Below are 72,089 nucleotides of genomic sequence, written 5' to 3' on the forward strand. Positions count from 1 at the left end.
AATATTTTTTAATAGAATCAGAATTGATTCTACACCCGAACAAAAGGGTAATGTTTCTCTTCCCAAAATGCCAAATTGCATCAAAATCTGTTGGGAAATTTTGTCAATATCTTGAAAATCCCGTCAAATCGGACGTAGGGTTATATGGTGAGCATACCAACGTTGACAATTCTTTGCACATAAATTCGTTAGCCTATTCGAAATATGAATGTAAAGTGCCAAGAAAAAAAGTTGAAAAATATATATGAAATAAAAACCCTTTAAAGATTTCAAATGTGGGGTGGGATTCTATGTGAGCTTTTTTAAATTGTGGACATATATAAACAGTTTTTCCAAGGACATAAGGTAGTCATTAAGCAGAACAAATGTCGAATTTCAGTCTATTTAAATGAAAAAATTTATCTAAAATCTTAATTTTTTTTCAAATCGTAGGTTACCTTGGGCCTATCATCCCTTTATTTGGTTTCATTATTTGTTACCATTATGAAGCTTCAGTACAAAAATCAGTTGATTAGTTTTAGCTCTTGGTTGTTGCTTGGTAAGTATTTACTTCCCCATATTTTAAAATGGACCTGACATAGTCCATTTTAAAATATGGGGCTGGAGAAAAAAACATAGCCGAAACTTTTAAAAAATAAGTAATTTGAAATCGAAATCGAAAATCGGAGGCTATTCCAAAAACTGGACCGTTATGACAATTTTCTGTACAAATGATTCTGTATGTCATCCAAATATCTATAAAATTTTAAAGCTTATACCGAAAACTACCAAATCTACTTGGAATTTTTTACAAACCTGACTGGCTAAAGTATTGTGAATTATAAGAAAATTTGCAGCGAACTAGGAAAAAGTGCTAAATTTTTCAGAAATGAAAAAGGTTTTTATTATTTATTTTTATTAGATAAAATTATTGACATTTTTCATGGTATATATTGAAAAAAAATTCTTTTGTTCAGACACTCAATATTAAATTGGATTTAGAATATTTCATTCTTTAATTCCATTTTCCCAGAAATTGAAGTATAATGGCGGATTTTGAATCGGATTAGAAACATGTTACATTAACAGAAAAAGGAAAACAAATTTTCACTAGTAGTACATAAATTTCGAATGAAATTTTCTTGAACACTATTATACGTAGAGATCTGATTTATTTTGAGATAGTGAATTTTTTGGTAGAATATTTCTTCTTTGAAACATCCGGACTAAAACGAAATGTTATGTTACTTTCATGCATTAACTCGAAAATAGGGCAAAAAAATAAAATTATCAGAAAAATTATGAAATATTTTCGAGCTTTTTTCTGGCAACATTAATGCAAAAATTTTCCTAAAGTATTACGGAAATAGAGGTTCCTTTTCTTTGGTGGCTTGATGAAGCATATTTTTGTCTTTGGCGTCACCCTTCTAAAATGATGCTTTGTAGGTGATTTTTGCATAAATTTACATAAGGTACGTCTTTGATAAAAGGTATATTCCAATACTCGGTATTTTGCCGATTTTAACAAAATTTTGTGCGGAATTATTCCAAAATTGGCATTTAGAGTTCACAATAAGCACCATATTCCCTGACAGATAATTGGATATACAGTCCCGTTTTCGCACAACTGTTCCACACCATATTCCATATTTAAAAAATTTAATTGAATTTTTCAGCGGAACTTAGCTCCGTTTTTAAATGACAGTTCTACTTTTATCTTCTTACTAGAATTGTCAATCATATAATGTTTAAATGGTCTGTATCGGAATACAAGTTGACCGAAAAGGTTAAACTGATTCAGAATTTAGAGAGAAGTCAATCTTTAGGGCATTAGAAAAAAAAACCTATTAGAAAAAAACTTATTAAAATTTAAAATGACGAAGATATAAAAGCTCAATGAGATTTCATTGTGATGAGAATCTTCAAAACAAGGATACAAAAAATGTAGACGTATTTATTTATCGTCATGACTACCTGTGATAATGAGACAAAAGAATTTTTTCAAAAAAATGTATTTTTTTCTGAATGAACGACGGCACATCGACCCCAAATCTATTGAATTATCTGATGCTGGCATGTGTTTTTTGTGCCTAGCCATACTTACGTTCAATTAATCTAATATTGTAATAACTGAATTTGCTGAATTTGTATTAAATGCAATACACATTCATTCTACCGGAATGGTAATACCGGATTTACAATAATTGAAACGTATAAAAACGATTCGTTGGAAAAATACACTTCATCAGTATCGTGAAATTTGTGTAACCGACGTTATCTTTGAGAGAAATCGTTCTTCGAGTGCAACATGAAATTCGCCACAGTTTTATTGTTTGTGACAGTCCTCGTCGCTGTAGCCTATTGCCAGCCGGTTGAAAATGTCCAAGCTGAATCCTTGGCTGCCGTCAATGCCGATTTGGTTGTAGATGCTGATACGGGAGCCGTGCGCAAAGCTCGTGGTTATTACGGAGGTGGCTACTATCCAGGTGGATATGGAGGATATGGTGGTTATGGCGGATATCCGGGAGGATATGGTGGCTATGGCGGATATCCAGGAGGATATGGTGGATATCCAGGTTATGGTGGTGGATACAGCAGCAGCAACGCCTTTGCACAGGCTGGTTCATCTTCCGGCTCTTTTTACGGTTGACCAATTTTAAAGTAAAATTAATTAATAAAATTTAAATACAATTGAATAAAGTGTGTTTCATTTTACATACAAAAATCAATAGCAGTTGTTGGATGTGACTAGTTAGTTAAATTGAAAAGGGGAGCCGATAACGTCCTAGTGCCCAGACACTTAAGTCAGAGTAGAGACGTAATCGTGTTTTTGTTGCAAAGAAAGACATAGTCTTGGTGTTAATATCCTTGACAAAATCCATCAAAAAAATTCATTTTATTTACTCTAATGTGATTAAAATCTAGTTGTGCAAGTACTGGAATTTGAAATTTACAAAATCTGTATAATGTCATACAACGTGTTGCCATGTTTCGTTGGCAAGTCTGAAGCAATTCGAAAATGTTCTGTAGGTGCTAAATAACGCTGTGTAACACAAAAAATAAACAGAAAAAATGCAGCAGATTTTAAAAAGTAGAGCTAGAAAGAAGATATGTGTATTGGCGTTTAGAAAGTTGGACCCACACATTAACCGAAATAAAGGGGGAAATTTCCGGAATATAGAGTCTCCGGCAATATTGCGGAGAAAAACACGAGGATTATTTTGCTTGAATATATTAACCTCACCATAGGGGACATTTTGATTCTTTTTGAAAATATGGTTTTAAAAATTGCTAAAAACTCCCTTTAAACAGAATCGTAGCAATTCAAGATATTCTACAAAACTATTTGTCATAAAATTCTATATATATATATATATATATATATATATATATATATATATATATATATATATATATATATATATATATATATATATATATATATATATATATATATATATATATATATATATAAATCTTACCTAGAAGCCAGGAATTAAAATCAAATTTTAGGGTTAGGGTGAATTTATGTAAAAATATTCAAAAATCATACTTTTTGGAGGATGACATTAAAGACATATATATTTTTTATAAAATTTCGCTGTAAGTCACTAAAGAAATCTCTATTTGAAAATATTTGCTTCAATGTTTCCAAAAAACACTAAATATTTCCTTTTTTATACCCTACACCACAAGGTGGTCAGGGTATTATGTCTTTGTGCATTTGTTTGTAACAGGCAAGAGGAAACGAGATAGACCCATACTTCCTTTTGATGATCTGCATAGAATCACATTCTGATTCGATTCATGCATGTCCGTCCGTCTGTCCATGTATTTTTGCAAACAAAGTACAGTTCGCATTTATTACCTGATCCAGATGAAATTTTGCATAAATCATTTGTTATGCCCAAGGACGAACCCTATTGAAATTGGAGATAATCGGTAAAAATTTTGATATAGCTCCCATATATTTCTTCGTCCAATTTGCCTTTTATTGTGCTCCAAACGTGTAATATCGGCCCGAATAGTATTGAATTTTGCACATACAACCAAATTAGGCCTGAACATAAGTATGCCAAATTTGATCGAAATCGGTTCAGATATAGCTATACCTCCAATATATATTGTTCATCCGATTTGTTAGTTTTGTCCTCCGCAGCCGTAATAACAATACAGTAACAACAATATTTGGGGAAATATATCAAATGTAGCTCAGAAATACCTTTGCCAAATTTTATCGAGATCGGTTCAGATTTGGATATAACTTCGTCCGATTTACCTTTTATTGTGCACCAAACGTCTAATATTTGCCCAAATGGGATGAAATTTGGCATATACGACCGAATTGAGTTTAGAAGCTAGTATGTCAAATTTGGTGAAGATCGGTTAAGGTATAGCTATAGCTCCCATATTGTATATGTTACCCACAGCCGTAATATGCACTCCGTAACAACGATATTCAGGGAAATATATCAAATACAGCTCAGAAATATCTTTGCCAAAATTTGTATATACAATATGTATTATGAAAAAATATCATCAACTTTGTTAATAAAAAATCTTGCTACCAAGAGAAGGTTATTAATATTGATATTAATTTGGGGGAAGCCCCTTTAAAACGGTAAATCTTAAGTTTTCATTCCCAATCAATTCAACTTTACAACCATATCGATTAGAAAATACGAACAAAAGGCTTTCGCAATAAATAAGCTGAGGTTGTATCTCAATATATAAGCGCTGTTTTAAAAAGCGACCCTATATTGCCCTATTTTTTGTCTATGTCGGTTGTACATAAAAAAAGCAAAATGCTACGATCCCATTTAATGGGAGTTTTTAACCACATTTAAAATAAATGTCCAGAGAGACCCCTTCCTTTAGGGTCAAAAATTGTTGGCCAAAGTAATTATCGTGTCTTTATCTGCAATATTGCCGAACACACTAACTACCTAATATCGACGGATTTCATGGATTTTTAATCCAAAAAGGCTATAGTCGTGGGCCGACCATGTGATACCCTACAACACTACAACATGTTAGAAGCCCCCTTATATACAGATCAATTTTGGAATATTTCGATTTTAAAATTATGTCACGAGAACTTGACCAGGGACATTTGCCCAATATTTAAGCACTCCGTCATACAGTTAGTTGTTGTCGTCCATTTTCCAACAAAAATGCTAGAATTCTTCCCTGTCCTTAACTCTCTTCTCAGGCGTATCGATTGGCTTCAATTGTGTGATCTGGAATTTTTTTCTGTTCTTTGTTCATTTGAACCCCTAAATATTTTGCGATCATCTCCAAAAGCAAGAGGCCCCTCTGTGTCTCTAAATTTAGACTCATCTGTATGATTTGCTTGTCTACGATATTTGGCTATATTCGTCAACAAAATCAGCATAAACAAGTAAGCAAAGGCTACAGTCGAGCGGGGCCGACCGTTGAATACCCTACAACACTATAAAAAACGATACAGTTTATATATGCGAGATACTCGAAAGAATTCCACAAGATATTGTGACAAATAATAAAAGAAAAACATTAGGTTTCGTTCTCTAATTTTCGAATAACTAATTTGCTCATTTCCAATTTATTGATAGATGTTGCACGTAAATGGTCTTCCTAGATCTGAACTAATATTTCCCAAAGACCTATAATCTCTCAGAAGTGGCAAAAGATTAACATTTATTATTGGTTTTTGACTGAAACGCATCTATATGAGATACAGCCATTTGACTATATTCTTCAACGAAATCAGCGTTAACGAAATAGTCAGAAGTGCGTCTTTCCTTTATTTGTGAATTCTCCAAAAAGTCACTGGAATGGACATTTTTGTATTTTGTCTACAAAAGTTGGCAAACTATTTCACACATTGAATATTTTTGGATGGCCATCCAAAACTGCTTGGCTTTTGCAATGTCCGGTAACCCCCATTCAAATGTGCGTGAGGATCAGGCGATAAATACGACCGGCTGACAATTTTGCAGTTTTTTGGTCCATTTCAACCCCTAAATATATGGCGATCATCTCCAAAAAGAGTAGGCTTCTATTCTGACCCTCATCTTATCCCCATGCAAAATTTTGTAATGATCGGGCCATAAATGTGATCTGTATATGATATCCTGATATCCTAACTACTTAGTTTTGTTAGCTGTAGAAATATTACCAAATGTTTAATTCAAAATAAAATTATGCCAAAAATATGACAAAATTGAAAAAATATGAGAAAATGTTACAAAACCAATATTTTCATCTTTAGAGAGATATTTTTATGCGATTTTTTTAGACGTTTTTTCTTTCCTGCCAAGAGGCCATTCTGAATTAATGAGAACTGTCGAAATCAGTTCAGCTGTTTTCGACATATAAGAGATTTTTCAAGCATATCTTCTTTGATAAACATATATATCGCACATATTTTGCTATATATCCGATTTGTTGGATGTTAACATCAATGTAAAGGTCAGAAGTAACCTTGTCATGGCTTTGTGAGTTCGCCGGGATTTAAAATATTCGCGGTTTAATGAAAAATTTTGCATTTTTTCTACACAAAAGATATGGTCTATTTTACCCTCTAAACATTATCCGATGACCACCCAAATTGGTAGGCTTCTTCCCCGCCCTAAACTCTAGCTACATGCGAAATTCCGTGTCGATTGGTCTATAACTGCGACCTGTAGAGCAACTGGAAAATCAAGAAATTTTTCAGTATTTGGTCCATTTCAACCCCTAAATGTTATGCGATCATCTCCAAAAGAAATAGGGTTCTATTCTGACCCTAGCCCCACCTGCATTCTAAATTTGGTGAAGATCGGGCCATAATTGCGACCTGTAGAGTGATTACAAATTAACATGGACAGACGGACAGACGGACAGACGGACAGACGGACGGACGGACATACATAGCTAGATCGACTCAGCTCGGCGAGCTAGGAAGATCCATATATACTTTCCTATGTGGGAAACCAATATTTCGAGGTGTTACATAATTTTTGGCCCAATCAAACTTATAATACCCCCAACACATAGTGTTGTAGGGTATAAAAAGCCAGAAGTTCGGCTTTTGTGTATTTCGGATATCGCCTGTAAGCAATGCTGGTATTTTTTACACAAAAGTAGTGGTCCATTCTACTCGCTGTCCTAAACTCTAACTTCGTGCGAGATTTCGTGTCCTTTGGTTTCTATTTGTGAAAAAATATTACAAAATGTACATTTCAACATTATAAGTCAAATTGAAAATATCGCATGCGATAAAAAATGTGAAAAAATAAAAAATGTCACAAAATACTGCAAATCTTATATTAACATCATTATTGAAATCTTTTTATGCGATTTTTATAGATTTTATACTTTTATGCCAAGAGGGCATCCATAATTGCGAAAATCAGGAAATTTTTCAGTTTTTGGTCCATTTCAACCCCTAAATATTATGCGATCATCTATAAAAGCAATAGGGTTCTATTCTGATCATAACCCCACCTCCATTTTCAATTTTGTGAAGATCGGACTATAATTGCGACCTGTAGAGTGATTACAAATTAACATGGGCAGACGGACGGACATACATAGCTAGATCGACTCAGCTCGGCGAGCTAGGAAGATCCATATATACTTTCCTATGTGGGAAACCAATATTTCGTGGTGTTACATAATTTTTGGCCCAATCAAACTTATAATACCCCCAACACATAGTGTTGTAGGGTGTAAATATGAGAGAGGAGGCAACCTTCCCCTCTATTTAGGTTACTTTGCGACGTAACCTTTCGTAACGCATGTATTTTATTTTGAGCTTTACTTTCATAATTTGTTGAATTTACCCTGTAATTATTGAAAATGTATTGAACTTTTTCGCATGGTGTTATTAACGCTAACATATTTGCAGATCTCATTTTTTCTACCCATTTTTATTTTTTTTAAAGAAAACTCAAATTATAGACAATTCCGAAATTCTCTTTGTAGCCATAGGACTTAGAGTATAGGCATTCATCCTCAAAATATTGAGATTTTGAGATATTGTAAGAGCTTCTTCAAACCAGCTGTCAAAAGTGGGAACTGTCAATGAAACCAATGAACAACTTAAATGCTAAATTCTATCCAATACCCTTAGAACTTGAATATCTAGTATAAGGACGACATATTATAAAACGTAGAGAAAGATGTGAGCTCAATTTCTAGTAGGTATTACTAGATACAATTAGAGTGACAAAAAGAAACAAAGACCTTGATTTATCTTCAAGAACACGTGTGATTGCAAAACAAAAGAATTTTTCGGCATAAAAACAACTTTGGGAATGACAAAAAAGGATATTAACCCCAAATCGGTTCAATATTTCTATGTGATACTGCTTTTGTGCCAAACAATATTCCTTTTTTAATTATCTAATATTTTAATTAGATTTTGTCTGTAACACCAATAGAACTCGAATCGTGTAAAAATCATTTTAAATACCTGGTCGCACCGGATTTACACAAAATGGAATTGTATAAAAAACAAATTGATTGAAAAATGCATTTCATTTGCATTGTGGAATTCGTGTAACCCTTTCTATCTGAGAAGCCAACCGTTCGGGAACAACATGAGATTCGCCACAATTCTATTGTTTTCGGCAGTCATGATCGCCGTTGTTTATTCTCAATCAGATGAAAAAATAGAAGCTGAATCCTTGGCAGGTGTCGATGTCGATTTGGCTGTAGACGCTGATGCAATAGCGATACGCAAGGCTCGTGGCCACCACGGACATGGGCACCATCCAGGTGGTCACGGTGGACATGGGGGATATCCTGGTGGATACGGTGGCGGATATCCTGGAGGGTATGGCGGCGGATATCCTGGAGGATATGGAGGTGGTTATCCAGGAGGTTATGGCGGTGGAAATAGTGGCAGTATTGCTTTTGCGTTATCTGGAACTCTTTCTGGTGCAAACTTTGGATAAACATTTCGAAGTACAAGATATTAAAACAATAATCTACATCAAGTGTGCTTTCTTTTCATATTTATATGATATGATTTTCATATTTATTTCATATGGCCTACACACAAATGTGTGTAGGTCCGCAATCTAACGTTTTTTCAACTTGCGCTTATTTTATGTTTTATTGATTTAAATACTAAATTACAATCCACTAGTGTTTAAATGCGATAAGATGAATATAAAATGTGGGATGTCTAATTGACTACTGAGATGCTGGAGAAGTAGAGTTGTTTAGTTGATGATCAGAAATTATTTGTTTGCGATGTCTCGTAGGCATTCGCTGATTAAAGGGTTGATATAGACAAGGTGAATGATTTGAGGACAATCGGGAGCAATACTGTAAAGTGAACTACCCGGTATAGTTCACTATGGGTCCTCGAGTGGTTGATGTGAAGTGTTATTAGCCGGGAATAATGTTCAGGTTACAGAGAATTTGAAGGTATTCGGGTACACGTGGATGATCGTCGGATGTTCAGAAGTGAGCAAGATACAGAATTACGATGTTCGTATTCATAGTGACCCTAGCGTTAGGGACGATTTGAGGGGAAACTTTGATTATGGCAGTCGTTTGTCGTCGTGTTGAATGTAATCAGGAATTATGATATGTCGGAATCGATGTCGGTGTTCGGGATATGGATAATTTGAAGGTAATAAGAGACTTTATTTAATAACCATCGCTGGTCGACGATGTTGGTGTCTAGATAGATGTCGGCGTTCGGGATGTTGAGGATTAGAAGATAATCGGGAACTTGGATGAATGTTCTTCAAGCTGACGAGTGGTAGATATTCAGAATTTACGATATAGGTGGTTGATGTGTTGGTGTCAAGGTCTTCTGAGACGGTTGGGGATTCGTGATAAAATCGTAATGGGAGTGCAGTTTACTGTAGAGATATTGAATATGACAAGGTTATCTTAGGTTGTTCGGGTTCGACAGCTCAACGTTGGTATTTCCGGGAGTAGCTGTCCGGGCGTTCTAAGGTGGATAGTTACTAGGAAACAGGAAACAGTTTGAGCTGCCGTCCAACATGCCTAAGACTCTGTGGAACAACGAGCCAGTGTAAATGAATTACAGACCACTCAACTTAATGAGAGCCAGTTAGTCGGAGGAGAGAAAATGATTTTGAAAATCACTAACAACACTTTGGCAAGCCCCCAGCAGTAGCAAGCCAGTCTTTTCATTTTCATCGGGGCACTAATGTGCTTAATACATACATTACTTAGTTAAACAAATAAAAAATATATTAATTTAGGCCGGGCTGAACTTTTAATGGGTAAAGAAAACATTTTTATATAAAAGTATCCGAATTCACACGTGTTCCACTTTAAACTACAAATACCAGAAAGAAGCTTAAAAATAGCATAAAGTTGGTGGAGTCGTTATATGGGGGCCATACCAAATCGGGAACCTCCATAGACAATTTTATATTTCAAATCTTCTTAAATAAAATAGGATTAAATAAAAATAGGATTATCAAAATACCGATTATCGGAGCTAGAACCTACAAATACCTTGTTTTAGACAAATTCGTAGAAATTCGAGGCAAAAATTATCAAAATATCGAAAATTGGGAGGTACTGTTATAGGGGGTTATACGAAAACGTTGAGCTATACATACAATGTTCCGCCACCGAAGCTAGAACCCATTACGAACTACAAATACCTCATTTTAGACAGATCCGTGGAAAAATATGACGAAAATCATCAAAATATGGAATATCGGGAGGTATCGTTATATGGCGGCTATACCAGAAAGTAGATCAATATATCTGATTTTCAATACCAAATATCCTAGACACAATGCACATTGTTGCGCAAATTTTTAACAGCTAGGTCAAGTTATGGGCTGTACCATGATTTCAACAGACGGACAGATAGTCATCGTTAATTCGACTTAGAATTTAGAATTTTATGCTTATCATGGTATATATATTACTTACGACGAATATTTATGGATGTTTCAAACGGAATGACAAAGTTAATATACCCTACTTTGGAGGAGGGTATAAAAAATGATTGCTGAGTTTTGGACGTAATCATCTTTAGAGGCAAAGCCGAAAACACATTATCTAGTGCAGATGCTTTACATGCCTAAAAACGCTTGATGATCTCCTAAATATAGAACCTATCTTAATCGTCATAGAATTCCAATCTGATAAAAAACGTATTTACATAATGTATAAAGTATATTTATATGCGTTGCAAACGAAAATACAGTATTAATATACTCTCCAGCATCTAATAGAAACGATATTAGCATGGAATGCCTCGGGCACCTGAACAACGATTACAAAAAATATAACTTAATTTTGCAAATAATTTTTTGTGCATTGCTACAATTAAAAGAAATTCAATTGCTGCAGCTCTAAACTCATAAGCGAAACTTAATGAGCTTAAACACAATTGCAACCAATTGACATTTAGTCTGGATTAAGTCAACGTCGTGCTATTCACAAAATATCTAAAATGTTAGGAATCTGGATTGATAGTTAAGAACCTCATTGAAACAACACGAATTAGCACTTCAGATCTACTGTAGCGGTAAGTAGTTCTGCTGAAATGCACATGGATGGAATCACATCAGCATTGGAAAGCAATTGAGTTTTTAACTGAAATACATTGAGTGGTCAACGAGTTACTGTCGAAAACCGAAAAAATTTATATTCTTATGAAAACGATTGAATGAAAATCTTAAAATAAGTTTCAAAGACAAGAGCTGCTAGAGATGATGTGTACTATGGTTACATATGATGTAACCAGCAAGGTAATTTAATTTCAATGGAACTAGAAAAATATAAGTATTATAGTCCTTTGTGGCTATCGTTAGAGCACTCCAGGGACGTCAAGGAAGTGAACGGAAGAAAACAGCAACATCTGCAGAAATGGTTCGAAAAGTAAAGAAGCGAATTGATCGAAACCCGCGTCGCAGTGGACGAAAAATGGATCGTGAGCTGAACACATCGCAACATTCCATTTGACAAATATTGGAAAATGAGCTCGGGGTAAAACCATTGAAATTCCAAAAGGTGCAAGAACTTGCACCGCAACAGAATGAAAATAGACTCAAAGGAGGTAAAGAGTTGCTTCGCTTGGCCGAAAGTTGTGAATTGCCGAATTTGGTTTTCTCCGTTGAGACTTTTGACATTCGTTTTCCAGCAGTATGTCAGAGGTCAGCTTAAAAAGTGTACCTTCGGTTGGCCACCAGAACTCAAGCGCCGGCCATGGTAATGGTGTGGGCCGCCATACCAGCCGATGGTCGATCTCCGATCGTATTAATCGACCGTGGCATCAGAATTAATGCCGAATATTATCGCGAAAATATTCTTGAGGGTGTATTAAAGCCTTGGTCATGCAAACATTTTGGCCGCAGAAATTTGGAAATTTTCTTAATATATAAACGCATATTTTAAATGAATCTAATTTAAAATTTTCTCCCAATCTCCCAAACTCTGACTCATTCTGTATATTGGGTTTTATCTCATTCAATTTGGTTCGGAGTGACTGCTTCAAAATAATAAAAAATATTTTTTTTTCTACAACTTTCTTGCTATGCGTCCTTCAAATAAATCTGGACACATTTTCTTTTAATTACAATGAAATAAAAATAAATTTAATTTTTTAAGGTTGCATGTAAGGCTGGGATAGGGCATCAGACTACAGTCTATTATTACTGGTTTGCGTCGAGTTCTTAGGAAAATATAAGGCTTGTTATATATTTGCGGATTTAGGGAAACCTCAATTAGAAAAGATTTGATTTTACTTCATAACTTCAAATGTGAGAAATCATCCAAACTCTGATAAACATTTAACGATTTAATAAATATCTCAACATTATCTACGATTTATTTAAGAAGGGAATACCACAATTTAATTTTCATACAATGAAATGTATTGTAGCAAAAAATGCAACTTTTAAAACAAAATTATTATTATGTGATAAATGGAAATATATTTTGCCTCTGGAAGCAATGGAATAAATTTGCGTAAAATTTTACTGATTGATATTCAAGTTTAGCCGCGCTGGATCAGTGCAAGTACTTAACATAATTAAAGTAATCAGTATTTTTTCAAAATATTCCGATATCATAAAAGGATTAATATTATGTATCTATTTAATAATATTAAAAATTTAATTTCTTAAACATTCATGAGTACCCCTAATATCACTAATATTCAATATATCCCTAAAAGTATGCCATGACATTTAACTTTTATCAACGATTATGAAGCACATAAATATCATTCAAAAAATAATATGCAGATGAAATAAGAAATAATATTGATTAGAATAAAATAATTATAAATAATACATATAATAACCAAAAAATAAAATAAAAATAAATAAATAACTTAATAAATATGTTTCAACAATGATTTGTCTGTAATTTTATATTTTATGTTTAATATATGTTCCTCATTCAATTACATAAAAGGCGTCATTAGGAATTCATTAAATATTTCAAAGGCGAGGTTATTAGGCTAATGAACCCGTGTTTTTAAATTAAACATAATTCATATAATTAAATCACTTGAGCATGCTTCGTTGCTTTGCTGGTTATTTATCTAAACGTTTTTTTTTAATAATTGCAGTTATCATGTCTAAGACAAGACAAGTTAAAAACACTAAACGCCAAAGTTGTCACACAACAAATTATTCGAGATCAAAACAAAATCAGAGAAAATATTTTTTTTATTTGTAGACTATCGCTCCTTAATAATTAAAAGTTTTTTTTTTTAATTTGTATGCAAAATACACATAAAATCGGAGATCGGTTAAAAATTTAGTTAAAGTTTTGAAATACATTAAAGTGGGTGGAACCGTTTGATGGGTGCAGTATAAAAGCGAGAACAATTTTCCACAACAAATATTTTTTTCTAATGCTAGTTTTAAAATTGTCTTGACTTGATATTTGCAGGTACCATTGTATGGGGCCATAGTTAAACGTGCACCTATACAGACGATGTTCAGGCACCAAAAGTAGTACCCATTACAAATTGTTAATACCAAATTTGAGACAAACGCGTTGAAAAATGTGGCAAAAATAATCCAACTACCGAATATCTGGAGGTAACGTAACATGAATGCTATAAGAAAACTTGCACCTATATAAACAATGTTCTACCATCGGATCTAGAACTACAAAAACCACATTTTAGACAAATTGGTTAGAAATTGTGTCTCCAATTGTCAAAATACCGAATATCCCAAGATACCGTTATATGGGTACTATAGTAAAACGTAGACCTATACAGACTTACCAGAGGTAAAACCCGGTATAAACTCTTGTTACCAAATTTGGAACAATTCCGGGGAAAATGGGACTAAAGTCATCAAAATACATAATATCCGGAGGAACTGTTATATGGGGCTATAAGAAAACGTAGTCCGATATAACTCATTTTCTTTACCAACTATCCTAGACTTTCCCCAAGAAATGTAGTGCAATTATGTGACGAGTGTGGAAGAGATTTTATAAGCTAATATTGTCCTGAAAATATTCAAAAATAAAATACTCAGAACTCATTATGCAGTTAAAAATGTAGCTAGGTTCTTTAAAATACCAAAACCTCGACCTATTAAAGTTAAGTTCCGCCGGACCGATCTTTAAATACCCTCCACCATTTGAAACGAATTTGGCAATTTAAAAAAAATGAAAACAGTAAAAAATCTGTTAAAATCTTGAAAATACCGAATATAGCCGTTATATTGGGGTCTATACGACGTGGACCTACATAGGCATTGTTGTCATAAGCCATTACCATATCAAGTCATCAAAATATCGTACATAGGGAGGTTTCGTTACATCAAAGCTATACGAAGACCTGTACTTGCATATACAATCTTCTGTTGCAGCCTGTAGCATCCATTACGAACTTCAAATATGACATCTCAAACAATTTCGGTGAGTATTGTACCTAACATCGTCAAAATACCGAATATCGGTGGGTACCGTTATATGGGGGCCATACGAAGACGTTGACCTGCAAAGTCAATTTTCTGTCTTAGACTGTAGTTCCCATTACGAACTTCAAATACCAAATGTTAAACAATTCCGCTTAATAATGTCGCTAAAATCATCAAAATGCCGAATATCGGGAGGTACCGTTATATGGGGGCTATATGAAAACGTGGACCTACATGGCCCATTTACGAACTTAACCTGCCTACAGGCAAAAAAAAAACATGTCTGCAAAATTTTAGCCTTCTGTCTTGATTCGTTCGAAAGATAGCGTGATTAGAACAGACAAACAGACAGACCGACATCGCTAAATCGACATCGAATTTTATGCTGATCAAGAATATATATAATTTGTGAGTATTTCAAGGAGTTACGAACGGAATGACAAAGTTAATATACCCTCCATAGTATGGGGGAGGGTATGAAAACTGCAACCACCTTCAGACTGCTGTCATTCCTCAGCTACTCGTCCGACAGTTGTCAAAATTATATTATTTACAAGCATACAAAAGCATTTTGTTGAGAATTTTCCAGAAAAAAGTTGTTCGTGATGGAATTCAAGCGTGATACACACTATATTTGGCTGTAAAACCACAAGTGGCTATCGTTAGAGCACTCCAGCATTTAAATGTGAATAAATCTGAGAGCTGAACATATCGCAATATTCCATCCGGCAAATATTGAAATTCCAAAAAGTGCAAGAACTTACACCGAAACGGAAAGAAAATTGACTCAAATGAGTTAAAGAGTTGCTTCGCTTGGCCGAAAGTGGTGAACTGCCGAAATTGGTTTTCTCCTCTCCGATGAGAAAACATTCGTTGTCCAGCAGTTTGTAAACAAACAAAATTATCATGTTTACTTGCCAATGAAGTCAGCTGAAAAACGGTTGGTCATGGTGATGGTGTGGGCCGCCATTACAACCGATTGTCGCTCTCCGCTCGTTTTAATCTACCGTGGCATCAGAATAAATGCCGAATATTATCGCGAAAATATTCTGGAGGATGTGGTAAAGCCTTGGGTACGCAAACATTTTGTCCGCAGATTCCCACAGGGCTCAGCACCATCGCCTTCACCACGCGCCATCCAAGAATGGTTACAAAATGATGTTCCTTACTTCATTTCCAGCGCACAATGGCCACCAAAATCTCCGGATACCAATCACTTGGACTATTGTGTCCGGAGTATTTTGGAAAGCAAGGTTGGCAATAAAAAATACCAAGCTGTCAATCACATCAAGCAAGCGCTTCGCCGGAAATGGGCCAAAATACCGCAGAGCAACATTCGGGCAGCGTGTGACGATTTCGTTGGCCGTTTCAAGGCCAAATACCGCAGAGCGACATTCGGGCAGCGTGTGACGGTTTCGTTGGTCGTTTCAAGGCCATAATTCGTGCCAATGGTGACCAATTCGAACCAATCTAATATTATCCTAAAATTTGATGCTTTTCCGACATTTTTACTTTGATTCAAAAAAGTTTAAAAACAAGTTAAAAAGCAGTAAGTTCGGCCGGGCCGAACTTTGAATACCCTCCACCATTTGGAACGAATTTGAAAATTTTCAAAAAATAAAATCCTTAAAAAATTCTGTTAAAATTTAAAAAAAACCGAATATAGCCATTATGTTGGGGTCTATAAGACGTGGACGTACATAGGCATTGTTTGTCATAAGTCATTACCATATTCAAATTCGAAACTGAAATAAACGGTGAATAATGTAGTTAAAATCATCAAAATATCGTATAAAGGGAGGTACCGTTATATCGGAACTGTGCGAAGTCCTGGACCAGCATAGAGAATTTTCTGTTACAGGCTGTAGCATCCATTACGAACTTTAAATACGATACCTCAAACAACTTCGGTGAGTTTTGTACCTAAACTCGTCAAAATACCGAATATAGGGAGGTACTGATATATGGGGCCTATACGAAGACCTGGACCTGCATAGACAATTTTCTGTCACAGATTGTAGTTCCCATTACGAACTTTAAATACCAAATTAGAAACAATTCCGAAGAATAATGTCGCTAAAATCATCAAAATACCGAATATAGGGAGGTACCGTTATATGGGGGCTATACGAAGACGGGGACCTGCACAGATAATTTTTTGTCTTAAGCTGTAGTATCCCTTTCGAACTTCAAATACCAAATTTGAAACAATTCCGGTGAATAATGTCGCTAAAAGCATCACAATACCGAATATCGCTATTTTGCATGATTACAACAGACAGACGGTCGCTAAATCGACTTTTTTACGCTGATCAAGAATATATATACTTTAATGGGCCTGACAAGAGTATTTCGAGGAGTTAAAAAGGGAATGACAAAGTTAATTTACCCTCCATAGTATTGTGGATGGTATAAAAAAATTAAAAATTATTGCGTTTGACTTTGTTGCAGTTTTTATCTCACCTGTATCGTTTTACCTTCGGTATTTTTACCATTTTAGCCTCACTTTCTCACGGAATAGTTTAAAATTCGGTATATAGAGCTCATAATATGTTCTACCTCCTGTAGCAGGAAATGCTTATATAGATCTACGTTTTCCTATAGCCCCCATATAATTGTACCTTCCCATATTCGGTATTTTGATGAATTTTGGCTCAATTTCTAGCGGAATAGCTTAAAAACTACATTTATAGTTCATATTGGATTCTATATCCAGTAGCAGAACACTGTCTACATAGATCCACATTTTCCCATAGCTTTGACGATTTACGCCACATTTTCTTAGGGAATTACTTCAAATTCAGTGTTTGGAATCCATAATGAGTTCTTCAGCTATATTGAACAATTTCTTAACACCATACATAGTGTGGAGGGTATATTAAGTTCGTCATTCCGTCAAATTTTTCAATAAAATTGTTTGAAAATCCACATAAGGATTTCCTTGTGAGTACTTCATCCCCTGCAAGATTATTGCTTATATACGTCCACGACATCGTTTATCCCCAACATAACGGTACCTCCCTATATACAGTATTTTGTTGATTTTAGCAAAATTTTTCAATGGAATTGTCTTTAGAATCCATACTGGGAGTTCTTTCCAAGCACTTCCCTCCCTGGAAGAGAAATATCTATATGGGTTCAAGATATCGTATAGCCCACATATAACGGATTGGCGATTTTGGGGACGTTATTCAGCGAAATTGTTTGAAATTGTATACTTAGAATTCGTAATGAGTACTATAGCCTATGACAAAAAATTGCTTATGCAGGCCCACGTCTTCGTATAGCCTCTTTATAATGGTACATCCCAATATTCGGTATTTTCATAATTGTAGATACATCATTCACCGGAGTTGTTTCAAATTTCGTATTTAGAGTTCGTAATGGGAACTACGGTCTATGACAAAAAATTGTCTATGCAGGTCCAGGCCTTCGTATAGACCCCAATATAACGCCTATATTTGGTATTGTTTGGTTTTGGTATACCTATATTTATATTGTTCGTTCCAAGTGGTGGAGGGTATTCAAAGTGCGGCCCGGCCGAACATACTGCTTTTTTAAATGTTCATAGCTTATAACCCATATTCGGTAGTTTGATGATGCCAACATTTTTACAGAACTGTTTGATATTTGGATACTCCTTGAATACTGGAATTTCTGCAAGATAGAGTCCAAATTACTTGAAATTCGTCACAAAGGTTTTGAATTAAAAATGGGCTATATTGGTCCACGTTTTGGTATAGCCCCCATATAGCCGTTCCTCCAGATTTTCGGTATTTTGGAGGTTTCTCCCACAATTTCCAACCAAATCAGCTGAAACTTATGGGTTTTGGGGTCTGGTCTCTCTCTCTCTCGAAAAAAATATTCGATACTTGGTATAGCCCTAATATAACGGTACCTACCGACTTTCGGCATTTTGAAAGTGTCTGTCAGAGTTTCCATCTAAAAATGGGTTTCGCTATTTGGGTTATTTTTTATTTTAATTAAAACGGATTTTCATTATTTAGTTTTGGGGTTTATATGAAGTCGTGGACCTACATGGCTCATTTTTTCACTTAGGATGTAGTATCCATTACGAACTTTAAATGCCAAATTTGAAACAATTCCGGTGAATAATGTAGCTAAAATCATCAAAATACCGAATATCGGGAGATAGCGTTATATGGGGCCTATATGATAACTTGGTCCTATATGGCCCATTTACGAACTTAACCTGACTACTGGCAAAATATATATATATGCAAAATTTTAGCCTTCTATCTCAATTTGTTCGAAAGATAGCGTGATTACAACAGACAGACAAACACACAGACAGACAGACGGACATGGATAAATCGTCTTAGAATTTTACGCTGATCAAGAATATATATACTGACATGAGTATTTCGAGGAGTTACAAACGGAATGACAAAATTAATATACCCTCCATAGTATGGTGGAGGGTATAAAAACAGAATTTTTCACTAAGCCGCGAATATTTTTAATACCAGCGAAACTCAAATACATTAAAAGGTCGCTTCCGACCATTACAGTGATGCTGATAGCCAAGATATCGGATATATGGCATAATAGTTAAAATCTATATTTAAAAGGAATTGAAGTTAATTCGGAACACTCTCTTTCCAGAAAAGGATAAAATCTAAGAAAATCGCGTAAAAATATGCCAATAAAAAAGAGAATATTTTTTGTTGCGTTTTTTTAATTTTTATCATATTTATTTGTTTTCAGGTTGCAATTATAGTCCGATCCTCACGAAATTAGAATCAGAATTAAAGCCATTAGTTATAGAGATGTACAATTAAGGGGTCAAATGGACCAAAACAACTGAAAAGAAATCGACACAGAATTTTGCATGAGGAGAGAGTAGAGTACAGGGAAAAAGTCTTGAATGACCATTGAATTAAATTTAGCTCTAAAATGGACCACAACTTTTGTTTAATATATTTCGAATACATAACAACACGTCGGAGTGCGTATATAGGGGTAACATCTGGGTAGGACTCTATGACATTATTTCAAAAACGAAATCTTCCAAAATAGATTTGGACATAAGGGCACTTCCAACATATTATTGTGTTGCTGGGTATAAAATGGTCGGCTCTACGACTATAGCCTTTGCTTACTTGTTAAAATTCTCTTTTTTAGGTCGGTGTCTTCAATTTTTATTATCATAAATTTCCTAGATACATTTATCAACTATTCAGTAAAAAAGCGTTTTTCTTCATCAGATACATCACATACAAACTTATAGAGGAATTATGTATTGATTACATTAAATGTTGTGCTTTCAATATCAAAAATCAAAATTTGCAATTGCAAATCTATTTTGTTTTTTATAAAACGCCGACTAACCCATTAATAGATCCAAACAAATGCCCGTTCATCAAATGACTAACAAAATATTGACAATTTTTGTTTCGAAACTACCCACTCACCTATGATGCGGAAGTAAACAAACAACTTCGCACGCCCCAGACATCATCGCGACATTTGGCCAAAAAGGGAAAATGAAAACAAAATTCAAAATAAAAATTTCAATGTCACTGTGTCAGTTGGTTGGAGATATGAAAATAAACCACGTTTTTATTTTGGCAGATTCACCGAACGTAGGAATTGAGAAAGAAAACAATAAACGAAGTGCAAAGAGAGACCAAAAGGTGTGGTTGCCTCTAATGCGAAAAAGATGACCGGCAAAATGAAAAACGAGTTAATGACGCGGTTTTGCGGCTGGATCACGGCTGAGCGACGCTTCTATTGTTCTGAACAAACGCAAAGGTAGTGACCGGCGAAAAATCCACCAGCATTTGAATTTCCATTTGTTTGCCAACCAGAAGTTGACGAAGTGATTCAATGACTATGAAGGTCTTCTGGGTTGACGTTTTTGGAAATTTTCAAGTTCAGTTGTAGTTCTAGAGCTCATTATTGCCAAATCATACAAACTATTAATCTATTTGCAAAAAATGGCGAATAGAATTTTGAGTTTGCCAAAAGTAGTTCATCGTTCCTACTTGAACGACGTGTCATCGGCTGTTTGGTAGAGTAAAAGAAAACGAAGAAATAAATCAACTCCATCAATGAGAATGAAGGCTGTGGCGGTGTTTTACTATTTTACTTTGTTAATAGTTTTAGTTGCGGCTCAAAATCGCAACAGATCAGTTAGAAGACGAGCTGAAAATGCCAGTCAAGGATCCGAGGAACAAGGAAGAACTTTGGGACTTTTAAGACCTCTGTTAAATGTGGGCTCTTTGGGTGGTTTCGGTCTTGGCTTTGATCAGCCAATTGCTCCCTACAGACCATCCTATGTGAGACCTCAATCGTCACCGGTAAGACCACAATCGGATCCCTTCTATGGCGGAGGTTATGGAGTCAATCCCTATTACGGCTATGGTGGTTATGGTTATAGACCCAGTTATGGTGGATTCATACCACAATATGCTGGATACCCTTCATATGGATATGGTTACAGGCCGGCTGTATATCCAGGTGCAGGAAACTATGGTGGCGGCTATCCATCTTATAACCCACAACGTCCTGGCTATGGAGGTGCCGCAGGAGTATCGCCTTCTCGCCCAGTTCCCGCAGTGGGTGGCAATGTTGGTGCGGCTGGCGGTACTCCATCTCTTGCAGGTCTCGATCCGGCTCAGGCTGCACAGATTGCCAATTTATTGGGACAACTTCTGGGTTCTCAACTTAGGCCACTGCTAGGTGCAGCCGGTAGACCTGGTGATGCTCCAAGTTCACTGGTAAAGAAATGAAAAAAATCGATAACTTAGAATTAGTTGTTAATTAATGAAAAGTATTATTTTTTTCAAATGCATAGATTTAAGTTTACTTTTGAAATTAATCCGTTCTTGCCAATAAAATCCGGAAACTAATTATAATTGAATCACAAACTAAAATGTGTAGTTTTATTGGTATTTTTCTAAACTCATTTTTGAGTAAATAATCCAAAATGTCGAAAATATATACGCAAATTGTTAACTGAGGAGAGTAGATTTGGCGGTTTATGTAATGCCTGATATTACATACAGGGTGAGATAAAAAACTGCAACAAAGTCAAACGGCATAATTTTTACATTTTGTTTTTATATTTTATTGAATGAAAGCAAAAAATGTCGGTAATACCATTAAATTTTAGAATAAGTTTAGATTTGTTCGATATGGTCACCTTTGGCACGAATTATGGCATTCAAACGGCCAATGAAACCGTCAAACGCTGCCTGAAATATTGCTCTTCTGCCAATATTGCTATATTGGCTCATTCCCGGCGAAGCGCTTGCTCGAGTTGATCGACACTTTGGTATTTTTTAGTGCAATACTCCAGACACAATAATCCAACGCATTGGTATCCGGAGATTTTGGTGGCCATTGTGTACTAGAAATGAAGCGAGGAACTTCATATTGTAACCATTCTTGGGTGGCGCGTGCTGAGTGCGATGGTGCTGAGTCCTGTTGGAATGTCCAAGGTCTGCTGCAAAAATGTTTGCGTGTCCAAGACTTTAATACACCCTCCGGAATATTTTCACGATAATATTCGGCATTTATTCTGATGCCACGGTCGGCCCACACCATCACCATGGCCGGCGCTTGAGTTCTGGTGACCAACCAAAGGTGCATATTTTCAGCTGACCTCTTTGGCAAGTAAATGCGATCATTTTGTTTGTTTAAACCTGTTTGACAACGAATGCTTTCTCATCGAAGAAAACCAAATTCGGCAGTTCACCACTTCACCAAGCGAAGCAACTCTTTAGCTTTTTTGAGTCTATTTTCTTTCTGTGGCGGTGTAAGTTCTTGTACTTTTTGGAAATTTAATGGCTTTACCCCGAGCTCGTCGATCTACTCTGACAGTATCACGGTAACGAGCGATGGTACGAGACACAAAATATTTATTCACATTTGAATGCTGGAGTGCTCTAACGATAACCACTTGTGGTTTTCCAGCCAAATATAAATAAATCGCACTATCACGCTTGAATTCCATCACGAATTACTTTGGTCAGGAAAATTCTCACCAAAATGCTCTTGTAAACAATAAAATGAGCTGTCACTGGAATAATTTTAACAGCTGGCGGATAAGTGGCTTAGAAATAGCAGCAGTCTGAAGTTGGTTGCAGTTTTTTCATCTCACCCTGTATATTTCACATAAAACGAATTGGATACCCGATATAGTTCAAACTAGGTCCGTGATAATATTTACAGCACCTTTTCGTACCTCCCTCCCAAAAGGTATTTTGAATACCAATACTCTCATAAAATGTGATATTTACCCAAGTTTTCTTTAAAGTTGTCACACTGCTTTTTTCCGATTTTTACACCACAAGGTGGTCAGGGTATTACGTCTTTGTGCATTTGTTTGTAACATGGAGAAGGAAGCGAGATAGACCCATAGTTACTTTTGAGGATCTCCATAGAATCACTTTCTGAGTTGATTTATGCATGTCAGTCCGTCTGTCCGTCCGTCCGCCCGTCTGTCCATGTATTCTTGTGAACAAAATGCGATTCGATTAAGATGAAATTTTGCACAAATCATTTGTTTGGCCCAAGGACGAACCCTATTGAAATTGGAGATAATCGGTAAAAACTTAGATATAGCTCCCATATATATCTTCGTCCGATATGCCTTTTATTGTGCACCAAACGTGTAATATCAGCCGTAGTATGCACTCTGTAACAACAATATTTGGGGAAATAAATCAAATGTAGCTCAGAAATACCTTTGCGAAATTTTATCGAGATCGGTTCAGATTTGGATATAGCTCCCATATATAACTTCGTCCGATTTACATTTTATTGTGTACCAAATGTCTAATATTTTCCCAAATAGGATGGAATTTGGCACATACGGCCGAATTGAGTCTAGAAGCTAGTATGCCAAATTTGGTGAAGATCGGTTCAGATATAGCTATAGCTTCCATATATATTGTTCATCCGATTTGTTGTATTTGTTATCCACAACCAAAATATGCACTCCGTAACAACGATATTCAGGGAAATATATCAAATGCAGCTCAGAAATATTTTTGCTAAATTTTATCGAGATCGGTTCAGATTTGGGTATAGCTCCCATATATATCTTTATCTGATTTCAAATTAAGTTTGCACCAAATGGGCAATACAAGTTCGAATTTAAAAGATACAAATGCTTCGGCACATTTAGTCCTTTGAACTTTAAATTATAATTATAATCATGACGTGCATGATTGAATTCTCCCTTAAAACTTTTAATTGTTATGTGGAGCTCTACTAAATTAGCAAAGCGGTGTAGGGTATCATAATGTCGGCCCCGTCCGACTTTTGGACTTTCTTTACTGGTTAATTATTTAATTCGAGATTTATTTTAAATTATTGCAAATGTAAGTTAAATAAAATTGTGTTGTTGTTTTGTTTTTTGTTGTTTTTTATTTACGGAAACAGTGTTGAGTTGACTTGCTTATATATTTTTGTAGCCTTTCCGTATTGGAACACCCGAATAAAAGTAATTTTTACCACTGGACTTAATTGTTTTTTATTTTAATACTTTATTAATCAGCAGATAAAAACATACTCCTAATATGGTATTACTACATAAATTAATAAGTTATGGTATTGTCACAATTTCGATTTAAAATGTTTACCAGAACTCAGTAATTTTTTATAAAATTTGCATTAAAGCTACACATGTAAACGCTTATTTAGAGAATATATATTTCTCTCAAACGGTATTATTGTACTTATCCAAATAAAGTAGGTGAAAATGAAACGAACAGTTTGCACAAACATATGTAGCTATGGTTGTTTGTGACAAAGCCATTATTTTTTGCAAATCAAACATCAAAATAAAAGCGAAGAGCTTCTCATTACCATTTAACCTAGACACCCACCTGATATTGCAAACATAAAACACAAATAACCGTTTAAAGAACAATATTTTGCTATTCTCAATCATAGTTTTTTGTTGTTGCTTTTTCTAAAGTACCAATTAATCTAAAATCGGTTAACTTACTATAAAACATAAGGTTCTGGCAATATTCGAAAATAGTTGATTGGAGTTCGACACCGCAGACATATATCGAAAACAGATGCAAACAAAGTTATTTTTAATAAAATTCCTACAAAATAAAAATGAAGCTCCTTGTTGTTGTGAATATTTTAGTATTTTCAGCAGTGCTAGTGTCTGCCCAGAGAAGTCGTCAGCAGCGCCCACAACGCCAGCGGAGCCGACAACCCGCACGTCAAGGTCGTACATTGGGTTTAATAAGCCCGGCTCTCAATTTGTTAAATTTCGGTGGTTTGGGCACAAATATACTCGGCTATGATGCACCAATATCACCATTTAGTCGAATTAGACCTATAAGTCCACTGGCTGCGGATCCCTTCTTTGTGCCATACAGACGTCCGTTACCTGTCAAACCATTAGCAGATCCCTATTATGATCTCTATGACAGATACCATGGCTATAACTCGTTTGGATATAAACCTTATTATGGTCTTTTGTCGCAACTAGCAATACGCCGACCTTTGCCATATGGTTTTGACCCGGCGGTAAATTCTTTATACGGCGCTGGGCCAGTGGCTGCGGCATCGGCTCCTCTCAGACCAGCCGCAACGTCTTCTGCACCGGCAGCGGCGGCAGCAGCTCCAACGTCACCATCAAATTTAAGTCCAGATCAAGCAGCACAAGTTGCCAATCTATTGGGACAGCTTTTAGGACAACAACTGCGACCGTTAGTTGGTGGCAGTCCAGCTGCTGACACACCAAGTGATGATGCTGTATCAGAACCTGAAAACTCCAAACGTTTATATTATTAGTAGCCATTTTATTAATAAGTTGTTGTTATTGTTTTCGTAGTTTGTAAGTTGTTAGTCATTTAAATACAGAAACTTTTAATTACAATTTTAAAAAAAACAACCTTTTTTAAAATCTCTGTAGCTAAGACAATCGTTATATCTAAAACCGGGCATTACAAGGTTGGGTTTGTCAATATTTCCTTTTAGTTGATACTTAACGAAATACCAAATTTCATGTTCTACTGTTGGGAAATGTCGCCAGGCTTCTCCGATACATAAGAGTAGATATACTTGCTGAGACTATTAAAATATGAAATCACGCGAATTTTGGCTAGATCCTTCAAAAAGGATTAATTGCTTCGCTGTCAAAATTTGGGTTTATATTAAATTACATTTAAAGCGGAATTTATATTCTCTGAGATCTTGAATTGAGAAGTTCTAAAGTTCAAAATAATAAAATTAAGAGATACCTTTATACGACGGACCTGTAAACTGCAAAATTCTGTTGGGGCAAAGTACGGTGTTATTTTAGAAATCCAAATAAACAAATTTGACCACTTGTTCAATTTATGTGGGGGAGGCCCAGAATGAGTGGATCGATACTTGTTCCTCATGTTGGTTAATTAAATCCGACATTGATTTCTTATTTTAAGGGAGTTATTATTATTCAAAATGCTGACCTTTTGTGAGTCAGGTATAGGAATGAGCAGTTGTTGTAATATAGACAACAATAATAGAATGGGTATAATTTTGAAGAAAATTGGTCACAATATTTTCACTTGACCTAAGTCATATCTAAATATTACGGTCTGCAAAGTTTGAGTTTATATGGAAATAAGATTTGCATGTTTTGTAAAAATATATTGAACCGTCTCGGACAATCCCATCGAAAGTTATCGTGCACAGACAGACGGTTATAAGTAGATCGACTTCAAACGGGTTTTTTCCAAGGAGGCTTAGGGTCTAAGACCGATGATTTTAACGACATTATTCACAGCAATGATTTGCAATTGCGTATTTGACGTTCCCAAACAGGTCCAGGTCTTCGTATGGCACCTAAATATCAGCACTTTACTATATTCGGTATTTTGATGATTGTTGCAGGTCCACGTCTTCGTATAGACCCTAAAATAACGGTAACTCCCTACATTCGGTATTTTTAAGATTTTAACAGATTTTATTTTATATGCACTAGCTGGCCCGGTCCGCATTGCCGACCTCTTCTTTTAGTCTTTAATGCATATTTTTTAAAGAATAATAATTCACAGATCTGACTTATGTAAGCGGTACAATTTTTATTCATAGTAATTTTTAAATAGAAATAAATATTCATGGCAAAAATTATAATAGATGTTCACCCACGTGTTTGGGCACCAAATAAACGAAATCGGTCGAAAATATATATGGGAGCTATATCCAAATCTGCACCAATTTTAATATAATTAGACAAATGTATATTCGTTTTAAATTCCGTTACACATTTCCAAATTCATTGAAATCAGAGATACATAGCATGTTTGGTGCATCAATCGTTTACGCATTCCAAATTTAGAAATTGTGTCTGTAGTCGATCAACATATATGTGCATATAAAATCGAAAATAAATATAAATTGTAAATAATAATAATAATAATAATAATAATAATAATAATAATAATAATAATAAAAAAAAAAAAAAAATAATAATAATAATAATAATAATAATAATAATAATAATAATAATAATAATAATAATAATAATAATAATAATAATAATAATAATAATAATAATAATAATAATAATAATAATAATAATAATAATAATAATAATAATAATAATAATAATAATAATAATAATAAAATAAAAAAAATTCTTCTTCGATGGTAAAACGGTTCATAAGCTCATTTCGACACTTTTTTTACATGTGCAGCTTTTGCGTGATAATAGTACATTTTCAGAAATCCCAACTTACTTCACCATCAAAGGCATTTATCAAATGCATATATGTTCTTCTGTAAATCCCATTCAATGCTGCGGTATGGCAACACAAATTAAAGTCATTGCTTTAAGGAGTGCCTTTGAGGCTGCCATTAAAATCCCCGAATGTCCCTTAATAAGTCATGGCATTTTGTGAAATTGCAATGGAAGACTTGATTTCAATTCAAGTGAATTCAAAAAAAAAAAAAAAATCATACGACTATTTACTTAACAAAATAAATACACGCGTTTTCAAAAAACCGTGCAGGTAGAAAGAATTTTGTTCATCAACTGGGATGAGACATTAATTTTAGTTATTTCTTGGGAGTCCAAAAAAATAAAACAACTCCCTAATTGCATTTGAGATCAGTCAGTCATTCATTCATTGTTTGTGTTGTCCATTCAGAACGAACCATTCTGTAAACAAAACAAATTATAAACATTACGATGAAAGTGTCAATAGACGTCACGTCATTGGACAATTTCACAATATTCGACAGCATCCAACGATGTGATCTTGAACTTCAGTGGCACACAAATATGCACATAAATACTAAATAATGATGAACATCGTTATTTTCCAATAAACAGATATGTGTTAAAAATTCTGCATTTTTGTTGTTGGATTTTGAAATTGAAAACAGGTTTGTCGTTGAAAAACACTGGACAACACAATGTTAGATGTCTAAATCGAGAAGGACTAATAAATTGGAATTCAATAATAATGACTTTTTCTCAGTTGCAGCATATTCCGAAAAGAATAATAACAAGAAAAAAGGAGCTTTATACCCTCCTCCATTTAGAAGAAACTTGGAAAATTGCAAAAAAAAATCCGTCGGAAAATAACGCTCAAATAAAAACCGCTTTATGGGGGCTATACGAAGACGTGGCCCTGCATAAATAATTTGTGTCATAGGCTGTAGTAACTGTTCCGAACTTTATATACGAAATTTGAAACAATTCTGATGAATAACTTTGCAAAAATCATCAAAATAGCGAATATCGGGAGAAACCGTTATATAGAGGATACAATTCCATTTAAAATAAGGGGTGGGGGTGGTAAACCAAATGAGAATAAATGCCGAAGAAATATTCTTGGAGGGTGAATTAAACCCTTGAGCACGCAGACATTTTGGCCGCAGACCTTGGACATTCCAACAGGACTCAGCATCGTCGCACTCAGTACAAAATGAAGTTCCTCGCTTTATTTCCAGCACACAATGGCCACCAGAATCGCCGGATACCAATCTTTTGGACTATTGCTTCTGGAGTATTTTGGAAAGCAAGGTTGGCACTAAAAAATACCAAAGTGTCGATCACCTCAAGCAAGCGCTTCGCCGGGAATGAGCAAAAATACCGAAGAGCAAAATTCGGGCAGCTTGTGACGGTTTCATTAGTCGTTTGAAGGCCATAATTCGTGCTAACGGGGACCAATTCTTAAAATTTTAACAGAATTGCTATCGGATTTTTTTTCTTTGTGAAAATTTCCAAAGGGTATTCAAAGTTAGGCCCCGTCGGGCTTACTGCTTTTTTACTTGCTGAGTTTTTAATACGCAACCCAAAACGCTTTAATATGAATATTGCATTTTCTCAGACTCATTACAATTTTGGTGCACAGTGTAAAAATACACATTGAGTACAGAAAAAGAATCCAGTAAGAAAAGTGCAGCTGAATAAAATCCCCCTAAAGATGGGATTAAAAATAAAGAAAAGTGAAAATACGCAAACGTTTGACGCGACTAATTTACATATGCATTCCACTTTGTGTGAGTTTTTAATAAGATTTGTAATGCTAATCATGTGTGGACTAAGACTGAATACTGCTATTTAGGGGATTTTTCCAACATTTTTCCTTTTACTGTTTAATGACTAAGGACGTAAAGAGATGTATTGAACATTGAACAGAATCTAGTGTATCCACCCAACCTACCAGTATGCGACGCGCTCTGCCGTTGGTTAAGCGGCTTTTTGGACAAAGTCCTATGCATTTTTAGTGCACAATAAAATTGAAATCGGACGAAGAATCCGGACTGATTATCACAAATGTTACGAATTAAATCTTAATCGGAAAGTTGTCTAATTGTCTTGCAATATCAAATGGATATTGGACAGATATGTGTAAATTGACTAAAAACGGAAATAACTAAAGTCAACTATGAATCCATACCCTTTCCTTTTGGAGGTTACAAACAAATGCGCTACATCTCATTATGGTGTAGGAGATAAAAAAATAAATATATATTTAAAGTGGGAGTCTATGCTTTTAGAATTCAGATTTTTTCTACAACAAAATTGCTAGACACCGACTCTGTAGCCGAGATTGGACGCAATTTGCTTTAATATGTTTAAACTCGGCTCAGTCATGGAATTGAGTTCCGTCTTTCTGAGTTGTACTCACCATAACTCTTTAGTAAATTTCCGAATCGTATAAGAATTTGCACTTGGTGACATATTTGTCAAATCATTTTCGAAAAGATAAAATAATCCGTTTACCTCTTCTTGATTCGTCGAACAGACTTTGCATTAATTTATTATACCCTACAACACTATGTGTTGGGGGTATTATAAGTTTGATTGGGCCAAAAATTATGTAACACCTCGAAATATTGGTTTCCCACATAGGAAAGTATATATGGATCTTCCTAGCTCGCCGAGCTGAGTCGATCTAGCTATGTATGTCCGTCCGTCCGTCTGTCCGTCTGTCCATGTTAATTTGTAATCACTCTACAGGTCGCAATTATGGCCCGATCTTCACCAAATTTAGAATGCAGGTGGGGCTAGGGTCAGAATAGAACCCTATTTCTTTTGGAGATGATCGCATAACATTTAGGGGTTGAAATGGACCAAATACTGAAAAATTTCTTGATTTTCCAGTTGCTCTACAGGTCGCAGTTATAGACCAATCGACACGGAATTTCGCATGTAGCTAGAGTTTAGGGCGGGGAAGAAGCCTACCAATTTGGGTGGTCATCGGATAATGTTTAGAGGGTAAAATAGACCATATCTTTTGTGTAGAAAAAATGCAAAATTTTTCATTAAACCGCGAATATTTTAAATCCCGGCGAACTCACAAAGCCATGACAAGGTTACTTCTGACCTTTACATTGATGTTAACATCCAACAAATCGGATATATAGCAAAATATGTGCGATATATATGTTTATCAAAGAAGATATGCTTGAAAAATCTCTTATATGTCGAAAACAGCTGAACTGATTTCGACAGTTCTCATTAATTCAGAATGGCCTCTTGGCAGGAAAGAAAAAACGTCTAAAAAAATCGCATAAAAATATCTCTCTAAAGATGAAAATATTGGTTTTGTAACATTTTCTCATATTTTTTCAATTTTGTCATATTTTTGGCATAATTTTATTTTGAATTAAACATTTGGTAATATTTCTACAGCTAACAAAACTAAGTAGTTAGGATATCAGGATATCATATACAGATCACATTTATGGCCCGATCATTACAAAATTTTGCATGGGGATAAGATGAGGGTCAGAATAGAAGCCTACTCTTTTTGGAATTTCGCATGTAGCTAGAGTTTAGGGCGGGGAAGAAGCCTACCAATTTGGGTGGTCATCGGATAATGTTTAGAGGGTAAAATAGACCATATCTTTTGTGTAGAAAAAATGCAAAATTTTTCATTAAACCGCGAATATTTTAAATCCCGGCGAACTCACAAAGCCATGACAAGGTTACTTCTGACCTTTACATTGATGTTAACATCCAACAAATCGGATATATAGCAAAATATGTGCGATATATATGTTTATCAAAGAAGATATGCTTGAAAAATCTCTTATATGTCGAAAACAGCTGAACTGATTTCGACAGTTCTCATTAATTCAGAATGGCCTCTTGGCAGGAAAGAAAAAACGTCTAAAAAAATCGCATAAAAATATCTCTCTAAAGATGAAAATATTGGTTTTGTAACATTTTCTCATATTTTTTCAATTTTGTCATATTTTTGGCATAATTTTATTTTGAATTAAACATTTGGTAATATTTCTACAGCTAACAAAACTAAGTAGTTAGGATATCAGGATATCATATACAGATCACATTTATGGCCCGATCATTACAAAATTTTGCATGGGGATAAGATGAGGGTCAGAATAGAAGCCTACTCTTTTTGGAGATGATCGCCATATATTTAGGGGTTGAAATGGACCAAAAAACTGCAAAATTGTCAGCCGGTCGTATTTATCGCCTGATCCTCACGCACATTTGAATGGGGGTTACCGGACATTGCAAAAGCCAAGCAGTTTTGGATGGCCATCCAAAAATATTCAATGTGTGAAATAGTTTGCCAACTTTTGTAGACAAAATACAAAAATGTCCATTCCAGTGACTTTTTGGAGAATTCACAAATAAAGGAAAGACGCACTTCTGACTATTTCGTTAACGCTGATTTCGTTGAAGAATATAGTCAAATGGCTGTATCTCATATAGATGCGTTTCAGTCAAAAACCAATAATAAATGTTAATCTTTTGCCACTTCTGAGAGATTATAGGTCTTTGGGAAATATTAGTTCAGATCTAGGAAGACCATTTACGTGCAACATCTATCAATAAATTGGAAATGAGCAAATTAGTTATTCGAAAATTAGAGAACGAAACCTAATGTTTTTCTTTTATTATTTGTCACAATATCTTGTGGAATTCTTTCGAGTATCTCGCATATATAAACTGTATCGTTTTTTATAGTGTTGTAGGGTATTCAACGGTCGGCCCCGCTCGACTGTAGCCTTTGCTTACTTGTTTTTCTATATGTTTATTATATCCTCAGCCATATGGCTACAGGGGCTATACATATATCATTTGAAACGGACAAAACATGATAACTTTCGAAGGGAGCATTCGATTTGTTTCAAATTTGGCACTTCGGAATATTATCAAACTTAGATCAAGCTCGGAGATAGCCAATATCGATCCACTTCTACATCCCCACAAAAGGTCTAAATTTTCACAGAAAATAATTTTTCTTATACAACAAGACAGGAGCATTAAATTTTATGCAATTTTTGCAAATCCTAATATTTTTATCAGTGCTAGGTCAGGTGCGAAGATAGACAATATCGGCTCACTCCATCAAGTACCTCTCCACAAAAGGTCCACATTTTGAAAAATTTTAACTCTTATAAAATATGAAATAAGTGCCCGATTATTTTAAACCAACACATGGTCTGATATGAGGATAGGATGTATAGTGAAGTGGGAAATATCGGTCCACTCCTTCTGTTATTTTCCACGCAGTACATGACTTAGGTCAGATACTAAATGGACAGTATTGGCCAACCCTTTCGAAATCTCACCCATAAAGTGCTAAAAGCTTCAAAAATCATAACGCAAGTCAACATATATGTAAACAGAGAGATATCCGCTGAGGGTATACATCTGTCAGAAAAACCGACTGATATTTTAAACTATTTCCTATGCTTCCATTTTATATTTTTATATTTTGAGATCTAGGGAAAATTTAAATAAATGACGAAAAGTTTTTAAAGCTCTCCTACAATAATACCACCTGATTTTCGGTATTTTGAAGACTTTATTCATTATATTCAATCGAGCGTCTATAATTTGAGATTTAAAGTTCTTATTGGATTGGAACCAATCTAACTGGTTGGGTATTTTGAGACTTTTAGCCATAAATCTCAACTAAATTGGCAGTACATTTTATTATCTATCTCTACAATTTTTTTTTAAATTTCAATCGTTTTACCCCGAGCTCATTTTTCAATATTTGGCGAATGGAATATTGCGATATATTCAGCTCATGAGCCATTTTTCGGCCACTGCGACGCGGGTTTCGATCAAGTCGTTTCTTTACTTTTCGAACATTTATGCTGATGTTGCTGTTTTCTTCCGCCCACTTCCTCGACGTCGGGCTACGCTACTGGTAGCGGTTACGAGCGATGGTACGAGACACAAAAGATTTATTCACATCTAAATGCTGGAATGCTCTAACGATAGCCACTTGTTGTTTTCCAGTCAAATATAAAGGAATGGTGTAGGAGATAAAAAAATATGGTGTAGGAGATAAAAAAATAAATATATATTTAAAGTGGGAGTCTATGCTTTTAGAATTCAGATTTTTTCTACAACAAAATTGCTAGACACCGACTCTGTAGCCGAGATTGGACGCAATTTGCTTTAATATGTTTAAACTCGGCTCAGTCATGGAATTGAGTTCCGTCTTTCTGAGTTGTACTCACCATAACTCTTTAGTAAATTTCCGAATCGTATAAGAATTTGCACTTGGTGACATATTTGTCAAATCATTTTCGAAAAGATAAAATAATCCGTTTACCTCTTCTTGATTCGTCGAACAGACTTTGCATTAATTTATTATACCCTACAACACTATGTGTTGGGGGTATTATAAGTTTGATTGGGCCAAAAATTATGTAACACCTCGAAATATTGGTTTCCCACATAGGAAAGTATATATGGATCTTCCTAGCTCGCCGAGCTGAGTCGATCTAGCTATGTATGTCCGTCCGTCCGTCTGTCCGTCTGTCCGTCTGTCCATGTTAATTTGTAATCACTCTACAGGTCGCAATTATGGCCCGATCTTCACCAAATTTAGAATGCAGGTGGGGCTAGGGTCAGAATAGAACCCTATTTCTTTTGGAGATGATCGCATAACATTTAGGGGTTGAAATGGACCAAATACTGAAAAATTTCTTGATTTTCCAGTTGCTCTACAGGTCGCAGTTATAGACCAATCGACACGGAATTTCGCATGTAGCTAGAGTTTAGGGCGGGGAAGAAGCCTACCAATTTGGGTGGTCATCGGATAATGTTTAGAGGGTAAAATAGACCATATCTTTTGTGTAGAAAAAATGCAAAATTTTTCATTAAACCGCGAATATTTTAAATCCCGGCGAACTCACAAAGCCATGACAAGGTTACTTCTGACCTTTACATTGATGTTAACATCCAACAAATCGGATATATAGCAAAATATGTGCGATATATATGTTTATCAAAGAAGATATGCTTGAAAAATCTCTTATATGTCGAAAACAGCTGAACTGATTTCGACAGTTCTCATTAATTCAGAATGGCCTCTTGGCAGGAAAGAAAAAACGTCTAAAAAAATCGCATAAAAATATCTCTCTAAAGATGAAAATATTGGTTTTGTAACATTTTCTCATATTTTTTCAATTTTGTCATATTTTTGGCATAATTTTATTTTGAATTAAACATTTGGTAATATTTCTACAGCTAACAAAACTAAGTAGTTATGATATCAGGATATCATATACAGATCACATTTATGGCCCGATCATTACAAAATTTTGCATGGGGATAAGATGAGGGTCAGAATAGAAGCCTACTCTTTTTGGAGATGATCGCCATATATTTAGGGGTTGAAATGGACCAAAAAACTGCAAAATTGTCAGCCGGTCGTATTTATCGCCTGATCCTCACGCACATTTGAATGGGGGTTACCGGACATTGCAAAAGCCAAGCAGTTTTGGATGGCCATCCAAAAATATTCAATGTGTGAAATAGTTTGCCAACTTTTGTAGACAAAATACAAAAATGTCCATTCCAGTGACTTTTTGGAGAATTCACAAATAAAGGAAAGACGCACTTCTGACTATTTCGTTAACGCTGATTTCGTTGAAGAATATAGTCAAATGGCTGTATCTCATATAGATGCGTTTCAGTCAAAAACCAATAATAAATGTTAATCTTTTGCCACTTCTGAGAGATTATAGGTCTTTGGGAAATATTAGTTCAGATCTAGGAAGACCATTTACGTGCAACATCTATCAATAAATTGGAAATGAGCAAATTAGTTATTCGAAAATTAGAGAACGAAACCTAATGTTTTTCTTTTATTATTTGTCACAATATCTTGTGGAATTCTTTCGAGTATCTCGCATATATAAACTGTATCGTTTTTTATAGTGTTGTAGGGTATTCAACGGTCGGCCCCGCTCGACTGTAGCCTTTGCTTACTTGTTTTTCTATATGTTTATTATATCCTCAGCCATATGGCTACAGGGGCTATACATATATCATTTGAAACGGACAAAACATGATAACTTTCGAAGGGAGCATTCGATTTGTTTCAAATTTGGCACTTCGGAATATTATCAAACTTAGATCAAGCTCGGAGATAGCCAATATCGATCCACTTCTACATCCCCACAAAAGGTCTAAATTTTCACAGAAAATAATTTTTCTTATACAACAAGACAGGAGCATTAAATTTTATGCAATTTTTGCAAATCCTAATATTTTTATCAGTGCTAGGTCAGGTGCGAAGATAGACAATATCGGCTCACTCCATCAAGTACCTCTCCACAAAAGGTCCACATTTTGAAAAATTTTAACTCTTATAAAATATGAAATAAGTGCCCGATTATTTTAAACCAACACATGGTCTGATATGAGGATAGGATGTATAGTGAAGTGGGAAATATCGGTCCACTCCTTCTGTTATTTTCCACGCAGTACATGACTTAGGTCAGATACTAAATGGACAGTATTGGCCAACCCTTTCGAAATCTCACCCATAAAGTGCTAAAAGCTTCAAAAATCATAACGCAAGTCAACATATATGTAAACAGAGAGATATCCGCTGAGGGTATACATCTGTCAGAAAAACCGACTGATATTTTAAACTATTTCCTATGCTTCCATTTTATATTTTTATATTTTGAGATCTAGGGAAAATTTAAATAAATGACGAAAAGTTTTTAAAGCTCTCCTACAATAATACCACCTGATTTTCGGTATTTTGAAGACTTTATTCATTATATTCAATCGAGCGTCTATAATTTGAGATTTAAAGTTCTTATTGGATTGGAACCAATCTAACTGGTTGGGTATTTTGAGACTTTTAGCCATAAATCTCAACTAAATTGGCAGTACATTTTATTATCTATCTCTACAATTTTTTTTTAAATTTCAATCGTTTTACCCCGAGCTCATTTTTCAATATTTGGCGAATGGAATATTGCGATATATTCAGCTCATGAGCCATTTTTCGGCCACTGCGACGCGGGTTTCGATCAAGTCGTTTCTTTACTTTTCGAACATTTATGCTGATGTTGCTGTTTTCTTCCGCCCACTTCCTCGACGTCGGGCTACGCTACTGGTAGCGGTTACGAGCGATGGTACGAGACACAAAAGATTTATTCACATCTAAATGCTGGAATGCTCTAACGATAGCCACTTGTTGTTTTCCAGTCAAATATAAAGGAATGGTGTAGGAGATAAAAAAATATGGTGTAGGAGATAAAAAAATAAATATATATTTAAAGTGGGAGTCTATGCTTTTAGAATTCAGATTTTTTCTACAACAAAATTGCTAGACACCGACTCTGTAGCCGAGATTGGACGCAATTTGCTTTAATATGTTTAAACTCGGCTCAGTCATGGAATTGAGTTCCGTCTTTCTGAGTTGTACTCACCATAACTCTTTAGTAAATTTCCGAATCGTATAAGAATTTGCACTTGGTGACATATTTGTCAAATCATTTTCGAAAAGATAAAATAATCCGTTTACCTCTTCTTGATTCGTCGAACAGACTTTGCATTAATTTATTATACCCTACAACACTATGTGTTGGGGGTATTATAAGTTTGATTGGGCCAAAAATTATGTAACACCTCGAAATATTGGTTTCCCACATAGGAAAGTATATATGGATCTTCCTAGCTCGCCGAGCTGAGTCGATCTAGCTATGTATGTCCGTCCGTCCGTCTGTCCGTCTGTCCGTCTGTCCGTCTGTCCATGTTAATTTGTAATCACTCTACAGGTCGCAATTATGGCCCGATCTTCACCAAATTTAGAATGCAGGTGGGGCTAGGGTCAGAATAGAACCCTATTTCTTTTGGAGATGATCGCATAACATTTAGGGGTTGAAATGGACCAAATACTGAAAAATTTCTTGATTTTCCAGTTGCTCTACAGGTCGCAGTTATAGACCAATCGACACGGAATTTCGCATGTAGCTAGAGTTTAGGGCGGGGAAGAAGCCTACCAATTTGGGTGGTCATCGGATAATGTTTAGAGGGTAAAATAGACCATATCTTTTGTGTAGAAAAAATGCAAAATTTTTCATTAAACCGCGAATATTTTAAATCCCGGCGAACTCACAAAGCCATGACAAGGTTACTTCTGACCTTTACATTGATGTTAACATCCAACAAATCGGATATATAGCAAAATATGTGCGATATATATGTTTATCAAAGAAGATATGCTTGAAAAATCTCTTATATGTCGAAAACAGCTGAACTGATTTCGACAGTTCTCATTAATTCAGAATGGCCTCTTGGCAGGAAAGAAAAAACGTCTAAAAAAATCGCATAAAAATATCTCTCTAAAGATGAAAATATTGGTTTTGTAACATTTTCTCATATTTTTTCAATTTTGTCATATTTTTGGCATAATTTTATTTTGAATTAAACATTTGGTAATATTTCTACAGCTAACAAAACTAAGTAGTTAGGATATCAGGATATCATATACAGATCACATTTATGGCCCGATCATTACAAAATTTTGCATGGGGATAAGATGAGGGTCAGAATAGAAGCCTACTCTTTTTGGAGATGATCGCCATATATTTAGGGGTTGAAATGGACCAAAAAACTGCAAAATTGTCAGCCGGTCGTATTTATCGCCTGATCCTCACGCACATTTGAATGGGGGTTACCGGACATTGCAAAAGCCAAGCAGTTTTGGATGGCCATCCAAAAATATTCAATGTGTGAAATAGTTTGCCAACTTTTGTAGACAAAATACAAAAATGTCCATTCCAGTGACTTTTTGGAGAATTCACAAATAAAGGAAAGACGCACTTCTGACTATTTCGTTAACGCTGATTTCGTTGAAGAATATAGTCAAATGGCTGTATCTCATATAGATGCGTTTCAGTCAAAAACCAATAATAAATGTTAATCTTTTGCCACTTCTGAGAGATTATAGGTCTTTGGGAAATATTAGTTCAGATCTAGGAAGACCATTTACGTGCAACATCTATCAATAAATTGGAAATGAGCAAATTAGTTATTCGAAAATTAGAGAACGAAACCTAATGTTTTTCTTTTATTATTTGTCACAATATCTTGTGGAATTCTTTCGAGTATCTCGCATATATAAACTGTATCGTTTTTTATAGTGTTGTAGGGTATTCAACGGTCGGCCCCGCTCGACTGTAGCCTTTGCTTACTTGTTTTTCTATATGTTTATTATATCCTCAGCCATATGGCTACAGGGGCTATACATATATCATTTGAAACGGACAAAACATGATAACTTTCGAAGGGAGCATTCGATTTGTTTCAAATTTGGCACTTCGGAATATTATCAAACTTAGATCAAGCTCGGAGATAGCCAATATCGATCCACTTCTACATCCCCACAAAAGGTCTAAATTTTCACAGAAAATAATTTTTCTTATACAACAAGACAGGAGCATTAAATTTTATGCAATTTTTGCAAATCCTAATATTTTTATCAGTGCTAGGTCAGGTGCGAAGATAGACAATATCGGCTCACTCCATCAAGTACCTCTCCACAAAAGGTCCACATTTTGAAAAATTTTAACTCTTATAAAATATGAAATAAGTGCCCGATTATTTTAAACCAACACATGGTCTGATATGAGGATAGGATGTATAGTGAAGTGGGAAATATCGGTCCACTCCTTCTGTTATTTTCCACGCAGTACATGACTTAGGTCAGATACTAAATGGACAGTATTGGCCAACCCTTTCGAAATCTCACCCATAAAGTGCTAAAAGCTTCAAAAATCATAACGCAAGTCAACATATATGTAAACAGAGAGATATCCGCTGAGGGTATACATCTGTCAGAAAAACCGACTGATATTTTAAACTATTTCCTATGCTTCCATTTTATATTTTTATATTTTGAGATCTAGGGAAAATTTAAATAAATGACGAAAAGTTTTTAAAGCTCTCCTACAATAATACCACCTGATTTTCGGTATTTTGAAGACTTTATTCATTATATTCAATCGAGCGTCTATAATTTGAGATTTAAAGTTCTTATTGGATTGGAACCAATCTAACTGGTTGGGTATTTTGAGACTTTTAGCCATAAATCTCAACTAAATTGGCAGTACATTTTATTATCTATCTCTACAATTTTTTTTTAAATTTCAATCGTTTTACCCCGAGCTCATTTTTCAATATTTGGCGAATGGAATATTGCGATATATTCAGCTCATGAGCCATTTTTCGGCCACTGCGACGCGGGTTTCGATCAAGTCGTTTCTTTACTTTTCGAACATTTATGCTGATGTTGCTGTTTTCTTCCGCCCACTTCCTCGACGTCGGGCTACGCTACTGGTAGCGGTTACGAGCGATGGTACGAGACACAAAAGATTTATTCACATCTAAATGCTGGAATGCTCTAACGATAGCCACTTGTTGTTTTCCAGTCAAATATAAAGGAATCACACTATCAAGCTTGAATCCCATCACGAATAATTTTTTTTCTGGGAAATTCTCACTAAAATGCTTCTGTTCGCTTATAAACAATATAATGAGCTGTCACTGGAATAATTTTAACAGCTATCGGACGAGTGGTTTAGAAATGACAACAGTATAAACTTAGTTGCAGTTTTGGCCATATGGGTATATCGTGGTGATACAGGGTGATTTGTCATCTTACCCTGTTTGACCACGATATATATTTAAGACGTCTCCTGAAGTAATAATAATAATATAATGTCAATTCATCATTAATAAGAAACATTTCCTTTGACCTCAATGTGTGTAAAAATCTCAAAACACTTTAAAACCTGAATATTTGCTAATGGATTTACGTAAAGATAAAGCTGGTTTTCTTAAAATATACTTTTAATTCTAATTTGAATTTTGACCCCGACAACAATTGATATATAAACGTACCTTTTCCGTAATTTGATCCAGTTAACAAATATATTGCAAAGCATTAAAATAATTAAATAAATAACAAATAAATATTTAAATCCAAAAACAGAAACGGCCGAAATGAGGATTTTAATTCTATCGCTACTGTTTGTGGCTATTACGGCCGCAGTAGCAACACCAGTGGATCCGGTAGCTGTCAAGAGTCAAAAAGAAGAAATGAACGATAAACTCGTCAGTCTCTCCGATGTTTCTGATGTTGGTGCAACTCACTCGGATGAAGCCGAGCGCAAAGAACGTGGAATATTGGCCGTTGGTTTGGGCTATAAACCATTTGGATGGGGTTATGGCTGGGGCTGGGGATACAGACCTTGGGGTTGGAGTGTCTCTAAGAGCTGGGGAGTTGGCTGGGGCGGTTATGGCGGTTGGGGAGGCAATGGCGGCTGGGGACCTGGTTGTTTTGGTCCATGTTGATTGTTGTAATGTTGAAGTAAATAAAATAAAACTATTTATTTATTTAAAATCAAAAGTGTTTTATTTAAAATTAAAGTTAATTTCACTTCTGTTGTTCAGATCCTCAGCCTGATGACAGCAGACGGTATGCTTACATTATTTGATAAAATCAAAAGTGTATCTCATTGAAAGAAAGGTTTAAGACCCCATATATCTGTGAATGAAATCAGTTTCAGATCATTTGAGTACTTTTCATTGAGTACCATTTAGTACTTTTAGAACAATTACACTGTGCAACAACAAAAATCCAGCTGATTATGAGTAGAGCTAGAAATAAGAGAAAGTAGAGCCTTTTGAAATTCTACATCGAAAAGTGACCAAAGCACCTTTGGAAATTTTCGGATTAAAATTCCTCGGAATCCGGGCATTTTAGTTATATAGTGTATTCGGCAATATTGCAGATAAAATACGACTTATTACGTAGATTTTAACCCTCAAGCTATTTAACAAATGGTCCTGTTTTTAAAATATGGTTAAAAACTTCCTTTAAACTGGATCGTAGCAAGTCAAAATATTCTACAAAGTGATTATCGATAAAGTTCTACTATAGGACCGGGAAAAGGCCAAGAGTCTAAATCTGACCGAAACGCCAGGAATTATTATATTAAAAACTATTTTAGGGTAAAAGACGTTAATTTAGTGAGTTTGTAGAAAAATCTCTAATAAAGTATCATTCTAGAATGATGATGTCGAAAACGAAATATTTTTTTAATAAATTAAGTATTCAAACAAAAGATACATTTTTTTTTTAAATTTTATTGAATGAAAGCAAAAAATGTCGGAAAGAGCATCAAATTTTAGAATAAGTTTAGAATTGTTCGAATTTGTCACCTTTGGCACGAACTATGGCCTTCAAACGGCCAATGAAACCGTCACACGCTGTCCGAATGTTGCTCTGCAGTATTTTGGCCCATTCCCGGCGAAGCGCTTGCTTAAGGTGATCGACATTTTGGTATTTTTTAGTGCCAACCTTGCTTTCCAAAATACTCCAGACACAATAGTCCTACGGATTGGTATCCGGAGATTTTGGTGGCCTTTGTGCGATGGAAATAAAGCGAGGAACCTCATTTTGTAACCATTCTTAGGTGGCGCGTGCTGAGTGCGATGGTGTTGAGTCCTGCTGGAATTTAAAAGGCCTGCGGCCAAAATATTTGTGCCCCCAAGGCTTAAATACACCATCCAGAATCTTTTCACGATAATATTCGGCATTTTTTCCGATGCCACGGTCGATTAACACGAGCGGAGAGCCACCATGATCATTTTATGTGTTTACAAACTGCTGGATAACGAATGTTTTCTCATCGGAGAAAACCAAATTCGGCAGTTCACCACCTTCCGCCAAGGTAAGCAACTCTTTAGCTCTTTTGAATATATTTTCTTTTTGTTGCGGTGTAAGTTCTTGCACTTTTTGGAATTTCAATGGCCATACCCCTAGTTCATTTTTCATTATTTGCCGAATGGAATATTGCGACATATTCAGCTCACGAGCCATTTTTCGGCCAAAGCGACGCGGGTTTCGATCAATTCGCTTCTGCGATCACATTTCCGAAACCAACTTCATATGTCCAGGCTATACATGAACCCTAATACCCAATTTTACCCACTTGTAACAAATAAAATAATATTTAGTTAATTTCGTGCATTTGTGGTACACATTTCCGAACCCCACTTTCCAACCCCAATTCTTTACCTTAACCCCTCCCACTAGTAGTGGCCCCAATACCAACATTTCAAATTACCAGCTTTTTCCGTTCTCCCAATACGGAATTGTACCAAATTTAGTACCATTTTTACAGTCCTTACACAGAGTACATATTTCAAAAATCACCTCCCATTTCCGAAAACCTCTTTTGTTTGTCTATTCTATACAACATCGAAGGCTGTCACTGCAAATTTCAGATTTTCTGCTCTATTCCTTCCACAAATACCAAAGAAAATACTATTTAGTACTATTCGTACTTTCGAGTACGTATTTCCAAATACCCCGCCATGTATTAACCAAACCGACCGACCGACTGCTGACGGGGCCAGGGTGTCTATATAGCCATAGATGAGCTGGGACGGGCCAGGGAGTCTATATAGCCATAAATGAGCAGGTTACGGGGCTAGGGAGTCTATGTAGCCATAGATGAGCTGGTTACGGGGCCAGGAAGTCTATGTAGCCATAGACGAGCTGGTGACGGGGCCAGGGAGTCTACGTAGCCATAGACGAGCTGGTGAGGGGGCCAGGGAGTCTATGTAGCCATAGACGAGCTGGTGACGGGGCCAGGGAGTCTATGTAGCCATAGACAAGCTGCCTTGGGGCTATATAGATATAGTCTACGCAGCCAAATTTATTACCATTTAGAACTTTTTAGTACGTATTACCAAAACCATCTTAAGATCTCAACCCTAGCAGTATCTTAATGCCAAGTTTCCGATTTTAAGCAGTATCCCATCACGCAATATCAAATTTAGAACCATTTAGTACGCATGCTGATCGCATCGATTCGAAGCCCAACTTTTTATCTTAACACTACCCAGCAGCAGACCGCAATACCAATATTTTTAATTTCCAGATCAATCCATTCAACGAGAACCAAATTGTACCGAATTTAGTAACATTTAGTACAGTTACTAAACTTAGTACACATCTCTAAAATAATACCAACTTATTTCAACACTGCTTACCAAACTTAATGTTGGTACCAAATGGCTAGAAATTTAGAGTTTTTAGTACTTTTACACCGAATTTCCAAAAAGCTTAGAACACACCTGCCCAACAACATTGACACAAATAGGAAATGTCAAAATTCTAGCTTCAGCCGTTCCCCTTGGGCGTTGATAATTCACTCAGCCATATTACCAAAAGTCGGGATATTTTTGTGACCTTTTAATATTTATAGATCAATATTGAGGGAATCAAATGAATCAAAACTCTAATGTTCAACATCAAACTTATTATTTTTCGGAATATTATATGCATCAAATATTTCTCAAAGGTACATTAAATTTCGAATTTATACATAACGTGCGTCATTTAAAACAAAGATCTCGTAAAGCTTTTATCAACCCATAAATACCCCCATTTAATATTCAAATTAAACAAATGCTAGGAAAACTTCAATATTTCGTAGAAAAAATCCTTATTTCACTAAAAAAAATTTAACAATTATTTACATAAATAGACCTAAACTAAAAACTCGTTAAAGATGCCAATAAAAATACTCTGTTTTGAGGCGAATAATTATTGTCTTCGATAAACATTTTATGACTAGGCAAAACAAACCATTAAAAACCAACACGAAAAATTTATTTGGTTTTGAAAAATGTAAAAATAAGAGATCGTAATATTTTCAATAATTTCGAGATGCAGTTTAATTAGCACTACGGCTGTGTTAATTCCACTTAGAGAGCTGTGAAAAAAAGTAATAATCCCTGTAAACCACAACTCAAATGCATGAGGGGGGATGCAAGTGCAGCGAGGGGCTACTAAGGCGTGAATTAACAATGTTCGAATTAAGCACTCGCCCAGGTATTACGTTTAATAATCCCCCGTGTGATCTTCATGAGCCAACAAAAAATACTAAAAAAGAACATTTCAACAATTTTCGTCATAAAAATATTTGTCATAGTTCTGCAATGCAACTGGCGATGAGGATGATTGCAGACAGATGCCATATAAAAACACGCCTCTTTTCACAAACGATTGGCAGTTTTGAGTTTGTTCTCATCTTTAGTACACATCGGAACGCTTCGTATTCAAATCAAAAGTTGTAAAGTCCGTTTAAAATGAGACTCTTAATAGTGTTCGTATTGGCTGCCTCGGTCGTGGCAGTAATCGGATTACCCGCTGATACGGATACCGTTGCCAAGGATGTAAATGTGGATAATTTGGATGAACCCATCAGTTTGTCAGATGTTGCCGATGCTGGTGATAGCCATTCGAACAGTGCTGATCGAAAAGCCAGGTGGGGCTTTGGCTGGGGCTACAGACCCTGGGGCTGGGGTGGTGGCTGGGGAGGCTATGGTGGTTATGGTTACGGAGGATATGGCTATGGAGGATATGGTTACCATCGCCCATGGGGTTATTACTGGGGATAAAATCCATTTCTATAATAAAAAAAATAAATATATTTTTTAAATATTTTCACTGAATAAAATGAGAATCGTATAATTTTATTGTGCCGACTTTTAAGGAAAGTGTACAAAGTCAATTAATATTTTTATCGAAAAAATGTACTGTTCTTCACAAGCATACAATTCTAAGTTGATATAATCAGCATACAATTCTAAGTTGATATAACTAAATCATCATATTAAGATAGAGGTTACACTTTTCCAGATAAGTTAATGAAATTTCTGATACATATTTTAGTGAACCTAAAATATTTGATATTGAAAATGGACTATGTCGGTTTAAATTTAGGTGTAGCCCCTATATACCAGTTTCTGCTGATTTTCCGTATTCCAAACTTTTGGTCTCAATTTCTAACCAAATTGTAAAATATATTCAAGGTAGGTCCACTTTTGTTATTGTACCCACATAACTATACCTTCTTGTTTTTATACCCTCCACCATAGTATGGAGGGTATATTAAGTTTGTCATTACGTTTATAACACCTCGAAATATACATTTTAGACCCCACAAAGTATAAATATATTCTTGATCAGCATCAAATTCTATGTCGATTTAGCTATATCCGTCCGTCTGTGGAAATCACTCTAGCTTCCGAACGAATTAGCGACAATATTAATCGGAATTGTTTCAAATTTGATATTTGAAGTTCGTAATGAAAACTACAGCCTAATACAGAAAATTGTCCAAGCAGGTCTACGTCTTCGTATAGCCTCCATATAACGGTACCCCCAATATTCGGTATTTTTATGATTTTAGCGACATTATTCACCGAAATTGTTTCAAATTGGCTATTTGAAGTTCGTAATGAATACTACAGCCTAAGACAGAAAATTGTCTGTGCAGGTCCACATCTTCGTAAAGCCCCCATATAACGATACCTCCCGATATTCGATACTTTGATGATATTAGCGACATTATTCACCGGAATTGTTTCAAATTGGCTATTTGAAGTTCGTAATGAATACTGCAGCCTATGACAGAAAATTGTCTGTGCAGGTCCACGTCTTCCTATAGCCCCCATTCGACAGAAAATTGTCTGTGCAGGTCTGTGCAGGTCCACGTCTTCGTATATATAACGGTACCTCCCGAATATAACGGTACCTGCCGATATTCGGTATTTTTATTTTAGCTGCATTATTTACCGATTTTTTTTATTAAAGTTTCGCATTTGAATATTGTAATGGTTTATGACAAAAGTTGCCTATGCAGGTCCACGTTGTCGTAAAGACCCTAATATAACGGCTACATTCGGTATTTTAAAGATTTTAACAGAAAATTGCCAAAATCGTTCCAAATGGTGGAGGGTATTCAAGAATCGGCCCGGGCGAACTTACAGCTTTTTTATTTGTTTTTTTTTTTTTTCTCACAAAAGGGATAGAATAGATTTAAGTTAAGCTATTTCGTGTCACAAAGGTTCACAATAACTGACCAATTTCGACGTTTTTAATAAATAAAAAAAAATACAAAAATCGAATGAGAAAAAAGCCATGTCAGTCCATTGACATTAGACTGGGTAAAAACGGTATTCGGTTAGCAGATAAAAATGCCTATAAGGTTTTAGGTTCCTAAAACAAATTTTACAACCAAATCGAGTAGAAAATGTGGTCCAAACCCTCGAAATAGGAAAAATCAGGTGGAAAATTAAATGGCCGCTACTTTGAAACATCTACCTACATTGAAAATGTTCTTCGAAGAGTTTATCTACTTCTTTAATTGAAATATGTGTTCAAGACCTCGGAAATACCTAAGATCAGGTGAAACCTTCATATGAGGGTTACACCAAAACGTGGTCCAAAACATTTTTTGCAAGGATGAGTTCTATTACTAAGAACTCATATTACAAAAACGTAAAAGTGCTTGAAATGGGAGTATACCCTTATTTAGTACAAATGATTCCACATGTAGCCCAAAGGCTTGTATCAAAGCTCTACCTTAAATTTTGCAAAGTAAGCAGCAAAACATTCGAGGCCCTTTATGTATGGCTAAAGCTATGTATGTAATGAGCCCTAAATATTTGGCCCGGGGACCCAAGACCCTTTTGAGGCTTTAACTTTTAATCACACATTATACATTGTGATCTTAATGAAAATAAATTGTGCACATTGAAATAAATCACAAGATCTTGGTTACCAATTGTGATCCTCTTTTCGAGAGATAATTCGGTCCTGTCGGCTTGAGATCTTGTATTTATCTTTTTCCAAATTGCCATGCTATGACGTTTTTGAAATCATAAATTCCATTAGGAATCTTCATATCTTACTTATATTCAACACTTTGGGCTACCACAACAATATTTTCAGTTCTTCCTGGGCGACGTGCACTGGTTAAATTCTTCACATCACTAATTTGTTCCAACACTTCCAATTTTTTCACTAAATCTCTAGAATGCGGTCCGATAAGGTGCTTCAAGATCCAAAAATGATGTGGTTTTGCGAACTGTGACTACAAGGTTTCCGGGATATTTGTTGTAAATTGTAATAATATCAATTTTTTGAAAGTGGCAAGTTTTATTTAGTCGCATTACTTGTTCTTGATTTTTTCACGAAACATTTTATAGCATACCTTTAGGCAAAACTTTTTTAATATATAATACACTGAAGGACAAAATATAATACATATTCCGTATGACTATGAAATGAATATCAATATTTAATGACTAAAAAAAATTAAATTTCAATAAGTGTCTTCATTTGTTTGTAAATATATGTATGTAACATGTGTATATAAAATTTTTACTAACATTACAAATAACATTTTTAAATAGCCTGACCTTTTCATGTGAAGCAGTTCATATTTAAACACTTGCAAACGCATAATTTGTGTCCTTCAAATTTGATAAAATACCGTAAATATAATGAAATACTATGTGTTCTTTAGGATTTAATCCCGAAAATAAGTCCGGCTAATGGCTTCTTCTTCTAGGTAAATCGAAAGACTTCTTTCGTTTCCAACTCATAAAAAACAATTTTGGTTTTCTTCTGCCTTTTACCTTCTCTCTCTTTCTGCCTTTTACCTGAACAAAATTGGCAACTCGAAAGAAAACAGAAGGTTTGTTTTGTACAACTGGGTTTCCGTAAGAAATTGCTCTCGAATTTGAGTGTAAAATTTAATTACTTGCTCGAGTGGTACAAACATCTTTGAGAGTGTTGACCTTTTGTCCACCCCTTCTGCTACCTCCCACACAAAATGTCAACATTTTCAAAGACAATAATTTACTTTATAGAACAATGAAATATCATACAATTTGGTGCAAATTTTTAATATTTTTATCAGTGGAAGATCAGGTGTGGAAATGGACAATATCGCCCTACTCGATCAAGTACCTCCCCAACAAAGGGAATATTTATAACTCTTTTAAAATTGAAATAAGCATCCGATGATTGTTGTCAAATTACACGCATCCCAGTATTATATTCCTTGGTCTGGAATAAAAATGGTATATATTGGACCACTCATTTCTGGTACGTCCCTTACAAAGGGTAAAAATTTTCATCACCCACATAAAATGCAAAAATAGGTTCCGATTCTTTCCGAACATGGCACACTCCAATATTTCCGCCAACACAAGATCTGATGTGAATATGGTATTTAATGGCCCATAAAGTGGAGAAAGTACCCAATACAGCTCAAACCTACTACGTCGTAATATTTATATGAGAATTAGGTCAGATGCGAAGTGGATAATATTGGTCCACTCCATCGGTATTTCCTCCTTAAAGGGTCAACATTTTGATTAATCATAAAGTAAGACAATTTATTTTTTTTAACTTTCATAGGCTGAAGTTATATATAACATCTATCAATGCCATGAATTTCCTGAATGTTAACTGTAAAAATGAGTGTCACACAAAATAATAATTTTTATGTTTTTTCCCGATTTATTTTGTCACATTTCTTATGGAACTTTAATCGCAAACAACTGTATTGTAAACTGTGTGGTGTATTTAAAAAAAGACCGTTGAAAAATGTTAAGCAGTGTTTTACGAAAATTATTACGCTGATAAAGCATCAGACAAAATACTTGTAACTGGCGTCCAAAGCGTGTAGAAGATACACAAAATTTGTATGGTTAAAATTTCATCATGGTTTTTTTTCTAAAATAAATCTTACTCATTACGATGATATCAGCAACTTCACGCATATCTCACCATATTCCAAAAAAAAATCACAAGTCTCATATAAAGTAAAGGTAGTTTTCGATATATCCAAATCGGGCACATTGTAATATAAATATCAGAGTTAGTTCAGATGAGAAGTGGATAATATTGGTCAACATTTGGAATAAACAAAATGTAAGTCAAAACATATTTTAATAAACTGACATAGGCTGAGGGTATACATCTGTCGCAAAACCGACTGATACTTTTTATACCCTACACCACAAGGTGGTCAGGGTGTTATGTCTTTGTGCATTTGTTTGTAACAGGCAAAAGGAAACGAGAATTTGCACAATTTTGCACAAATCATTTGTTTGGCCCAAGGACGAACCCTATTGAAATTAGAGATAATCGGTCAAAAGTTAGATATAGCTCCCATATATATCTTCGCCCGATTTGCCTTTTATTGTGCACCAAACGTGTAATATCAGCCCGAATTGTATGGAATTTTGCATATACACCCAAATTAGGCCTGAAAATAAGTATGCCAAATTTGATCGGTTCAGATATAGATATAGCTCAAATATATATTGTTCATCCAATTTGTTATTTTTGTCCTCCGCAGCCGTAATATGCACTCTGTAACAACAATATTTAGGGAAATATATCAAATACAGGTCAGAAATACATTTGCTAATTTTTATCGAGATCGGTTCAGATTTTGATACAGCTCCCATATGTAACTTCGTCCGATTTACCTTTTATTGTGCACCAAACGTTTAACATTTGTCTAAATGGGATGGAATTTGACACTTACAACCGAATTGAGTCTAGAAGCTAGTATGCCAAATTTGGTGAAGATCGGTTCAGATATAACTATAGCTCCCATATATATTGTTCATCCAATTTGTTGTAGTTGTGACCCACAACCGTAATATGCACTCCGTAGCAACGATATTCAGGGAATATATCAAATACAGCTCAGAATTATCTTTGCCAAATTTTATCGAGATCGGTTCAGATTTGGATATAGCTCTCACATATATCTTTATCCGATTTCAAATTAAGTGTGCACCAAATGGGCAATACAATTGCATATTTAGTTCTTTGGAGTTTAAATTATAATTATAATCATAGCGTGTATAATTGAATTCTCCCATAAAAACTTTTAATTGTTATGTGGAGCTCTACTAAATTAGCAAAGTGGTGTAGGGTATCATAAAGTCGGCCCCGCCCGACATTAAGACTTTCTTTACTGGTTAACTAGTTATTTATTTATATAAAAAAATCAAATAGATACTCTTGTCGCATTTGATTCGGTGGTAATTCTGGCATTGCTATCAATGCATTCAGACTTCGTTTCTTACAAATTTCTTAAAATTTTTCTTACTTGCATTCATTGTACCATGACCTAAAACATCTTTTCTACAAATAACCAGTAAAGAAAGTCCTAAAGTCGGGCGGGGCCGACTTTTTGATACCCTACACCACATTTCTAATTTAGTCGAGCTCTACGTAACAATAAAAAGTTTTTATGGGAGAATTCATATGAATATGATTATAAATATAATTTAAAGTTAGAAGTTCAAATCTTTTAAATTCGGACTTGTAGTGACCCTTTTGCAAAATTAATTTGAAATGTTATTAAGATATATAAGGGAGCTATATCCAAATCTGAACCAATCACGATAAAATTCTGCAAAGGTATTTCTGAGCAGCATTTGATATGTTTGCCCAAATATTGTTGTTACACAGTGCATGTTACGGCTGCGGAGGACAAAAATAACAAATCGGATGAAACATATACATATATATATATACATATATATATATATATATATATATATATATATATATATATATATATATATATATATATATATATATATATATATATATATATATATATATATATATATATATATATATATATATATATATATATATATATATATATATATATATATATATATATTATTTATTTATTTATGTATATATATACATATACATTTTTGTCGATTGTCTCCATAGGGTTCGTCCTTGGCACAAACAAATGATTTGTTCAAAATTTCATCTCAATCGGATAAAAAATGCGACCTGCATTTTGTTCACAAAAATACATGGACAGACGGACGGATGGACGGACGGACGGACTGATATGCATAAATCAACTCAGAAAGTGATTCTATGGAGATCCTCAAAAGTAACTATGGGTCTACCTCGCTTCCTTCTCCATGTTACAAACAAATACACAAAGACATAATACCCATACCACTATGTGGTGTAGGTTATAAAAAGCTTCAACGTATGTTACTTTAAAATTCGGTTACATCAAATACAACTCCATTTTTACCTGTTTCAATTAGATTTATGTGCTGTGTATTCTCTGAGTCATATGATGTTTTGCTTTTTCCCCTTTCATCGCAATAATAAAAAATTATAATTCAAGCAAAACTTCTAATTTTAGACCAGTTTCTACTCTGATATAAAGGGGGATTTTCAAAAACATTGGCTTACCTTATTGCAAGTCCATTACAATTTTGGGTTCGTTGTTTGGCAGTGTTTACATCTCAGCACGTGTTAGGTTCATCTCTCCGGCAATGCCCACATCTCTCAGTGCTTCATCAAATAATGGAAAAAATATATAAAAGCTATCTTACTGCCTGTTAGTGCGTGCAGTTGATTTTCAATACTCCATAAAGGAATACCTGGAAGGATTTAAATCACCATCAAATAGACTTCAGCTCCACAATGAAAATAGTTTGGCTACTTGGATTTTGTGCAATAATTGCACTAGTGGCAGCATATCCTTTAGATGCAGAAACTGAAGGAGACTCTGACGCGAAACCTGTCAATCTGTTAGATGTTGCCGATGTTGGTGTTGATCACGAAAATGCTGCAGAACGCAAGGCTCGTCACTGGGGAGGCTATGGAGGCTGGGGCGGATATGGTGGCTATGGCGGTTGGGGTGGATATGGTGGTTGGGGTGGCGGTTATGGCGGCTGGGGACGCGGAGGTTGGGGTGGATGGGGCGGCCATCACCACCACGGTGGCTGGGGAGGTTATGGAGGTTGGTGGAAGTAAATTTGTTATGATGTATTTAAAAATGCTTGTGAATAATAAAAATAATGTTGTCTTGTGTTTATGAAAACAAATTGTTTTATTAATATTATTACTAAAAGTAAATTCGGTGAAGACACATTGCGTGGTATTGATTGTTTTACATCCAGTGTTTAATAAGTCCAATATATGCATGTGTAGCAAAGGGGGCAAAATATTATTATTGTCCATGGAAAGGAGGGTATATTAATAATGTCATTCCGTTTTAACACCTAAAATATACCTACATATATATTTTTCCGGTCAACTTAACGCGTTTTTACTTGTTTTGTTATTTTAATTTTATGTGTCGCAACTTCATTTGATCTGTTTGTTTATTACAATAACTTATAACTGATACATCAAATATCGAGTCATATGACATTCCGCTTTTCGTAAAAACATTGGCTTTTATATTGGTAGACCGGTTTTCATTGGAAAGTTCAATAATAAAAATTAGGCCTATCTCAATTTAAGATGGGTAACAATAAATGTCACAAATTAATCCCATCATGTGCCCCAAAATATAAAGTATTTAAAAAAAAAAAAAAACAAAAAAACAATAAGTTCGCCGGGCCGAATTATTAATACACTCTACCATTGGGTAAAGAAATTCAATTCAATCATGTTCCATTTTAAACTACAAATACCAATAAGACCGTTTGGATAATGCAGTTAAACTTTAAAAAAGAAAAAAACATAAAGTGAGTCCATTATATGGGGGACCATACCAATAAGGGTACCCATTTAGACAATTTTATACTACACTGATTGTTATTTATTGCAAGTCGGAAATGCCAAATTTGAAAAAAATCCGAGGGTAAATGTGGGTATTATTATATGGCGGCTATAGGATAGCATGGAGCTAGATATTCAATATTTCACCACTGGAGCGAAAATCTATTAAGGACTAAAAATACCAATTTTTAGGCGAATCCGTGGATAATGTGACAAAAATTATCGAAATACCGAATATCGGCAGGTATCGTTATATGGCAGCTATACGAAAACATTCACCTATACATGCAATGTTCCGACACCGGAATTAGAACCCATTATGACCTACATATACCAATTTTAGACGAATCCCTAGATAATGTGACAAAAATCATCAAAAAACCGAATATCGGGAGGTACCGTTATATGGCAGCTATACGAAAACGTGGGCCTGTATATGCAATGTTCCGCCACCGGAATTAGAACCCATTATGGCCTACATACAGGGTGAGATAAAAAAAACTGCAACAAAGTCAAACGCCATAATTTTTATTTATTTTTTTCCAAATTCTATTAATTCAAAGCAAAAAATGTCTGAAATAGCATCAAATTTTAGAATAGGTTTAGATTTTTTCGAATTGCTCACCTTTGGCACGAATTACGGCCTTCAAACGGCCAATGAAACCGTCACACGCTGCCCGAATGTTGATCTGTGGTATTTTGATCCACTCCCGGCGAATCGCTTGCTTGAGGTGATCGATACTTTGGTATTTTTTAGTACCAATCTTGGTTTCCGGAGATTTTGGTGGCCATTGTGCGCTGGAAATGAATCGAGGAACCCCATTTTGGCGCTAACGGCTCTGAGTCCTAGTGGAATGTCAAAGGTCTGCGGCCAAAATGTTTGCGTACCCAAGGCTTTAATACACCCTCCAGAATATTTTCGCGATTATATTCGACATTTATTCTGATACAATACGAGCGGAGAGCGACAATCTGCTGTTTTGGCGACCCAGGCCATCATCATGACCGACGCTTGAGTTCTGGTGGCCAACAATTTCAGCTGACCTCTTTGGCAAGTAAACACGATCATTTTGTTTGTTTACAAACTGCTGCACAACGAATGTTTTCTCATCGGAGAAAAACCGAATTCGGCAGTTCACTGCTTTCGGCCAAGAGAAGCAACTCTTGAGCTCTTTTGAGTCTATTTTCCTTCTGTTCCGGTGTTCTTGCACTTTTTGGAATTTCAATGGCTTTACCCCGAGCACATTTTTCAATAATTGTCATGTGGAGTATTGCGATGCGGGTGTCAATCAAGTCGCTTCTTTCCTTTTCGAACCATTTATGCTGATGTTGCTGGTTTCTTCCGTCCATCTTCTTGACGTTGGGCTACGCTACCAGTATCTCGGTAACAAGCGATGGTACGTACGAGACACAAAAGATTTATTCATATTCAAATGCTGGAGTGCTTTAACGATAGCCTCTTGTGGTTTTCCACCTAAATATAAAGAAATCACACTATCACTCTTGAATCCCATCACGAATATTTTTTTTCTGGAAAATTCTCACCAAAATGATTTTGTACGCTTGCAAACAATATAATGAGCTGCCACTGGAATAATTTAAAAAGCCGTCGGACGAGTGGCTTAGATATGATAGCAGTCTGAAGTTAGTTGCAGTTTTTTCATCTCACCCTGTATACCAATTTTTAGACAAATCCGTGAAAAATGTGTGCAAAAATAATCAAAATACTGAATACCGGGAGGTACCGTTATATGGCGGCTATACCAAAACGTGGACCGATATATCTCATTTTCAATGCCAACCATCCTAGACACAATTCAAATTGTTCTGCCAAATTTTGAAGGTCTACGTCAAATAATGTGGGCTGTATCGGACATTGTTAAATCGACTTAGAATTTTATGGTGATCATGAATATATATACTTTATGTGGTTTACGAAAAATATTTAGAGATGTTACAAACGGAATGACAAAGTTAAAATACCCTCCTTTTCAAGGTGGAGGGTATAAAAATATGTAAATGTTGATATCAAGCCGTAATCCAGTAAATGTAGTAACATTAAGTTCGTACATTACAAATTATGATCGTAGCCGCGTTAATATAAATTTTCTAACATAACTGTTAAATTTTCTAACATAACTGTTAAAAATCAATATTAATTAATGGAATGATATTTATACATGATATTTAGTTGCGTATTTTGAATTTTTTATGGGCTTAGAAAGTAATCATATTTGAACAGAGAAAAACAACAACATGGGTCAAACTATTGGAAGGCGTGAGCGAAACGTGATCCTCATTTAAAAATATTTGTAATTTTTGCATATTAAGAAAATTTTAGTACTCCAAATTCACAATTTGTTTAGTTTGACAATTTTAATTTAAACACACATACATACATCGTACTAAATTTTCAGACTTTCAAGATTTTATATATAAACTACTGAACCGTGCCGCCTTTCTTCCTCAAATTTATAGTGTTTAATTCATATTTTTATGAGCATACCTTCAAAAGTAAGCCGTATAAGTTGTAAACTAATAAGTTTTCTAAATAAAAAAAAAAAACTTATACTTTGCTAAAAATTTAATGTCCATGAGCCGCCAGTTGAAATCACTATAGAGATCGCCATATTTAAGAAATGTCTTTGCAACTTTGCACATACTTTTCTATTATTCCTAAGATGGTTCACATTAGAAATGGTGTATTTTGGTCCTGTGTCCCATCGAAACAACGGTCTTAGGCCCTAGGTCTCCTTGGACCAAATCCGTTTTAGGACATTTGGAGTCGATCTAGCGATGTCCGTCCGTCTGTCTGGCTGGTGCTCACGATAACTCTCGAAGGGAGTATCCGATTTGGTCCAAACATCGTACATCGTAATATTACCATAAAACTTAGATCGAGTTTGAAGATGAGCAATATCGTCCCATGCTGTAAGTACTTCCCCCACAAAAGGTCGAATTTTCAAAAAAAAAAAAAAAAAAAAATTACAAGTTAAAAAGTATCACTCTGTAAACCCGACAGATGTATACCCTCAGCCAATGTTCGATTATTAAAATAATTGTTGACTTGTTTTATGATTATTCAAATTGTTCACCTTCAATGGAGTAGATTCCGAAGGAATGGACCAATATTGTCTATTTCATATTGAACCCAAATTAATATCATATAAATATTGTGATGTGCCAGGTTTAGACTATATTGGTTTCTTCGTTCACTTTGTATGAGATATGTGATGATTTTTTAGAAAATGTTTAAGTGTGCATAAGGTACCAGATATAGTCGATCGAGGTATTCCATTTTCAATGAATTGAATGCTAATTTCGCTTTCGTTGAGCATTTTGTTTTTCAAAATCTTGAACCCTATGTGGGGGAGGTACCAGAGGAAATGGTCCGATATCTATAATCTTTATAACATCTCCTGTGCTGATAGAAAAATTGAGATGTGCCAAGTCTGAATGGAATCGGATGTTAAATTCGCGTTTTATGAGCTCCATGTATATTCACAATTTTGACCCTTTTGGGGGGGAGGTACCAGAAGGAGAGGACCGATATATCCCACTTAACATCAGATCTTGTGTAAGTAAAAATAATGGAATGTGTAAAATATAAAGAGAGTCTGATGCTTTATAACTGATCCTGTGTTGAAAGAAATATTCTGATATACCAAGTCTAAATGGAATCAAATGTTTATTTCGCGATCGTTATCGTTATCGTTCCTCTTCCTGTGCAGAAAAAATATTTTTTGAAATATTCGACCTTTTGTGGGGGAGGTACCAGAAGGAGTTTACCGATGTATTCCATCTTAATACCAGACCTTGGGTTAATAAAAATGTTGGTATGTGTGAATTTGAAGACAATCGGCCTTTTACTTCACATTTTATAAGAGTTGTAGTTATTCAAAATTTTCACCCTATCGTGGGCGAGGTACTTGACAGAGTGAACCGACATTGTCCACCTGATCTAGAACTAAAGCAAATATTAGGATTTGCAAAGTTAGAGCAAAATTGGATTAATGATTCTCTTTATGTGCAGAATATATACATATATATATATATATATATATATATATATTTTTTTTTTTTTTTTTTTTATTTGAAAATTTCGGTTTTATGTGGTGGAGGTACCAGAAGGAGTGGACCTATATACTCCATCTTAGCACCAGACGTTAATATATATATATTGGGATGTGTGAAATTTGAAGACAATCGGACTCTTACATCACATTTTATGAGAGTTATAATTATTCAGAATTTTGAGCATTTGTGGGGGTGGTACTTGATGGAGTTTAGGTCTGATACGAAATGGACAATAATGGCCCATTCCTTCGGAACCTACTCCATAGAGGGTCAACAATTTGAATAGTCATAACGGAAGTCCAAATATATTTAACTAATCGGACTAAGGGTATACATCCGCGGGACAACCGACTGATACTTTTATTTGTTTACCCTCAGTCCTTCCGTCCGCCTGTTCGTCTGTCCGTCTGGGGAAATCACTCTAGCTTCCGAACGAATTGAAGTAGATTGATAAAATTTGACTCAAATATATATTATGTCTGCAGGACTTTTGGTTTTGGTATAGCCCCCATATAACGGTACCTCCTGATATTCGGTATTTGATGATTTTTGCGTCTATATTCATCGGAATTGTTTCAAATTTGGTATTTGATATTCGAAATAGATACCACAGCCTATTACAGAAAATTGTCTGTGGAGGTTCACGTCTTCTTATAGCCCCCATATAACTGTACCTCCCGATATTCGGTACTTTGTTGATTTTACCGACATTATTCACCGGAATTCTTTCAAATTTGTTATTTGATGTTCGTAGTGGATACTAAAGCCTATGTCCCCAAATAACAGTACCTCCCGATATTCGGTATTTTGATGATTTAAGCTACATTATTCACCGATTTTTTTTAAGTTTCGTATTTGAATATTGTAATGGCTTATGACAAAAGTTTCCTATGCAGGTCCATGTCGTCGTATAGACCCTAATGTAAAAGCTGCATTCGGTATTTTTAAGATTTTAACAGCATTTTAAAGGATTTTATTGTTTTTGAGAATTGCCAAATTCGTTCCGAATGGTGGAGGGTATTTTTTATTTGTTTTCTATTAAAGTTGTAACCTTTTGTGGGGGAGATATTAGAAGGACTGTACCGATATTGGCCATCTTCGAACTCGATCTAAGCTTGATAATATTATTTGTACCAAGTTGTACCGAGAGCGCTCCAGCTAGACAGGTAGATGGACGAACAACTCTAGATCGACTCTAAATGTACCGGAACGGTCCAAATCGACCTAGGGTCCATTACCCTTATTAAGTTTACAGCTTTCAAAACATTTTTTTTCACTTCTAAACATTTCTTAAATCCCTGCATCTGAGATACCAGCCACATTAAATGTAGCTATAAATATCCACTTTTTAGTACGAATTTCCAAATAAAATATGCGCCTAGCTCCCTCATCTTTTTGAACTTTATACATGTATAAATTACTCAAAAGCCAGATTTGTGATCAACTTATACGAAAATTGTACGGAACAGTTATGATTCCTCGGACACTTGTTACGCATCAGTTTGTATCAGAAAAAATTCCAGCAAACGTGTGAGGTGATGCCAAACAACTCAAAGAATTAATTTGTTATCAAAGCCATCTTATAAGCTTGACCGAAGGAATCACACACATTACGGTAGCTATCTGAAGAAGACGTTATGCCTAAAATGTATGTATCTCTCAGTGATATTAAATATGTAAATGCATGCATTTATATTCAGTATAGATTCATTCTCTGAATCCACTTTATTCCTAAGCTAACGAAACTCATCTACGCATATCTCACGCCCCCTGTTTATGAGTAATAACAACAACAAATTTAGAAGATCTATGAAACCCATTTAAAAAAGACTGACTGTAAAAATTCAGATCATCTGTAAAAACCCCCCCGAACATTGAGTCACCTGCTCAATTTTTTGTATTTTACCCAACCCACGGAGAGGAATTGGTATCTTAAATGACCAAAGTAAATGGTGATATCCAGAATACTTATTCTGTATTTATTTTGTAATAAAATCTTAACTCAATATGTGTCGTCTTGTTCTTCTGGTAGACAAGAGCCAGCGAGCAATTTATTGGTACGATGAATGAATTTGAATTAGGCTGGAAGTTTTCTGGGCAATATTTGGTGTTTTTATGTTATTTTTGTGTGGTTAGATGACGAAGTGAATTAATTGGTTTTATCCGAGTTAATCGAATGTCATTCATAACTTTTGTTTCTTTTTTTGAAACAAAGAATATATAAACTCCGTCATCCTGTTAACGTAAATTAGTCTCGAAAAGGAACTGAAAGTGGAAGAAGTGTATCTGCTAAATTGTGTAAAGATGAGGTTTTTATTTTTTGGATTACTGTTTGCTCTATTGGCGGTCATAATATCGGCAAATGAAGCTCCTTCATATGGAAATGATGAACTGGAAACAAGGATGATGGATACCATGAATCCAGAGGTTGCATTAGAGCTGGAAAAAAGGATGATGGATACTATGAATTCAGAGGATTTAGTGGAGCCGATGATGAAGGATAATACAGATCACACAGAAATTCCATTGGGGGAGATGATGGAGGATAATTCACATGCCACCGATTTAATGGATATGGCAGATATTGGTGATAGCCACTCGGAGGAAGCCATACGCAAGCCTCGTGGAGGCTATGGTGGCGGCTTTGGTTTCTACGGTGGTGTTGGTTACGGCGGAGGTTATAGAGGTTGGAATCGTGGAGGATATGGTGGCGGGTATGGCGGTGGATATGGTGGCGGATATGGTGGAGGTTGGAGAAACAGAGGATGGGGAGGCGGTTATGGCAGACGTGGATGGGGAGGTCGTGGATATGGCCGTGGTTATCGTGGTCCCTGGTATTAACAATTCTACGTACTGCTGTTCCTAATAGTGGAATATTCGAAAGAAAATACTAACAGAACCAAATAAAATATTGGATAAAGTTCTATGTAATTTCCTCAAACATTTAAAAATTTCATTTATCTATTTTCTCCAAATAATTGTAATATTTACTCTGTTTCAGAATCTGCTAGTTTTGCAACTTTTTTCGATAAAGTAGAAATCGATTATCGTAGTTACGACTTTAAACACTTGCAGGTTCTGGAATAGAGAAATTAAGGCGGTATTAGGTAATGAACTAAATTAGGAAATTTTCCTCAGTATATGCCAATTTTATTATTAAAAAAATTAAAATAATAATCTGCTTGGTATCTACAGTTCTATTTCGGCTTCTTTTAGGAATTTGGCTATTATGTTTAGACACTCTAAGCCTTGTGAGTTCACGATACCTTCAACGGTTAAAAATTTGCGTCGCGTGGTGTTTGGAAGCATATCCGTTTGGTGTTGCACCTACTGCACTCAAAAATTATGTGGGAAGCAGTTTCATCTACCCCGCAAACATTACATAAATTAGATGGAACAACATTCATTTTAGCTAACGTGTTTTTGCAAAAATAATGACTCTACTCTACTCTGTTGAGCTGTTTTTGAGAAAAATAATTAAAATTGCAGCTTTTAAACCAAGGTGTTCTGATAGGGAAATATTTTTTTTAAGGTGCGAATTGACGTTACTAGCGGCTCTTCTCGGCTCTATTCTTCCCATTGGGGTTTGGAAATTTTATTAATGACCTCTTCTCTTGCTTTTTGTTGGTGTAGGATGTAGGTATAAACAATTTCGTTAATTTTAATATTAGAGTGTCCATGTATATAATGACTTTGAACATCTATGGCGAAAATATTTACCTAATTTATGAATGCGTATAGAGGGTGAGATAAAAAAACTGCAACAAAGTCAAACGCCATAATTTTTGTATTTTTTTTTTTAAATTTTATTGAATGAAAGCAAAAATGTTGGATATAGCATCAAAATTTAATAATAAGTTAAGAATAAATTTAGATTTTTTCGAATTGGTCGCCTTTGGCACGATTTATGTATGGCCTTCAAACGGCCAATGAAACCGTCACACGCAGCCAGTATGTTGCTCTGCGGTATTTTGGTGCTTGCTTGAGCTGATCGACACTTTGATATTTTTTAGTGCCAACCTTTCTTTCCAAAATACTCCAGACACATAGTCCAACGGATTGGTATCCAGAGATTTTGGTGGCAATTGTACACTAGAAATAAAGCGAGGAACCTCATTATTTAACCATTCTTGGGTGGCGCGTGCTGAGTCCTGTTGGAATGTCCAAGGTCTGCGGCCAAAATGTTTGCGTGTCCAAGGCGTGTAATATGCCCTCCAGAATATTTCGCGATAATATTCGTCATTTATTCCGATGCCACGGTCAATTAATACGAGCGGAGAGCGACCATCGGCTGTTATGGCGGCCCACACCATCACCGTGGCCGGCGCTTGAGTTCTGGTGGTCATCCGAAGGTGCACATTTTCAGCTGACCTCTTTGGCATTTTGTTTGTTTACAAACTGCTGGACAACGAATATTTTCTGATCGGAGAAAACCAAATTCAGCAGTTCACCACTTTCGGCCAAGCGAAGCAACACTTTAGCTCTTTTGAGTCTATTTTCTTTATGTTGCGGTGTAAGTTCTTGCACTTTTTGGAATTTCAAAGGCTTTACCCGACCTCATTTTTCAATATTTGGCGAATGGAATATTGCGATATGTTAAACTCACGAGCTATTATTCGGCCACTTCGACGCGGGTTTCGATCAAGACGTTTCTTTACTTTTCGAACCATTTCTGGTGATGTTGCTGTTTTCTTCCGTCCACTTCCTTGACGTCGGGCTAACGAGCGATGGTACGAGACACAAAAGATTTATTCACATTTAAATGTTGGAGTGCTCTAACGATAGTCTCTTGTAGTTTTTCAGGCAAATATAAAGAAATCGCATTATCACGTTTGTATTCCATCACGAATAAATTTTGTTCTGGAAAATTCTCTCTTAGTACCCATTCACTTTATACTACAAGGATTGTTAATTATTGCAAGTCTTAAATGCCAAATTTAAAAAAAATCCGTGGTAAAAAGACAAGGATTATCAAAATACCGAATATCAGTTGGTATCATTTTATGGTGGCGAATATCCACCTGTCACTGGAGCGAAAAGATATTAAGAACTACAAATATAAATTTTTAGACGAATCCGTGGATAATGTGACAAAAGTTATCACAATACCGAATATCGGGAGGCACCGTTATATGGGGGCTATACGAAAATATGGATCTATGCATACAATGTTCCGCCACAAATCCGTGGAAAAATGTGGCAAAAATCATGAAAACACCGAATATCGGGAGTTACCGAGATGCGCTATGTTCCGCCAGTGCAACTAAAACCCATTCGCCGGGTATAGACCAAAATATCGCAGAGCAACGGCCCCATATACCGGTATGCCCGATTTTGATGATTTAGCCACATTTTTTCAATGTCATTGTCTGAAATTCTACAGATGGGGTTCTTCAAGAGTACTTTACCCCTTGAAAGAGAATTGTCCATAGGTTCACGATATGGTATATAACGGTATCCCCGATATTCGGTATTTTAATGATTTTAGCCACATTTTTCAACGGAATTGTCTGAAAATTCACACAAGGGCTTCCTTGTGAGAAGGGAATACCATAGGATACCATATAAAGGTACCTCCCGATATTCGGTATTTTGATGAATTCGACCAAAACCATTTTTTTATAACCAAAACCTTTTGTATGGACAAATTAAATATTATTTTGTTGAGGCTGTGTTGATACCGATGCGGTCATTTTCATAGCTAATTTTGTCGATAATTACTACATAGGAATCCTCATGGTCTTCTGAATAAGAAAAACTTATATTGTTGTTATTATTATTACTATATTGTGGGGTCTTACCTTGTTCGATGCTTCTACAATTATTTATATTGTCATCTTAATTGCGAAGCGAATTCATGGTAAATAGCATGGTAGAAGAATACAGGTAGTCCCATGGACACAGCTGCTTGGACAATGAACTGTCAAACTAAATATTAAATTGAAAATTTTGAATGAAAAGTTATTCAAATTCGTATAAATTGTTGAAAAATTAATGTCATAACAATTTCCGATTGGCGTCGTATAAGAAAACACATAAAAATATTCTTATTTTTGAAAAAAAAATCAAAACTTTTAGCATACCAATGTTCCCAAGCGTTGACCCATCTACCTATATTCTTCTACCATGGTAGATATGAAAGGCAACTTTGCACAATGACTGTATTTTACAGCCTATTTTCTTCAATCTTTACTCATATTGTTTAATTTTTTTCATTATTATTACAGCATACTTTCAGGCGCTAATTAGTATAACATAAGTAATAGACTAATGTCATGGTCATACGGGAAATTATCGACAAATAATTACTTTCTTTTTAAATAATTTTATCCTTCATTTTGTGCTCTCATTATTGTTAATATTCAAATAGTTCCAAATGGTGGAAATAACAAAATATTATTGATGAGTGTATTTTACTAATTTGGATTCTAAAAAATTTACATAAATAAAACATTATCGCTTTGCCAGGAGTGGATGTTTGATGTTTATTTACTGACTAAAGCCCCGTTTAGACTATACCCTTAAACGATGGTTATGGGAATTTTCTCAATTAATGTGCTTAATTCCTCCACTTTTACCATGATTTACAACAGAAAATTAAATAAACATTAATTTTGGATTTATTTTAAATCCAATGCAGAATCGAAATATTTTGGATTACAACACTGTTTTCTCCTAAAAATCCAACAATTGCAGTCGTTGTCGTGTACCATTTATTTACATTACACTTTTATAAGCCTTTGAAAAAAGTGATAAAAAATTAAAAACAATTAAAAAAGTAGTAAGTTCCGTCCGGTCGACCTTTATAGCTATTAAAAATGTTTTTGTATAGGTTGGTGCCGTTATATGGGAGATATACCATAATGTGGTATGTCTGCTCGTCTGCATTTTCTAAAGAAAGTACAGATCGCATTTATTGCCCGATCGAGATGAAATTTTGCACAAATAATATGTTTGACCCAAGGACGAACCCTGTTGAAATTAATGATAATCTGTTAAAGTTTAGATATAGCTCCCATATATATCTTCCTCCTATTTGCTTTTTATTGTGCACCAAACGTATAATATCAGCCCAAACAGTATGAAGTTTTTCACATACGACCAGATTAGGTCGTAGTAAGGCACCCGTAGCAATGTTCAAGAAAAATGTGCCGCAAGCCATCGAAATGCTTAAAATGAGGTGATATTAACTGTTCCGTTGAAAATAAGAGGGAATCGATATATATTGCGTGAACGAAAAATTTGGCAGATATATCACTCTTCGAATTTGATCTAAGTTCAGACTCAAAATGCATGCATAAATGATAAATAATTAAAATGAATGAAAAAAAAAAAAAATACTTAACTAAACCAATCCTAAAACTAAATAAATACTAACAAGTAAAGAAGCAGTAAGTTCGGCTGGGTCGAACTTTGAATACGCTTAACCACTTAGAACAAATTAGGAAACTTTCAAAAAATTAAAACCATTTAAAATTATGTTAAAACCTTAAAAATACCGGCTATAAGAAAATGCCAATATATGGAGGATATACGATATAGTGTAGACAATTCTATTTCAGGGGTAAAGTACTGATACGGAACCCCTTGTGTGAATTTTCAGACAATTCCGTTGAAAAATGTGGCTTAAATCATCAAAATCCCGAACATTGGGGTTACCGTTCTATGGGGGCTATACAATATCGTGGACCTATATAGATAATTCTCTCTCAGGGAATAAAGTACTTACAAGGAACTCCTTGTGTGAATTTTCAAACAATTTCATTGACAAATGTGTCTAAAGCCATAAAAATACCGAATATCGGAAGGTGCCGTTATATGGAGGATATACGATATTGTGGACCTATATAGACAATTCTTATTCAGGGGATAATGTACTCACACTGCACTCTTTGTGTGAATTTTCAGACAATTCCGTTCAAAAATGTAAATGTAATTTGGTATTTGAAGTTCGAAATGGATACTATAGCCTAAGACAGAAAATTGCCTGTGAAGGTCCACGTCTTCGTATAGCCCCCATATAATGGTGCCTTCCTATATTCGGTATTTTGATGGTTTTAGCGTAATTATTCACCGGAGTAGTTTTAAATTACGTATTCAGAGTGCGAATTAGAACTACAATCTGTGTCAGAAAATTGTCAATGCACGTCCAGGTCTTCGTATAGCCCCCATATATCAGTACCTCCCGATATTCGTTATTTTGACGATTTTGTGTACAATACTCTCCGAAATTGTTTGAGATGTCGTATTTGAAGTTTGTAAAGGCCTGTGTTTGATCATTTTAGCGACACTATTCACCGGAATTGTTTCAAATTTGGTATTTGAAATTCGAAATGGATACTATAGTCTATGCAGGTCCAGGTCTTCCTAAATCTTCGATATAACTGTACCTCCCTATATACGATATTTTAATGATTTGAATATGGTAGTGGCTTATGCCTAATGGCAAAGCCTATGTAGGTCCATGTCGTATGGACCGAAATATAACGGCTTTGTAGGAGAACTTCAGTTAAAATATAAATTATTTTCATTTTTAATTCCTGACTGACGATTAATTTAATTTATACTGGCCTAAATAGGAAGAATTTGAAATTTGCATTTAGGAATTGAGTCTATTTGTATTGCCGAAGAGGTAATAACAAAAAATCACCCTTTATATTCCTTAATTTAGTAGAAGGTCTTTGAGGTCTACACATCTTGGATATGTGTTTATAAATTGTGAACATAAAAACAATTTCAAACATTCTACGTATTTATAATGTTTGTTTACAAAATAATTTCAATGAATTGTTTGAAACAAAAGAAAAAATCCCCCCTTTTGCGATCTGTAATCTGCACTTTCTGGGAATAATTAAATAACCATAATGAAAATATTTTTATGTTCATATAAAATAGACTACCTCAAGTCTACTTGCATTCAGTTTCTTATCACAACAGCCACAATGAAGAATAACTCAATCGCTGCTCTGCTAATTCTAATCTTGGCGTGCATTTCAATCAACAACTTTGGCGTGGAAGCCTTCAATTGCGCCTATTTAAGACGAAACTGTTATCAAGTTCCGAAATCAAGTCAAAATTTAAGTGCCTCTAAATTGTCTGATGACCCCAAGCATTTGATTGTTGCTCATGGATTATATCGGCCGGGACAACGTTTGATTCACATACAGTCTGGGGAAATTGAAAGCTAAGGTTTTGACTATATTTACCAGATGTGCTATAAAAGCGGGTGTTATAAATCTGCCGCAGTGATTTTAAGAGATAAGATGGATTTTCGATATTTTAATTTATTGTTTTTTTGTCTTTATTATTGTTTTTGTTGTTATTTTTATTGATAAGAATAAATGTATATTTTAATTATAAATATGTGAAAAGCATTTATTAGTAATATATATTTTGTCGCGAACTATACAACGTTGTAAGAAACTGTTAGAGTTGTCTTATAATTGGGAGTTCTGCTGATTTCAATTCTTTTAGGATATTATAGTGCCTATAAAAAAGGTGTGTCCCATGACCAATAAAAGATGCTACATGTGTTGTGCAGCTTAATAAAAATTCAACTCCAGTGTTTAAAAAAGAACCACTACTTTTTGTACTTACCCTGTAGAAAATGCCAATAGTGAATAAATACTGATTAACTATTGACTCTGTTACCAGTACCACTGATCAAGCAATGTTTTTTCCTATAGGCATTTGTATGAAGTTGTCACTCAGAAGTCACCAGTGATATTGTTAATATTTTTCTCCAATGTCATATGGAGGCATTGGTACTAGTAAGTCGGTAGTCCATGGGGGACATATGTACCAGAGATTTTTTAACATTTTATCCGAATTTTAGGAATTACTAGATTTTTAATTTTAGTGATTTAGTAAAGTTATTCCAGACTGCCTACAATCGCTACCAGACTTCATATTTCATGTGCTTCACAAAACTGAAATCTCGACACTTACCACAAATTTCTATTTTGGTATAAAACTGACTCTTTTTTTTTATTTTTATTTTATCACTTTTATTAATTATTAAAATAGCAAATTCGTTTACTTCAAGAGTTTCCAAATCCATCCTTTAATATTTTTATACCCTACAACACTATGTGTTGGGGGTTTTATAAGTTTGATTGGGCCAAAAGTTATGTAACACCTCGAAATATTGATTTCCCACATAGGAAAGTATATATAGATCTTTCTATCTCGCCGAGCTGAGTCGATCTAGCTATGTATGTCCGTCCATCCGTCTGTCCATGTTAATTTGTCATCACTCTACAGGTCGCAATTATGGCCCAATCTTCACGAAATTTAGAATGGTGGTGGGGCTATAGCAGAATAGAGCCCTATTGTTTTTAGAGATGATCGCATAATATTTAGGGGTTGAAATGGATCAACAACTAATAATGTTCTTGATTTTGTAGCCGTTATAAAGGTCACAAATAGAAACCAAAGTACACGAAATCTCGCATGAAGTTAGAGTTTAGGACAGCGGTTGAATTGACCACTACTTTTGTTTGAAAAAAATACCAACATTTCCTTCTACCGAAACGCTGAAAATAACTTACAGGCGAAATCTAAATACACAAAAGGCAAACTTCTGGCTTTTTTTATGCTGATTGATGTTGACGAATATAGCCAAATATCGTAGACAAGAAAATCATATTGATGAATGTAAATTTGGAGATGCAGAGGGGCCTCTCGCATTTAGAGATGATCGATATTAGGCAAATGTCCCTGGTCAAAATGCTAAGAGTAATATCTGGGTAGTGCTCCGTGACATAATTTCAAAATTTGAAATAATTTCATAATTCCAAAAACTATTTGGACATAAGGGGGCTTCTAACATATTGTAGGGGATCACATGGTCGGCCCCGCACGACTATAGCATTTGCTTACTTGTTTATTTACTGGCTTAAGGAACAGCAAGCTCTCTTTGCTTATTTCTAATTTTCGTATTTAGAATCACGTCTTAAGTGCCATCATGTGTTATCATTTCACGTGAATGACATGACAGCAATGGAGAATAATATGCATGGACTAATAGTACGTTTATATATATGAGGGTTAACCCACTGGATTTGGATTTAAATTGTCATATCCATTACTTTTACTTCAAATAAATCCTCTCAAAGTAGGTTAACCCTACAAAAAGTTCTAACGTAAACATGGCATAAAACTGACAATAATTTGATAATAAACTTAGTAGTTTCTTCACTATTGTGATTTGACTCTCTTTGAATTTAAAATCACAGTAAGTTTTTGGAAAGCAAACTCGGTTGTCAAATGGGCTTACTGGCCGACTGCATGTAGGCCATGACATTGTTGACATACAAACTAGTCATTTTGACAATTATTAAAAACAAAGAAAATAGAAACCAAAACTATTTGGGACTTTTGCAACACATCCGCACTTTAAAATACATTGACTTAAAAAGTATATATGATCAGGACCAATTGCGGAGTCGATATAGCGATGCCCGTGTGGATATTTTTTTTTGTATATCGTTTACCCCCACAATAATTGTTTTAAAGCTTGAAACAAAAATATTTAAATTTCATCTAGAGTGAAGCGATTACCCGTTATATATCAAATCTGGCACATCGTTTTTCTATACCGGACTTAGGTGAGGTGGGGAACACGGCCACTAGTTTGCATATATTCCCCATAAGAGTATACAATTTTCTATAAACTTCGCACATCCAATATTATTTACTAACATTAGGTTTCACATATGATATTTATGACTCCTCTTTTTGATAATACCATCACAAAAGGTATACAAAATGGTCATATGTTAAGGGAAATATTTGTAGATGAGGGCTATGCGAAAACGTAAATCTGAATATGTAAAATGTTTTATAGAGAACATGTTACCTATTTGAATCCGAAATACCAATTTTGAAACAATGCCGTTTAGAATCATCAAGTAACCGAAGATCGGGAGGTATCATGTTTTTTTTTTTAATATGAACACAAATTTCTCATTAAAATCACTGTATTCCGTTACAAATCTTTAAGTTATGTCCACAGGTGGACTAAATTTACACAAGAATGTATTGTGGGATTTAAAACGTTTATTTCGAGGAGTTAAAAGCGAATTGATATATTTAAGTTGTACGATATAACAACACGATAAGTTTCACGCAACCATGGCGGGCTCTGAGTCTCGACACTTAACGTAACAGCAGAAGCAGAAACAGGCAACAAGTCACCAAATATCGGCTGACATCAAAATGCATCGTTTACAAAGGTCTATGCGTAGAAATAGCCTCCCGGCTGAGAGTAATTTAGACAATATTACACAATCATCAAATTCCTGCCCTCCAGATATCTAGAATGAGGTTTCACAGGTCTATATTCCACCTGTGACTGTGTCCATAGACGTAAAAAAGAAATTTGTTATGAAGTGTATGGAACCAACTAAGAATTGTTATTGTTTGGTACGATGATGTATTTTGATAGAGCAACAATTTCATCTACCTGCCGGGCCTCTATTTATACCACAAAAAATTTGCCGTCTGCGGCGCATTTCTTCTTGCCACTTACCCGTCCATAGCCGGCCAGCGGCGCATTTTTTGTAAGACAATTTGTCAACCCAAGTTGGTCTGCGGCGCATTTGTTGTAGAACATATCGTCAACAAAATTGCCAGCAGTTTTCAGTTTAAATATATCGCTGGAATTATAAATTTTGGTGCTAGGATAACAGCGATTGTGTAGATTTTAGATAAGCTGGTGAATTTGGAAATGCATATCCAGAACATCTCTCCATTCTACACAGCAACAGTTATCCAAAATTTGTACCAATTATTGTACACATTTCCAAAACCACCCAATTTCTCAATATCAAATTTGAGGATTCAAGCCCTTCCCCTTCCATTTAGTACTTTTCGAACAACTATAGTACGCATTTGCAAAATCACAACTAGATACCAACAGAGAACTCCATACCAAATTTCGACATTCCTGGAGCTGGATTCTTGTTCTACGAAAATGTGAAATGAAAAATATATTCTTTATAATATTTCTCATTTGATATTTCTTTCTTCTATAAAAGTTTTCGTTTTATATTTTCATAGAACAAGAATTGAGGCCCAGCTCTATCCCTTCGCCCAATACCCAATTTTGTACCACTTAAAACAACTACAGTACACATTTCCAAATCCATTTCCATATCTTAACCACAGACATCAATATTAATTTAGTATCATTTAGTATTTTTCATACATATACAGTACACATTTCCAAAACCATCTCCACATCTCAATTTCACACTCCAACAGAGACATCAATAATACAGTGGTTTCTATTTACCTGCATCAACATTAGCTGCGCATTGGCCTTTGCAGACCAAAAAACTTTTGTTATGCCATTTTTTTCTGAATCCCTTTATTTGAATTGTATTTAAGTGCCCAATCGATAGCTGCACATTGGACATTCCTGCCTCGAAAATTTGGTAATTTTTTTTTTAATTTGGTTACAAAAGTTGTATTTATCTGCACAAGAAATTTTTTTGCAAACTCAAAAAAGACACTAAAAACTACCACTTCGTTTTTGTTTTTGTATTCGCAAAAACAATAACAACACAAGAAAAGAGCATGCATTAAAAACATATTCTCGCTTCCTCTCCCACACTAAAAGATGGTTATGCTGGATAAAACACCACTGATGCTCAAATACATACGAATAGAAAATTAAAGATACCTGCTTCATTGTGCAGATAAGTGCAATGAAGCTACCTGAATTTTGGGCATTGCTGCACAAGATGTCGTGCAATTTTTGATTGTGCAGGTAAGAAAAAAATACTGTAATAATAATAATATAAAATTTGAGGATTCCAGTCCTACCCCTTCAAGCAATAACAATTTTGTACGAATATAGGACACATTTCCAAACCCCATCCAAATCTAAAACACAAATGCCATTAGTAATCTTTAGAATTTTTGTAAAGAGTAGCTCTGACTGAAGCATATCTCAAATAATTGATATAATTTGGCGTTTTATTCGGGATTTCAACTTGTTTCAGGTTGGCACTCCAAAATAGGTTCCTCCAATTGCAAAATTGGTACAGAAACTGCAATTAGAAGGTCACATGTCAAAAATACTTATCACTAGATAAATCATAGCAAGTGTATGATACTACAGTGGATACAAGTAATAATAGGTTTGGCACCACATGCTTTGCAACATCATAACTAGGCGCACTGTTTTTCATGAACGATTTTAACATAAAGAAAGTTATGAAAATCGAAAAAATGTTCTTGCAATACAGATTTGCATTACATAATTGTTTATTTAGATTTTAATAAAAAGGAGTTTAAGTATGTTGTTCCTATGGGAAACAATAAGTAAAGAGAAGATTAATTAAAAATGTTTAAAGAAAAACAAACCACCAGGGTTGGACTTGTATCATGTGAAACTACGCCACATTTAAATAGAAATTTAAATAGGTATAATACATATGTAATCCGTTGATGGGAGTTGTTGTGCTTAAATAGTTTGGCTTTTTACTTCTGTATTTCGAAAAAAATAAACTTAAAAAACACAAAATCTATGTTTGTTTTTTAAATTTTATTTCTACTCAAATGAAATAAATAGAAATGATTAAAATACCCACTAAGAATTTGAATTTTTAATTTTCTTTTTCGACATTAAGTCAAGAAATCCCGTTATTTTCAGATTGTTCTTATTTACCACGCATCCGAAAAGTAAAATCGTTTTTTGAGTAAAATTAAAGAATCGACTCTGAGTTTTAGGATTACAAATTTAAAACAGGCTTAAACTAGTGCATTACATCAGAACATTTTTTGTGACTTATTACCATTAATATTTATTTCCAAAAATCGTACAAATGTTACCCTAATAATCCATCAAATAAACTACTTTCACCGGAGCCACTTTGTCGGGATTTGGTGCGACTCTCAAGCAATCTTTCAAAAGGATTGCCTATTAGAGAATCTGATTTTCTCTTTGTTCCTCCACGTCGTGATGCTT

At 35.0% G+C, this 72,089-nt stretch overlaps 7 protein-coding genes across 7 annotated transcripts; all 7 read left to right on the forward strand.

The window, feature by feature from the left end:
- The first annotated feature begins 2,287 nt into the window (after positions 1-2,287).
- On the forward strand, positions 2,288-2,629 carry LOC101895224 (uncharacterized). Its single transcript, XM_005191227.1, has one exon. The coding sequence runs from the start codon at positions 2,288-2,290 to the stop codon at positions 2,627-2,629; it is 342 nt and encodes a 113-aa protein (XP_005191284.1).
- A 5,917-nt stretch (positions 2,630-8,546) lies between these two features.
- On the forward strand, positions 8,547-8,903 carry LOC101895051 (protein suex-1-like). Its single transcript, XM_005191226.1, has one exon. It carries the CDS (start codon positions 8,547-8,549, stop codon positions 8,901-8,903), a length of 357 nt encoding a protein of 118 aa, XP_005191283.1.
- A 5,032-nt stretch (positions 8,904-13,935) lies between these two features.
- LOC101894889 (pro-resilin-like) lies at positions 13,936-21,724 on the forward strand. The gene is made up of 2 exons (XM_005191225.2): positions 13,936-14,009; positions 20,442-21,724. The coding sequence occupies exon 2, from the start codon at positions 20,921-20,923 to the stop codon at positions 21,599-21,601; it is 681 nt and encodes a 226-aa protein (XP_005191282.2). The 5' UTR covers positions 13,936-14,009; positions 20,442-20,920; the 3' UTR covers positions 21,602-21,724.
- An 18,866-nt stretch (positions 21,725-40,590) lies between these two features.
- LOC101896404 (cuticle protein 64-like) lies at positions 40,591-40,941 on the forward strand. The gene has a single exon (XM_005185616.2). It carries the CDS (start codon positions 40,591-40,593, stop codon positions 40,939-40,941), a length of 351 nt encoding a protein of 116 aa, XP_005185673.2.
- A 3,810-nt stretch (positions 40,942-44,751) lies between these two features.
- Positions 44,752-45,063, forward strand: LOC131804534 (sulfur globule protein CV3-like). Its single transcript, XM_059127528.1, has one exon. The coding sequence runs from the start codon at positions 44,752-44,754 to the stop codon at positions 45,061-45,063; it is 312 nt and encodes a 103-aa protein (XP_058983511.1).
- Positions 45,064-51,752: 6,689 nt separating this feature from the next.
- Positions 51,753-52,297, forward strand: LOC131803469 (uncharacterized). The gene has a single exon (XM_059124830.1). The coding sequence runs from the start codon at positions 51,950-51,952 to the stop codon at positions 52,280-52,282; it is 333 nt and encodes a 110-aa protein (XP_058980813.1). The 5' UTR covers positions 51,753-51,949; the 3' UTR covers positions 52,283-52,297.
- A 7,119-nt stretch (positions 52,298-59,416) lies between these two features.
- On the forward strand, positions 59,417-59,953 carry LOC131804535 (uncharacterized). Its single transcript, XM_059127532.1, has one exon. It carries the CDS (start codon positions 59,417-59,419, stop codon positions 59,951-59,953), a length of 537 nt encoding a protein of 178 aa, XP_058983515.1.
- Positions 59,954-72,089: the final 12,136 nt, after the last annotated feature.

This window comes from Musca domestica, unplaced genomic scaffold (assembly GCF_030504385.1).
Source record: "Musca domestica strain aabys unplaced genomic scaffold, Musca_domestica.polishedcontigs.V.1.1 10, whole genome shotgun sequence".
Taxonomy (NCBI): Eukaryota; Metazoa; Arthropoda; class Insecta; order Diptera; family Muscidae; genus Musca; species Musca domestica.

Coding starts and splice junctions, on each gene's coding strand:
- LOC101895224 (XM_005191227.1), top strand. CDS start 2,288: ATGAAATTCGCCACAGTTTTATTGTTTGTGACAGTCCTCGTCGCTGTA.
- LOC101895051 (XM_005191226.1), top strand. CDS start 8,547: ATGAGATTCGCCACAATTCTATTGTTTTCGGCAGTCATGATCGCCGTT.
- LOC101894889 (XM_005191225.2), top strand. CDS start 20,921: ATGAGAATGAAGGCTGTGGCGGTGTTTTACTATTTTACTTTGTTAATA.
- LOC101896404 (XM_005185616.2), top strand. CDS start 40,591: ATGAGGATTTTAATTCTATCGCTACTGTTTGTGGCTATTACGGCCGCA.
- LOC131804534 (XM_059127528.1), top strand. CDS start 44,752: ATGAGACTCTTAATAGTGTTCGTATTGGCTGCCTCGGTCGTGGCAGTA.
- LOC131803469 (XM_059124830.1), top strand. CDS start 51,950: ATGAAAATAGTTTGGCTACTTGGATTTTGTGCAATAATTGCACTAGTG.
- LOC131804535 (XM_059127532.1), top strand. CDS start 59,417: ATGAGGTTTTTATTTTTTGGATTACTGTTTGCTCTATTGGCGGTCATA.